Source organism: Mercenaria mercenaria, chromosome 11 (assembly GCF_021730395.1).
Source record: "Mercenaria mercenaria strain notata chromosome 11, MADL_Memer_1, whole genome shotgun sequence".
NCBI classification, from domain to species: domain Eukaryota; kingdom Metazoa; phylum Mollusca; class Bivalvia; order Venerida; family Veneridae; genus Mercenaria; species Mercenaria mercenaria.
The window spans coordinates 34,322,254-34,393,013 of record NC_069371.1 but is presented as its reverse complement, the minus strand read 5'-3'; the positions used below and the strand labels follow the sequence as shown (position 1 = coordinate 34,393,013).

General features: G+C 35.1%; 2 protein-coding genes across 8 annotated transcripts; one reads left to right on the top strand and one right to left on the bottom strand.

The window, feature by feature from the left end:
- Positions 1-10,367: 10,367 nt before the first annotated feature.
- Positions 10,368-26,312, bottom strand: LOC123531855 (uncharacterized protein DDB_G0284459-like). Of its 6 annotated transcripts, none has more exons than XR_006682494.2 (5): positions 25,922-26,312; positions 25,637-25,715; positions 23,907-24,382; positions 10,860-10,958; positions 10,368-10,476 (listed from the first exon to the last, which is right to left on the bottom strand). XR_006682494.2 is itself a non-coding variant. In XM_045313138.2 (3 exons), the coding sequence occupies exon 1, from the start codon at positions 13,305-13,307 to the stop codon at positions 12,060-12,062; it is 1,248 nt and encodes a 415-aa protein (XP_045169073.2). In that variant the 5' UTR covers positions 13,308-13,324; the 3' UTR covers positions 10,368-10,476; positions 10,860-10,958; positions 11,165-12,059. The 6 variants fall into 6 exon arrangements, 2 of the variants coding, with proteins under 2 accessions (XP_045169073.2, XP_045169074.2); XR_008365996.1 differs by lacking the exons at positions 25,637-25,715; positions 25,922-26,312 and adding exons at positions 22,927-22,981; positions 24,785-25,072; XR_008365995.1 differs by lacking the exons at positions 25,637-25,715; positions 25,922-26,312 and adding an exon at positions 24,785-25,052 and having other exon boundaries at positions 10,880-10,958.
- Positions 26,313-32,903: 6,591 nt separating this feature from the next.
- Positions 32,904-67,525, top strand: LOC123532683 (insoluble matrix shell protein 3-like). Of its 2 annotated transcripts, XM_045314215.2 has the most exons (5): positions 32,904-33,039; positions 45,161-45,260; positions 46,538-46,618; positions 65,664-65,784; positions 67,008-67,525. In XM_045314215.2, exons 3-5 carry the CDS (start codon positions 46,591-46,593, stop codon positions 67,273-67,275), a joined length of 417 nt encoding a protein of 138 aa, XP_045170150.2. In that variant the 5' UTR covers positions 32,904-33,039; positions 45,161-45,260; positions 46,538-46,590; the 3' UTR covers positions 67,276-67,525. The 2 variants fall into 2 exon arrangements, 1 of the variants encoding a protein (XP_045170150.2); XR_006682695.2 differs by lacking the exons at positions 32,904-33,039; positions 45,161-45,260; positions 46,538-46,618 and adding an exon at positions 61,722-61,961 and having other exon boundaries at positions 67,008-67,521.
- Positions 67,526-70,760: the final 3,235 nt, after the last annotated feature.

Here is a 70,760-nt window from a genome sequence, read left to right as displayed (position 1 = left end):
AGTATGGATTGGAGCCTCACTCAGGACATTGAATTCTTCATGTGAGGAAGCCATCCAGCTGGCTTAAGGAAGACTGTTGGTTCTACGCAGGTGAACTCCCGTGAGGAAATAATGTGCAGAGGAGCACCTAGGCTCATACTCCACCATTAAATCTGGAAAGTCGCCATGTGACATATAATTGTGTCGGTGCGACGCTGAACCCAACAAAGACAAAAACATGGGTTACTTACGCATTACAGGAAAAAAGTTCAAGCCGAAGTAAAAATTGGTGATATTTTAGGGCACATTCCTTTAGATTTTAATTAAATCATTGCAAATTTATCTAAAATGAAATCAATTAAACGAAACACTAGTATCATTTATTTATTCACATAATACAGCAGGTCAAGAAGCATTATCGAAATAATTGCTGTAACTGTTTAAGCATTGAAATAGTCGAGCGCGCTGTCTCCTGTGACAGCTCTTGTTGTTATACTAATCCCCTATAAATGTTTTTTTTTTCTGACTAAGATTCACATGTTTGGTGTTCATCCCCTTTTAACTCCAATGCCAACGCGTTTGTTCATTAAAAAAACGGAAAAGTGGACAATTACATAAAACTGCCGTTTCAAGCATATTCTTCCATATTTAAGAGAAGAATGTATAATACGTTAGCTTTGATTTAACTATGGTCATTATCTACTTTTAAAAAAATGTTTGGCCACTGACAATGGTACTTTTATAATATTATGGTACATAATTTTTTAGGGTCCGAAATCGGCAAAAATACCCTGTCACAACTCAGGGTAGCTTACTTTGGTCTACAAACTCTGCCAGAAAGATGCTTTTTGTATGCAGTTTTTGCATGTCATTGTATAGGTGACATGTACAAAGACAACATGGCAAAAATATTTGAGCAGTTTAAAAACATAAAAATTGTTCTAGCAATATTGTCTTGTCACAGAAATCCCTGTGAACTACGTTACCATTTTGAGCTGAACATTTAAAAATTAATGCGTGTGTAGATATGAACTATGATCAGTCTCGAAGACGGTGAAAACATAGAAAAGGTACAGTATGAAATTATTCCGTTCATATTTCGTTGATAAAATTTCAGAAAATCCCCTTAAAATCGATACCCAGTTAATTTTACATTATTTTGTGAACTACGTTACCATACATTACTTCTATATGCAATAAAAACAAAGATATGCCTATTTCTCACTACATACATATTAGTAAACAGTATTATATTGAAGCAAAAAAGTTTTACTGTGCATCATGTTTATTAGGTCAGACAGACGTAACCTATTTTAAGCTCAACTACGAAATATGGAGAGCTATCCTACTCGACCCGGCGTCTGTGTCTTTCCGCGTCCCCACCTTCGTTAAAGTTTTTTTACACTTCCTCTTTATCTTTGTTATTACATGATGAATTTGCTTCAAACTTAAAATAGTTATTCCTCATCATCACCCACATCATATGGCACAAGAGTCATAACTCTGGCACCAATATTTCATGAATTATCCCCCCTTTTTACTTAGAATTTCAGGTTAAAGTTTTTGTGCACTTTCACTTTATCTCAGTTATTACTGAATGGATTTGATTTAAACTTAAAATAGTTGTTCCACATCTTCACTCACATCATATGACACAAGGTCCGTAACTCTGGCACCAATTTTTAATTAATTATGCCCCCTTTTTACTTAGAATTTTATGTTAATTTTGATGCATTTTCACTATTATATAATATCTCTGTTATTTCAGAAGGGATTTGATTCAAACTTAAAATAATTGTTCATCATCATCGGCTACATCATTTGACACAAGGACCATAACTGTAACACCTGTATTTTATGAGTTATCCCCCTTTTTACTTAAAATATCAGGTTATAGTTTTTATGAACTTTCACTCTATCTCTGTTATTACCAAACAGATCTGATTCAAACTTAGAATAGTTGTACCACATCATAACCCACATCATATGATACAAGGGCCATAACTCTTGCATCAATATTTCATGAATTATGTCCCCTTTTTACTTAGAATTTCAGGTTAATTGTGGTGCACTTTCACTATATCTTTGGCATTACTTAATGAATTTGATTAAAACTTTAGTTTTTTCCAGATCATCATCCTCGTCATATGACACAAGGTCAGTAACTATTTTATGAGTTATATCCCCTTTTTACTTAGAACTTCAGTTTAATTTTTATGCTTGTTATATATCTGTTGTTACTAAATGGATTTAATCAAACTTAAAATGGTTGTTCCACATCATCACTTACATCATATAACACAAGTTTGATTATGCTGGCACCAGTCTGTTCTGAGTTATGCCCTCTTTTTGCTAATAGAATTTCCGGTTCAAGTTGTGATGCACTAAAATCTGCTGTATCTCCAGTATTACTAAATAGATTTGAGATAGACTTAAAACAGTTGTTCCGAAATAGCCGCATGATATGACACATGGTGCATTAATTTTGCATTAGTTTTCCATGAATTATGTTCCTTTTATACTGATTTAATGTTTTGAGACTTAAGCTATTGTCCACATTCACATTCACATTTGAGTCATTAATCATTCCAGTGACAGCTTCAGCTTCCTCAGATGTGCCTAATTTCACTATCCAGCATCGAAATAGTCAAGCGCGCTGTCTCCAGTGACAGCTCTTGTTTGTGAACTACGTTACTATAAAAACAGCAAAATGTCTAATATTTAATCCTAGGACTAATTTCTTGGGGATCAATACACATAGGCATTGACTACATTTCACGGTGTTCTGTGTAAACAAAGATGGTGCGTCCCATATGTGATTTCATCAAATAAATGTAACACAATCAGATTTTGACCATTCATCATTTAGTAACAGATCAAGTAAGTGAACCAACTGATATATATTAATTTTCTACATTTTCTGGTGGTAATATGATGACTGTGGTGTGTTCCTGCTACATTATATGCAAACATAGGTATAATATATGGAGAGCATGCTGGAGATGGTAACGTAGTTCACAAAATGGTAACGTAGTTCACATAAATTTATTTGTGATCAGAATTGTTTTTATCATTTCAGAAAATGGCGCTGCATTGTTGTTTCATAGACTTAAACATTATGTCACATGTTTAACTTGTATTTCTATCATAAACAAGGATATAGTTCTTACAAATAAGCATTTTTGTGAACTACGTTACCAAATACATGTACTAGTCGGCATTAGCTATATGTCCTTTTTGTTCCTTGTTCTTTTAATTGAGTCACATCTAGTCACATTTCTTTACGTTAACTGTGACTACTTTTATTTGTAAAATTAAGCGTAAAGTAACACTAAGCGTATAGTTGATCAAAACACTCAGCTGAAATCCTTATACATAGATGTTGGTTACACTTCTTACCAGTTATATAATGATTTAGTACTAGTCAGCATTAGCTATGCCCCCATGCATTCCTTCTGTTTTTACTGCGATCCCTAGTCAATATTTGTTAACTGTGGTGACTATATGTCTTTTTGAATAAATATAGCAGGATTCTTTACATCACAGCTAGTCCAATTAAGTGAATTCATAAATTTCATAATCCACTTTTCTTAAAATACTGTAAAATAAGAATTTTCTGAAAATATAAGATGTATAAAATTACTGAATTGCAATATAGAATTGTCAAGAAAGTATTTGGCTTTGGTTATGAAAAATTATGTAACAACGGCAACGTCACACATTTATAGTCTGCAAACTATAGAATGGTGAACTACGTTACCAAACGCCATTTGTTTTTGTCCCAACGTGTATTGCAGATTTTGCTTCTTCTAAATTCCAATCTGGGATTATTTATAAAGTGAAGTCATAATACCTGTAATTAAATGTATTGTCCTGTATTGAAACATTATTTTGCCATCCACAGTTAAACTTCAAAATAAGATATTCAGAAAATGGTGTAAAACAGATTTTTTTTTTAAACAGACACATTTTAAAATGCAAAAATCTGACAAAAATATATGTCTTTGGTAAATATGTTCTGTTAAACAGCTGTTTGATTGTTTCAGTAAAATGTTAGAAAAAAGAATCGTGTATTTAATGTTATTCTAGTTGTCATACAGGTATAATGGATGTATCCATTCACTATATAACGTAGTGCACATAACGAAATTGGTATGTATGTTGTTTCCAAAAAAAATATTTTGCCAGTATTTGCATTTTTTTAAACAAGGATTGATCTGGCGGAATTAAACGCAAAAATAACCGATTTAAGCAAAAAAATATTTCAACAGATTTTCTCAAAAATTGTACACATTTCTGGTTTTTTAGCTCATCTGATTTTTTTGAAAAAAAAATGATGAGTTATTGTCATCACTTGAGCGGTTGTCGGCGCGTCTGCGTCGGCGTTGCCTGGTTAAGTTTTATGTTTAGGTCAGCTTTTCTCCTAAACTATCAAAGCTATTGCTTTGAAACTTGGAATACTTGTTCACCATCATAAGCTGACCCTGTATAGCAAGAAACATAACTCCATCTTGCTTTTTGCAAGATTTATGGCCCCTTTTGTACTTAGAAAATATCAGATTTCTTGATTAAGTTTTATGTTTAGGTCAACTTTTCTCCTAAACTATCAAAGCTATTGCTTTGAAACTTGGAATACTTGTTCACCATCATAAGCAGATACTGTACATCAAGAAACATAACTCCATCTTGCTTTTTGCAAGATTTATTGCCCCTTTTGGACTTAGAAAATCAGTTTTCTTGGTTAAGTTTTATGTTTAGGTCAGCTTTTATCCTTTTTAAAACTTGCAACACTTGTTCACCATCATAAGTTGACCCTGTACAGCAAGAAACATAACAGATACTGTACATCAAGAAACATAACTCCATCCTGCTTTTTGCAAGATTTATGGCTCCTTTTGGACTTAGAAAATATCAGATTTCTTGGTTAAGTTTTATGTTTAGGTCAACTTTTTCTCTTAAACTATCAAAGCTATTGCTATGAAACTTGCAACACCTGTTGACCATCATAAGCTGACCCTGTACAGCAAGCAACATAACTCCATCCTGCTTTTTGCAATGATTATTGCCCCTTTTGGACTTAGAAAATCATTTTCTTGGTTGAGTATTATGTTTAAGTCAACTTTTCTCATAAACTATCAAAGCTATTGCTTTAAAACTTGCAACAGTTTTTCACCATCATAAGTGGACACTGAACATCAAGAAACATAACTCTATCCTGCTTTTTGCAAGAATGATGGCCCTTTTTAGACTTAGAAAATCATGGATAGGACAATATTTCTATTACACAAAAAAAAATCAGATGAGCGTCAGCACCCGCAAGGCGGTGCTCTTGTTGAAATAGAAATATTTACATGTATGTATCAATTTGGTTAGAAATGCTATGTTCTAAATTTTTACACTTGTGATCGGAACGCTTTTTGATATAGTAAAATACTAAACCTTAAAATATCTTTTTTTCTGATTTTATGTGGGGACGTCCGTGTCCAATGGATGCAATTCTAGTTTTTCATAAGTTTACCTCGGTCAGACGGTGTATTGCTTACACTCCAGTGCCTTATCTCAGAGGTCAAGGTCACAGCAATCAAAGGTCATTCTAGAGCTTGCCGAGGCCATATGACATGCATGAAATAATCTCATTTTTTGCACAATGTGACTGAGTGCTGAATGCGAACCTCGGGCTCATATCTTGAAGGTTAGGGTCAAAGGCCATTTTAGAGCTTGCCCAGGTAGTAACTGACATGCATGGAACTATCTTGAAGGTCAGTTAGCTCAAAATAGTTGTCAAAATGGCTGTGTATGTGTCAGTCCGATTTTGTCTTGACACCAATTTGACATGCAAAGAGAAGATTTTTAAGTATAGTTGATGGTTTGTTGTCCATTTAAACACTATATCTTAAGCATCTACTCTGAAACTACAGGTCAGAATTACACCAAACTTGGTCTGTAGCATCGTGGTAAGGTCTTGTATAGGTCATTGTATAGTCCTCTTAGTTTTGTTCAAATGATTCTACTTGACACTTTTTGAGGGCAACCTGAGTTAAAGATAAAAAAATCTTTATACAATTTTTTTCGTGAATCACTTACGTACCTTCATCAAATTTGGTCGGTAACATTCTTATATTGTCCTTTCTCAAATTAGTTCAAATGATTCCACTTGCCCCCTTTTGGGTGCCTTAAAACAAATATACAGTTAAACGATCTCTTCCTATCAGCAATGTGCCGGGATCATCACCAAACTTGGTCTATAGTATCCTTGTATGGACATCACTCATGTGGTTCTCGGTCATTAGAGCTAAAATTAGAACGTTTAGACTACTCAAAGGTTAGTTTGAATAGGCCTCAAGAAACAAAGCCTTTTCCCTGACATGAATTTCTATGATGTCTATAATCTGGCAATTAAATAAACCTTTTGACCGAAAGGTGACCTCAGGCTACTGTATACGTAGATGGTCCAGCGTCTGCCGTCCACAATTTACATGTTCATCTCTGAAACATCTGGTCAGCATTACACCAAACTTGTTTTGAAGCATCCTGGCAAGGTCGTCTCTCAAAAGGGGCCTTAAGAGCTTGGAGTAAAAAAAAAAACATTTAAACAGCTTCTTCTCATGAACCGCTTGATGGACCTTCATCAAACTTGCTGTGCTGCATCATTGCTATGTCCTCTTTCAGGTTTGTTTAAATAGGCCACTCGGTTCCTTTTACAGGCCGCTAGAGTTATAATTAGAAATACATTTAAATGTCTTGTTCTAAAGAACTGCATGATAGATCTTCATCAAACTTGTTCTGCAGCATCATTGTAAGGTCCTCTCAAAATTTTGTTCAAATGGGGTGCGGGGGTGGGGGAGCATTTTGTCTCTTTTAGGGGCCACAATAGCAAGAATTGAGATACCTTTAAACGACTTCTCGTGAACTGCTTGCTGGATTTTCATAAAACTAGGTCTGTAACATCATTATAAGGTCCTCCCTCATTTTATTTTGAAGTGAAGGCACTTGACCCTTTTTAGGGGCCGCTAGAATTTGATAGATCTTTATCACATTTTGTCTGTAGCATTATTGTCCAGATGGGAGACGCTTGATCCCTTAAGGGCTGCTAGAGCAAACATTGTAACATAAACGACTTTTTTTCACGAACTGCTCAGTGGATCTTCATCAAACTGTCTGCAGCAGCATTATAAAGTTCTTTCTCCATTTTATTCACATCCGCGCGCTTGGTCCTATTAGGGGCTGCTGCTCGAGCTAAAAATAGAAAAAAACGACGATGTCTTCTAAATAACCGCTTGATGGATCTTCATCAAATTTGTCTATAGCATCATTGATGGTCCTTCCTCAATTATTTTCAATTCTTGGCGCTTAGCGCCTTTCAGAAGCTACTAGAGCTAAAATAGAAAAAGAATCTTTAGACGACTTCTCAATAATCGCTCGATGGATCTAATCAATTTGTTTATAGCATCATTGTAAAGTCCTCTCCAAAACTATTCCAAAGGAACTTATTTTGCTAAATAGAAAAAAAACCCTTAAGATCCACTTCTTCTCAAGACCGGCTTAATGGATATTCATCAAACTTGGTCTGTAGAGAGAAAAAGAAAAACCTTTAAACAACTTCTTGTCATGAACCACATGATGGATCCACATCAAACTTTGTCTGCAGCATCAATGTAATGTCTTTTTCCAAAGTTGGGCACTTGGCCCCTTCTAGAGGCAGCTAGTGGAAAAATTGAAAAGTTTAAACGACATTTGTCATGAACTGCTTAGCGGATCTTTATCAAACTTTGTCTCAGCATCATTATAAGGACTTGCTCAATTTTGTTCAAATATAGGCGCATGGCCCCTTCTAGGGGCTGCTAGAGCTAATAATAAAAAAACCTTTAGACGACATCTTTGCAATAACCGCTTGACGGATTTTCATCAAAAAAGTCTGAAGCGTCATTATAAGGTCCTGTCTAAATTTTGTTCACATCTTGGTGCTTGGCCCCTTTTAGATGCTGCTAGAGCTAGAAATAGAAAATTTAGATGACTTCTCAATAATCGCTTGATAGATCAGATTTTGTAAAGTCCTCAAACTATTTCAAACGAAGTTACTTTGCTAGATTTAGAAATAGAAAAACTGTTAAACCCACTTCTCCTCATGATCGGCTTTATGAATTTTCATCAAAATTGGTCTGTACCAAAAAAAAAAAAAAAAAAAAAACCCTCAAAAACAACAACAAAAATCCTTTAAACAATTTCTTCCCATGAACCTCATAATGAATTTTCATCAAACTTAGTCTGTAGCATCATTGTAATGTCCTGTCCCAAATTTTTAACTCGACTATACGAAGTATGTGGAGAGCTATCCTACTCACCCTGGCGTTGGCGTCGGCGTCGGCGTCTTTCCGCGTCCCCACCTTGGTTTTTTTACACTTTCTCATTTTTTCTCTCCTTATCTCTGTAATTTCTTGATGGATTTGCTTTAAACTTAAAAAAGTTATTCCTCATCATCACCCACATCATATGGCACAACTTTCACACCAATATTTCATGAATTATCATCCCTTTTTACTTAAAATTTCAGGTTAAAGTTTTGATGCAGTTTCACTCTATCTCAGTTATTCCTAGATGGATTTAATTCATACTAAAAGTAGTTGTTCCACATCATCTCCCACATCATATGACACAAGGCCCATAACGCTGATACCAATATTTAATGAAATGAATTATCCTCCCTTTTACTTAGAATTTCAGGTTAAAGTTTTGATGCACTTTCACTATATCTCAGTTATTTCTAAATGGATTTGATTAAGACTTGTAACAGTGGTTCAACATCATCACTCACATCATATGACACAAGGGCCATAACTCTTGCACCAATATTTTATGAATTATCCCCCTTTTTACTTAGAATTCTAGGTTAAAGTTTTGATACACTAAATGGATTTGATTCAAACTTAAAATAGTTGTTCCACCTTATCACCCACATCATATGACACAAAGTGCATAACTCTGGCACCAATTTATCATGAATTATACCCCCTTTTACTTCGAATTGAAGGTTAATTTTGATGCATTTTCACTATATCTCAGTTATTACGATTACGAAATGCATTTGATTTCGCTTAAAGAAGTTGTTCCATATCATCACCCACATCAGATGACACAAGGTGCATACCTCTTGCATCAATATCTTATGGATGATGTTCCCTTGTTTTCTTAGAATTATTCTTATATAGTGTTTTGATACACTTTATCATTACCTCTCTTATTACTTAATATTTTTGACACAGATCCAAGCTATTGTGTAATATCTTTATCCACCATTGGAGTCATTAAACACTCCAGTGACAAGTCCAGTTTCCTCAGATGTGCCCAGTTTCACTATCCAGCATTAAAATAGTCGAGCGCGCTGTCTTCTGTGACAAAAATCCAGGCGGTTGACCCTGTTAGTTGCTGCTAGAGCTAAAATAGAAAAATGACATCTTTAGACGACTTCTCAAAAACTGCTTGGATCTTTATCAATTTTGCCTCTAATATCATTACAAGGACCTCTCCCAGTTATATTCAAATTGGGGCACTTTGCCTCTTTTAGGGGTCGCTAAAGCTAGTTATAGAAAAAAACCTGTATAAGACATCTTGTTATGAACTGCTAGATGAATCTTCATCAAACTTGATAAATAGCATTATTGTAAGATCCTTTCCAAATTTATTCAAATGGGGACACTTTACCTCTATTAGGGACTGCTAAAGCAGAAAGTAGATTAAAATCCTTCTAAACAGTATGTTTTTATGATCCGCTCTTCAGTTAAACTTGATCTGTAGGATTTATGTAAAGTCTTCTCCCAATTTTGTTCAAAGGGAACTCTTAAACTCCTTGTATGGGTCACTAGAACAAAACCTATTGATTTGTTTCTTCGGAACTGCTTGGCGGATCTTCATTTATCATTGTGTGTAGCATCTTTGTTAGATCCTTGCCGAAGTTTGTACAAATGTGTGCACTTGGCCATTTAAAGCTTTATATAGAAATGCATTTTAACGACTTCTTCTCATGAACCGCTTGATAGATCTTCATTGAACTTTGTCTGTGGCGTGATTATAAGGTTCTCTCCAAATTTTCTCCGAATGAGGGCGCTTGGACCATTTTAGTTGGCTCCTGCAGGTAGAAATAAATAATCCTTTAAACTATTCTCATGAACTTCTGGATGGATCTTCACCTATAACATCATTGTAATGTGCTCTCTTACATTTGTTCTAATGAAGGCGCTTTGACCCTGGCGCTCTGAGTCTTTAAAGGGCTGCTAGTGCTTAAAATAGGAAAACCTTTAAACAAACGCGATAGATCTTTATCAAACTTGCCCTTTAGCATCATAATATAGCCTCTCCCGTATTTAGCAGGGCCACACGACTGAACTCAGTGGTAGTTTACTAGATGTTTATTACTTTTCTGTCCATCATACATAATACAAACAATACATCATTCTCTTGTATATAGAATACACTTGAAAACACTGTAATAGAGTGTTGGGTCTGAAAAATACATGTAAGCATCATAAATAAATGAATGGTATCAAAGGATATCATGCTGATATCATACAGACAAAAGATATCAATAATTATGACATCTAACATACTATTAAAACGAACTTGTAATAGACCCATTAATTAATTACTTAATCATATATAATATCATGTATATTACAAATAAGTACATTACAAGATATCCTTTAAAACATATGAAATACATAGATCTCAATGGTAAAACATTACACAGCCTAGTGATCAATATATCTGGCAGAACCTAAACATATCACATATTAACAAAAACATACTTTATCACATCTTAAATATATTTCATATTTACGTACATGTATAACATGTATATAAGAAACACAAAACATAACATGACATACCTTATGTGTAACACAAGTACCCCTTTGTTTCCTACATTCTACTGACATCTGACTTCACACAAACACACTGTTCTCTGTGCAGCAACTGTATTAACTGTGCTGTAATGTTAAGATACAAATATTCATGCAAGGTGTTAAAAGAATGGAGCAGCAGTTCGTAGATCAGCCATTACAAAAACAAGCGCCAATTCAAGAATGACAGAAGAACGCGCACAGGATGAATAAAACCGCTATTCAAGAAACACCACTTAAACAAATCAATCTAGGCAAAGCAATAATAAACTGCAAACCAAAGAAATAAATACCTGAATCCAAACAATCCAAACAAATCTTAAAACCCAGTTAAATATATAACAGCTCCCAAAAGTACATGTCACTATAGCTGTCATCAATATGTTCTGCACAGAACTACTAGTCATGTGACCACACATTTCAACCAATTCGACAATATGATTGGCTGATTAACCAAGTAAACAAGCCTAAAAATAACTATGCATGAAAAAAGCATGGAAATGCTGAACACATTTCAATTACATTAAAGACCCATGTCTAATTTATCAGCTGTAAATGTTTAAAGACACTATACAGATTAAAACAACATATTAAATATATATCAAAATAATGGCACTGCTACATTCTCCCCATCTCCGGAAAATGATGTCCCATCATTCAATCTGAACATTTTTTAATTTTAAACTAAAAACTAATATATCTTAAATTTACCAATACTCTAAGTACTAATAATACACAAAGCAAAAATATACTCAAAGTATCTTAACTATCATATATATATATATAAACAATACCACTGTGCATTGTTCATCTGCAAGAAATAAATGCTGACATTATTCAATATATAAACAAATTTGTGTATATTATATAGTACACAAAATACAAAAAAAAAAAAAATCCTCTTTCCTCCCCTGCTCGAGAAATTGTGTCCTCACAATTCCTGTAATCATCCACAAGCTTCAGCTTTGTGACCTGAAATAAAACTAATTATTTACTAAATGTTAAGTATCTACATCTATATATTTAGACTAGCTTAACAACTTAATTATCTCAAAGTGTATATCTATTTGTCACAATTAACTTCAACTATAACTTTAAAATTCAATCCGAGACTTTGATTAAAACATTCAATGTCATTGTTTAATCACTAAAATAGTTAATTCATATCCGTTCAATTTCTTTTCACACTTATTTCATCACTGCTTCCCATAATCTGTTTGCTATATCCGTACTGACAGTATTTAAAATCCCTGATTCGAGTAGTTGGTTTAAAGCATCTGTTCTATTATCAAGAGTTCTACAAGTGATCTGATTCATGTGATAGTCTTTCATCCATTCAGGCTTTTTAAGTGTTCTTTGAGGTCTTCTTGGAGGTGGCTTTGGTGGTTTCTTTAAGTCAATTTTCTGTTTCTGTTTTTGTTTCTTTGTTTGTTTAGTGTCAGTATTCCCGTCTTCTGGCTTATGTACTACTATGTCTGTCCCTCCTTCTGCTTTATCTAATCGTTTTCTTTCTGTTTCTTCATCTTCTGTCGAAATTACATCTGTTGCTATGTTGTCTGTCTGACCACTAGCATCCTCTATTTCTAAATCGTCAATAAGAACCTCTGTTTCTCCTACAACAGTGTTTGTTTCATCTGCTGCACTTTCTTCTATTTCTAATGTTTCTACATCTTCATCTTTCTTTTCAGACATGTAGGCGTCCCTACCATGATTTGTGGGTGACACAAACTCAATATCTGAATCTTCAGACTCACTGTCTGTTTCTGTTCTACCAGTACCCTCTTTTTCTGTTATCTCAATCACTTTATCTCTTTCAGCAGCTGCTTCTTTTGATAGTCTTTTCCTAGGCTTAGAAATAGGCTTTACACTACTATCATCTTTCTTATTCTTTTCTTCTTTGTTACTCTTATTGGTATCACTGTCTGTGATTCCAATGAGTAGTAGCTTATTTCTATGTAGCACTTTTGTTGTTCCATTTTTTGATGTAACTTCATAAACGGGAATATCTGAATTTGGTTGACCTGTTACTATGTACGGTTGTTCTTCAAACTTGTCTGCAATTTTGTTACGACCTTCATATGCTAGTATTTTAGCAAGGACTTTGTCTCCTACGTTAATCTTTGAAGCCTCTGCACGCTTGTCATAGTGTTCCTTTTGTCTTTCACGAGATCTGTTTGCAAAGCAATTCACTATTTCTCTTGATGTCTCGAGTCGTTTTTGAAGTTCTTCTACATATTCAGTTGTCGTTTGTTTCGTAATTTCTTCGTTGGCAGTTTCAAAAACAGAATCTATTGGTAATTTTGGTGTTCGTCCAAACATAAGTTGAAAAGGGGAAAATTTGGTACTTTCATGTTTAGTACAGTTGTACGCGTAAACAAGAGATGGTAAGTGCTTTTTCCAGTCTGGCTTCTTACTGGGATCTAACGTTCCTAACATATTCAGAAGTGTTCTGTTGTATCTTTCGGAAATTCCGTTTCCGCTAGGGTGGTAAGGTGTCGTCCTTGATTTTTCTATTCTAAAGAGTTCACATAGTTCTTTGATAATTGTAGACTCGAAATTTCCTCCTTGGTCAGAATGAAATTTTCGTAGAAGGCTTCTGCTGTTGTTTCTGCAGTTTGATTCTTTGTAGGGATTGCAAGAGCTAGTTTCGTAAAATGGTCTGTTATAACTAGAATATTTGCTATGCCTCCTTTAGATGGTTCAACTGTAAGAAAGTCCATACAAACAAGTTCTAAAGGGTAAGTACTGACAACATTTACAAGCGGAGCACGTATGTTGGTATCAGATTTTCTACGAAGGCATCTGTCACAATTTTTTTCACCCATTTTTCACAATCTGCAGCCATACAAGGCCAGAAGAATCTATCTCTCAAAAGAGCCATTGTTCTGTCTCTGCCGGGGTGTCCAATTTCATTATGTAAACCCAATAATGCAGTCTTTCTATATATTTCAGGAAGAACTAACTGTAAAATCTTTTCTTCATTGATGGATATTTCTCTGTAAAGCACACCTCTAATTATTTTGAAACTGTTGAAACTTTTCTTCATAATATTGTCTTCTTTTGTGAAATATTTCATACGTGGAATTCTTTTATCAATTGTAGCTGTGACCCATTTTCCTATGTGTTTGTCTTCTCTCTGACTTTTTCTAATTTCTCTCATTTCAACTTGCGCTAAAGGTTTTCCTGGTGAATCTGTTGCCTCGATGATGTTAATAGATGCTGATGGTAATGTTTCTATGTAAGGATTGTCTTGTATGCAACTACAGATGGCTTTAACTGTCTCATTAGTTAGCTTCACATATTCTCCTTGTTCACCTGTTGCTTTTTCATGAGGGTAACGTGACATGGCATCTGCATCAACATTTTTGTGAACTGGACGGTAGATGATGTCAAAATCGTAAGCAGCTAATGCGGATGACCATCTTTGACCGGTAGCATCTAACTTTGCGCTTCTCAATATATGGGTCAGCGGATTATTGTCAGTATATACAGTGAAATGATATCCTGTTAAGTAGTCACTGAATTTGTCTGTAACTGCCCACTTCACTGCTAAAAATTCAAGTTTGAAAGCTGGGTAATTCTTTTCAGACTTCTGCTTGCATAGGAGATTACTCTATTTGTTTTTTTCATGTTTCTGATAAAAAACAGCTCCAAGTCCTTTTCCACAAGCGTCTGTGAATCTCAAACGGTTTGGTAAAATCCGGGTGAGCCAAGATTGGAGGTAATGTCAAAATTTCTTTCAAGTGTTCAAATGTCTTTTGCTCTGTTTGTGTCCATTTCCATTCTTTCTGTTTGGTTTTATTGTTTTTCTTGGAAGATGTTGGAGGAAGAAGTTCATTCAGAGGTTTAGTGATCTTTGAGAAGTCTTTAACATACCGCCTGTAGTATCCAGCAAAAGCAAGAAACGATCGAAGTGAATCAGCATTTGTCGGTACTGGCCAATTTTTTACTTTTTCTATTTTTTCGGGATCTGTTTCTACTCCAAATTCACTGACAATATGTCCAAGAAATTTGACTTTTTTCTGTAGAAAATAGCACTTGTCTGCAGAGAGTTTCAGGTTACATTCTTGTAGTCTTGTTAAAACTAGATCCAGTCTTTCTAGATGTTGTTCAAAACTGTTGGAAAAGATGATCGGGTCGTCGAGGTAAATTACACAGATCTTCATGTTATAATCACCCAGGCATTCATCCATTAACCTCTGATATGTTGCTGGCGAGTTACAAAGACCAAAAGGCATGGTGTTGTAATGAAAAAAACCAAGGCTTCCAACCGTAAACGCTGTACGTTCTTTGTGTGTTTCTTCAATAGGTACTTGGTGATAACCACTCTTCATGTCAATGACGCTAAAATATTTGGACGAACCTAGACAGTCAAATACTTCCTCAATACGTGGTAATGCATATGCGTCTTTTAATGTCCGTTTATTCAACATTCTATAGTCTGTACACATTCTAAGTTTCCCGTTCTTCTTTCGTACTAATACTATGTTTGATGCCCAAGGAGACTTTGACTTTGATATGACGCCACTAGCTAGTAACTGTTCAAGGTGTGCTCTGACTTCATCTATCATAGCTGGTGGGATACGACGATGACATTGTTTGAAAGGAGTATCATTAACCAGATCAATTCGATGTTTCATCTTATCACATTTGCCTATATCTGTATCGTCTTTTGAAAATATTTCAATATGTTTCTCTAATAGGTTGTGTATCTGTTTTGTTTCATCTTCAGAAAGTTCAGACTCAATATGTATTTCTTCGAAGACTTTGGATTTGTGTTCATTTTCTAGTTTTTCGAATACAGATTCATCTATGGTCACTGGCTGGATTTCACAAAGTATTTCTTTAGGAGAGATGGTAACAGAATTTGTAGTAATGTTGGATATGTTGACGAGCAGTTCATTATTTTTCTTGTAACTGTAGTGAATAACTGACGGTGTAATGTCAACAAAGTTCGGTAAGCTAGTATCTTCAGTTTCTTGAAGTATTGCACAGGTGTCATGAAAGTAAAGTTCTTTATCTGTGTATCCTTTGATGTTGACAGACTGGTTTGGACCGATAACTATCATACTTGGTTCGGCTGATCTGACTATAGCAATTCTGTCCCTGTTGCGTTTAAGTTCTCTTTGCTGTAATGTCAAACATCTGAATGCAAGATACCATGGTGTATGTAAACTTGCTCTTTGTAGAAATGTTTCTCCAAATGTACTTTTACACTGTAGAAGTAGTTCATTCAAAATGTTTGTGCCTAAAAGTACTGGTGTTTTTGAACTGTATTTGGTTTCTGGAGTTATCAGGAATAAACATTGTTGTTCTGAAGATTTTGGAATTCCAGATGTTGAAAGTGTCGCTTCAATGTAGCCTAAATACGGTAATTCACTTCCATCGGCACATTCTACTCTTAAGATTTCTGTAAGTGGTCTAATTGGTAAATTGTTCAAGTGTTTATCATAAAAAGTTTTGCTGATACTGCTAATGCAACTTCCACTATCTATCAAAGCTGTGGTTTCAATGTTGTTGATCTTAATATTAGCTTCTGTTGATGTTCCAACTAATTTAGGATTTTCTGTATTGTTTTCTTTAGTGCCTCTATTCGATCCCGCAATTGAGGCACTTAGAAGTTTGGGCAGTTCCTTGCTATGTGTCCCTTTTTGTTGCAATTGTAGCATGTAGGTAGCATATTCTGTGCACCAGTTGGACGAGTTGGTTGGTATTGTCCACGACCTCTACCTCTATCGTTAAAAGTTCCTCTACCTCTATCACCATAACTTTGTCTGTATCCGCGACTAAATCCTCTATGCTGATATGCTGAACCATAATGTTGTTGTTGTTGTTCTGTGTGTTGTTCTTTCTCTTTTTCTAGCTTCTCTATCCTGGCATTCATTTTCTGTAGTAACTCTTTGACTTCCCCTAGTTCCACATTACACTTAGCTTTACTGTCTTTCTCTTTCTCTTCATTCATGCTACACTCTATTTTTCTAAGTTCTATCTTGAACTTGTCATAGTCTTTCACTGTCTCAAATTTGTAGTTAGATGCTTGTTTAAGGCTACTTCTCAATCCTTGATACAGAACATTTTTCAAAATTTCTTCTTGTGTTGCTATCAAAGCTTTTAACTCGACTGCCTGTGAGAAAATATCTTCAACTCTAGCTGCATACATTGTAACTGTTTCATTTTGTCCTTGAGTGCAGGCATAAAATTTTCGAAGTATTGATTCTCCAGTTTCTAACATGGAGTATGTAGCACTGAATTTCTGTCAATGATGCATGGATTCCTAGTCGTCGTAAGATGTTGGCAGCTTCTCCTTTGCCTGATCGTCGTATTCCGTTCAATATTTGTTGTTCTGTGTACATGCCTTCAACCATTAAACAATTCACTTCATACTCACGGTGGCGATACCCTGGGTATGCAGGGGTGCAAAATGGCGGCGAAATCTCTCGATTCAGGTAACATTTTTCATTATTACTGTCTTAATACTTAACCAATTTTAACGAAATAAAGACGAGTGCCCGCTCATAAGAATACTACACCCTCGGCTATAAAGATTGGACTCCTGAGTTTCGTAGTTTTTGTGAAAAGTGCAACGGCGCATGCTGACGGAAAAAATGCAACTGCTATGTAGGGGGGCATTTTAATGAAAATGACTAAACCAGCTATCCCCATGTGTTTCGAAAAATGGCTTGTAGGGCAGAACCGGGTTTGACATGTTCCAAAGCTGTTGTAGAACTTTAGCAAGTGAACTCGCCAGTTTTCGGCAATTCCGGACGATTAAAAGGAAATGCTATGTGGGGGAGGTGTTTTCATAATGTTATGTGGGGGTGCTTTTGACATGTGGGGGTGACATAACTGGCTGCTAGAGACACGCAATAATACGGACAAAAAAGCCAGCGAAAAATACTTTTAACTGTTAAAGGCATATTATTTGTCAAAATATATTGTGATGATGTCCGTTCGTTCGTCCTTGCATGTTTCCTCTCATACATCGTTGGCACTAGAGACTTAAAACTTGATCACGATTTGACATCTACTGTTTAAACGCTATTTAAAACAGTTTGCTGTTATGTTTTTTATTACTTCACACAATTGACTCGTATTCACAAATACCAATTCTTGTGACAAGATGTTCACTTTTATGTATTTAAGTATGACAATGTCCTTCATTTAACTTTGATCTTTGCGTTTAAAAATCGGAAATAATTAAATTCCCCATAACCTTTGTCAGATTTTATAACCAACTTGGCTGTACAGCAATGTAAACTGAACAATCAATGCGACAAAAAAAGTGGCGAACAGATACGCGATGGTATCATTTGACAAATTCTAGTGATTTATTGTAGTCTTTCTTTAACACTGTGGCGATACCTTGGGTATGCAGGGGTGCAAAATTTAACCTTTTTTCATGTTAACTTTATTTATACTTAACCAGTTTAAATGAAATAAAGACGAGTGTCCGCCCATATGAAAACTACAGCCTCGATTGTAGGGCTTGGTCATCTGGGTTTCATATTTTGTGTGAAAAGTGCAACGGCGCATTCTGATGAAACAAATCCAACTGGTGTTTAACAATCAAAAAAAGAAAAAAAAATCAAAATAAAAAAAAAAAAAAAAAAAAAAAAAAATACGAAAAAAAGGTTAAATTTTGCACCTGTAAACATCTGTCAGGATTCCGAGGAAACAACTGAAGATTTCTTTCAAGTTTAAAAATACTTTTACTATAAGTTATACTAATATTCTCATATAGTGACAACAGTGTTCCTTCATACAATGGAATTACAAATACTTACAAACAGGAGTTAGTTGAATTTTATCTAAGTGAAATTGAAAGTTGGCGGTTGTTGCACTTTTGATGTGACGCTTTTGAAGGTCAAGACCGAAGTCCTAGCCAGGATTTCTTACCGGCTTTTATAAACATTTGGATCTGAAATCCACCAATCAAAACAGTAAAATCAAGAAATCCACCAATATCCACCAATCAATTGATAGAAGGATTTCCGAGGCTGAAATCCAGCATTTCAGCAGCCGCCATATTGAAATGCAGCACGAAAAATAAATAAGAAAATGATCAATAAATTGCATATAGCAACGGTAGCTGATGGATTTCTGGTGTTTAACAATCATAAATTACAAATAAATACAGATCATGAATTGTTCCTAGGTAGAAACTTTGACTATAAATGGAAATCTTATAAGAAAATATTGAAGTGGGCGGATTTCAAATATTTCCGCCAGTGAAACTTTTGGTAACAATGAAATCTGAGAAGACTGACAAACTTTCATCAAAAAGGTAAGTATTTCACAATGTTATTGTGGTTTTCATATATAAAATGTTCCTTTCTAATCAGTTCACACCAGTATGGCAAGTTTATTAGGTAAGAGTATCTATACTTTGTAAAGATCAGTTCATGGCACATGATTTCACAATGTCACCAGGATTTCCATGTAGAGTTCCATTGTCAGTCTTTCCTCAATTATTCATCAAAAGTTCATGTATTAGGTCAGAGACCACCAATTCGAAAAAGTACAGGGAACTTACTGGGAATGAGGTAAGTGTATACCTGGGAATAAGGTAACGTCTGTGCGTTCTGATTGGTCAGTCATGTAAACAAACCCAGGAAGTGATTATTTTTTCAAAATTGATATTTTTTCACTGCATTTACAGTATTTTATTATATATTTTGACAAAATTTGCTACATTTTCTGTGTATTGAAAAAAAGTTTTATCAAACGAATTTCTCCCGCCATGTCAATGATGTAAACAGGGGGTCATCTCATTCACACGAAAATTACTTAAATAAAGTATCACTATTCATATGTTTTTCGTCCGATATTTTGGTAGAACTAAGATAGTTCTTGAAAAACTTGTAATTAGATATACATGTTTCGATGTATGGAAGGCCGTACACGCCATAATGTTACAATGTAAGTCTATAGGAAACAATTGGTGGTCTCTAACCATTAATGGTGTAACAGTAACTTAGAAAAATATAACAGACCCTTACAGCACCCCTGCATACCTAAGGTATCGCCACCGTGTTAAAGGAAGACTACAATAAATCACTAGAATTTGTCAAAAGATACCATCGCGTATCTATACGCCGCTTTCTTTTCGCATAGATTGTTCAGTTTACATTACAGCCAAGTTGGTTATAAAATCTGGTAAAGGTTATGGGGAATTTAATTATTTCCGATTTTTAAATGCAAAGATCAAAGTTAAATGAAGGACATTGTCATACGTAGATACATCAAAGTGAACATCTTGTCACAAGAATTGGTATTTGTGAATACGAGTCAAATGTGTGAAGTAATAAAAACATTACAGCAAACTAACAGTTTTTAGCGTTTAAATAGTAGATGTTAAATATCAGATGGACATCAAAATGACTATGTTCCGACTTTTAAAAGTAAAGGTGAAAAGTCAAATAAAGGTAAAGGTCAAATATTAAAGAATGTAATTGAACGTCTTGCCAACAAGGTTGTTATTTGATTACAAGTACTAATTTAGAACAAGTTACAGCAAAATTTTATATAATAGATCCACGCCCCTTATGATACCTATAGCTTTAAATCTAGGTGTCGTATGAAAATGCACTCTCCAAAGGCCATAGCAGTATCGTGATCAAGTTTCAGGTCTCTAGTGCCAACGATGTATGAGAAGAAACATGCAAGGATGAAAGGACGGACATCATCACAATATATTTTGACATATCTAATATGCCTTTAACAGTTAAAAGTATTTTTCGCTGGCTTTTTTGTTCGTATTATTGCGTGTCTCTAGCAGCCAGTTAAGTCAACCCCACATATCAAAAGCACCCCCACATAACATTATGAAAACACCTCCCCCACATAGCATTTCCTTTCAATCGCCCGAAATTGTCGAAAACTGGCGATTTCACTTAATAAAGTTCTAAAACAGCTTTGGAACATGTCAAGTCCGGTTCCGCCCTACAAGCCGTTTTTCGAAACACACGGGGATAGCTGGTTTAGTCATTTTCATAAAAATGCCCCCCTACATAGCAGTTGCATTTTTTCCGTCAGAATGCGCCGTTGCTCTTTTCACAAAAACTACGAAACTCAGGAGTCCAAGCTTTATAGTCGAGGGTGTAGTATTCTTATGAGCGGGCACTCGTCTTTATTTCGATAAAATTGGTTAAGTATTAAGACAGTAATAATGTAAAATGTTACCCGAATCGAGAAATTCCGCCGCCATTTTGCACCCCTGCATACCCAGGGTATCGCCACCGTGATACTGCCAAGTGAGAAAATTCACTTCTCCTTTATCAGGTTCTCCATAAAAGACAGAAATTCTAGGCATAGATGTACTCTTAGTCTTATCTTTGTCTGGCTTGTGATCTACTTCGGAGATGTAGAATTTCATGAAGTGTTCAAGATCCTCGCCTTTTTCAATCTTAGTAGGTGCTTCCATTTTTAGATCTTGAAATGCTCCAAGCAATTTCAGGTCTTCCTCCGTAACATCTTCTTTCTTCACTTCCTTCGACATCTTGTATTCTATTCACTATCTTTGTTCAGTTATGTATAAGTATTCACTTTCAAAGTTTCTATTGTTGTTTTTGCCGGTAATAAATTTGACTTTTCCAAATTAAAAAGTTCAAACACTTTTTCAAAGTGTAACAACTGATTTGACTTTTCACAGAAATAAAAAGTTCAAATATAATTCTCTTTCTTCTTTCAAAACTTTAAAGTTCAACTTTCAATTAAGTTACTTCAAGTTCAATTTCAAATTTCTATCTTGTTATTTCTCTATTTCATCCAATCCCGCTGATGAAGTAATTCAAAACTGAAATATTGTACAAAATATTTCAATTAATTCAACCGTGTACCAAATTCAACGAGTATCTACACACAAATTAAACTAAGTCTATCTGTGCACTATTTCAAGCGAAGTCTATCTGTGTACTATTTCAAACAAAGTCTATCTATTTCAAACAAAGTCTCCTTGTGCACTAATTCACTGTAAAGTCTCTATGTGCACTAATTCAAAAATGTCTATGTACACTAATGTCTATGTGCACTAATTAAAATAAGTCTTTATGTGCACTAATTTCAGAAGTCTCTGAAATATTTCAAGCTTCTTTCTCTTTAAAGTTCAATCCTCTCCGCTTCAAAGTCTGTGAGATATTTCACTGATACTGTGTAATTTCAATTCAAGTTTCAATCTACTCCGTATCCATCTAAGTTATTTCAATGTTGAACAACTTTATTTCACTTCATTCAATTCAAATTCATTCTATCCAAGTCTATGTTGAAGTTTCTTCAAAATTCACGAAGTTCATATTTCAACAAATTATATCCCTTTATCATCAATATCTGCCCTATTCCTCACCTCAAATCTATCGGTCCTTTCTCATTCATATAATTGCAAGTATTTCAATTATTCAGTAGTGTTGACGCATCTTTTTTAAATTCAAATTCAAGTTTCAAATGTTCACCTAAAATGTCTAGCTTATAAGCATTAGGCTTTCTCACTAATTTACTCTTCAGTGTCTAAGTATAATTCAAAACAATGAATTATATTTCAAACTATTTCTTTCAAAATATTTCAAAGTTCAATGACGACTTTCAATTCACACTTTTCTAAGTTGTACAATGTTGATAAACCTGTAGGCTTTCACATATAATTGTAATATTCAATTCAATTCAATCCATGTAATACTGTATATGCTAAGTCGACAGAAACGCGACGGCCGTTTAATTATTTCACTTTCACTATGATATGTTTATTTCACATTGTCTGTTCAATTCAATTCAATTCTGTGATTCAATTCAATTCAATTCTCCGTTTCCATTCAATTCAGTTCTCTGTTTCAATTCAATTCAGTTCCGTGATTCACTTCACTATAAATTCTAAGTACTAAACTAAACCTTAAAATCTAAATGTACGAGAAATTATAAAGTTCCGAAATCAATTTAAATTTCAGCAATAGAAATTAATTTCAGACTTTCAGTTCCATTTCTGACAAATGAATTTTTCAAAAGTCAGCTATGGTACATAAACGGACAAAATCCACTATGTGTGTTTTATTTCTAACTATTTTACCTCTGTCTGTTCTGTACTTTAATCTTTATCTGTACCTTTAATCTTTATCTGTTTCCTAAAAACATTTTATGAATATACAAATATCTGTTATCTGTAATTCTGTAAATCTGTAAATTTGCTATCTTTTCTCTCTATCTCTGAAATAACAAATACATGTATGCACTGTGTAATACAGCTGCAATGTTAGTCAATATATAGGTCACAAATGTCAAACTTATTTTCTGAAAATGAATATCTGACAACCCTGTCACATGACTTCAGAACCAATCAAAACACAAACTGAGATGAGGTCAGAACCTCAGAACCAATCAAAATCTACAGCCTTTTTCTATAGTAAACTTTATGAATAAAAGGTCAGAAAGGTCAACTGAACCACATTCCAATGCACAAAATGTAAACAAAACACTGAGCCACTGAATAAATTCACTGAGAGCTTAAAACACTGAAAATTTGAGCTGTAATTGCTGTCTTCATTGAACTGCTAATTAATGAAGAGTAAGAATAGATAAAAATGAAGGAAATGTTATGAAAGATATTAATTAAAAAAAGGAGACTTTACATGCAGAGTACCTCCACCATGTTATTAATAAAATTGTGATTTCTCTCACATACCTTACAATTTTCACACTGAAAAAATTACAGCCCTGGGTCACTGCCTTACTTGAATGACTTAGAAATTACTTTTAAATAACTGCACAACTGTTTAACACTTTAAACTTACTGTAACTGATCAATCTATCTGTTACAAAAATATGCTAGCAGGTTCAATTCCGGTATCAAGCTATTTAACAAAAGTGAACTTGTGACAAGCTCTACAAACAGTATTTCTTACTGAATGTGACAACGGAACTTAATAACGGACAACCTCACTGTTAAATACTGTAATTATTCTATTAATTATTACTGTAAAACTGTTTATACTATGTAAAAATAACACAAAAATTATGTGACCCAGGTGAAAAATTTATATTTAGACTCACCAACAGTTGATACAGCACTATAACACATTTACTGGTACATGCACCACTAGGCAATTGTCCTAATCACACAATCAAACTGTCACAGAGTTCCACAAAACGTCACCAATGATGTTCTTCTCCCGACGGCGAAATATGTCTCCAGATAAACGATCCTAGCGACTGTTGTACACCACACTTCCACAATACATGCGTCACCATGATTCCATAGTACCACGATTAACGATTCGACAGTACCACGATCCACGACTACCATGCTTCCACAACACAAAGATCTACCACGCTTCCACAATACCACATGTCCTTGTTCCACAGTACCATTCCACATCCACGGCGGTTTTTTTTTGTTGGGCGCCAATCTAGCAGGGCCACACGACTGAACTCAGTGGTAGTTTACTAGATGTTTATTACTTTTCTGTCCATCATACATAATACAAACAATACATCATTCTCTTGTATATGGAATACACTTGAAAACACTGTAATAGAGTGTTGGGTATGAAAAATACATGTAAGCATCATAAATAAATGAATGATATCAAAGAATATCATGCTGATATCATACAGACAAAAGATATCAATAATTATGACATCTAACATACTATTAAAACAAACTTGTAATAGACCCATTAGTTAATTACTTAATCATATATAATATCATATATATTACAAATAAGTACATTACAAGATATCCTTTAAAACATATGAAATACATAGATCTCAATGGTAAAACATTACACAGCCTAGTGGTCAATATATCTGGCAGAACCTAAACATATCACATATTAACAAAAACATACTTTATCACATCTTAAATATATTTCATATTTACGTACATGTATAACATGTATATAAGAAACACAAAACATAACATGACATACCTTATGTGTAACACAAGTACCCACAGACACTTGGGGCTCGGACCTCCACACACCCCATTCTCCTCCGCCCCTGGTTAAGTTTAGCCAATATATTTTAGCATTTCACCATGTATAAAGCATATGTGACGATCATAAAACGCATTTTGTAACATTTCAGCGTGTTTTTAAAAAATGTATTTTTACCATCAATGCTCTCAATACTACAAGATATGCAACATTGCACGAACAATGGGAACACTTGCCTGCGCTGGACCCTCGCTTTGTGTAGCGCATGTCATAAACCGGGAACCAAAATTGTTACTCTTACGTCTATGTTAAACCAGATCATCACTACTTTGTAAACAAACCTCGTGTAACACGTGGTGAAGCGATAATCCGGTATAATGCAGTCGAAACGGTATCAATTTTGGTACCCGGCAACGATATGCGCAGTTCAAAGCAGGGATCTATTCGCAAGGAAGTGTTCCATAGAATTTAGATAGATTGATTTATATTATTTATTGATTTCTCGTCGGAATACAAACGACAGTTGTCGGGACCGGTGTCATTTGACAGAATGGTAACAGATCTGACGATTGATACCAGTGATTCATTGGTAGGGGTTCATTTAAACGTTTAACTGGCTATTGTTTCCCTAGTGTTCGTGAGATGTTTCATATCTAGTAATATTGAGAGCATTGATGGTAAAATTACATTTTTTAAAAACACGCTGAAATGTTACAAAATGCGTTTTATGATCGTCACCTATGCTCAATACATGGTAAAATGCTAAAATATATTGGCTAAACTTAACCAGGGGCGAAGGAGAATGGGGTGTGTGGAGGTCCGAACCCCAAGTGTCTTTGCAAGTACCCCTTTGTTTCCTACATTCTACTGACATCTGACTTCACACAAACACACTGTTCTCTATGCAGCAACTGTATTAACTGTGCTGTAATGTTAAGATCCAAATATTCATGCAAGGTGTTAAAAGAATGGAGCAGCAGTTCGTAGATCAGCCATTACAAAAACAAGCACCAATTCAAGAATGACAGAAGAACGCGCACAGGATGAATAAAACCGCTATTCAAGAAACAGCACTTAAACAAATCAATCTAGGCAAAGCAATAATAAACTGCAAACCAAAGAAATAAATACCTGAATCCAAACAATCCAAACAAATCTTAAAACCCAGTTAAATATATAACAGCTCCCAAAAGTACATGTCACTATAGCTGTCATCAATATGTTCTGCACAGAACTACTGGTCATGTGACCACACATTTCAACCAATTCGACAATATGATTGGCTGATTAACCAAGTAAACAAGCCTAAAAATAACTATGCATGAAAAAAGCATGGAAATGCTGAACACATTTCAAATACATTAAAGACCCATGTCTAATTTGTCAGCTGTGAATGTTTAAAGACACTATACAGATTAAAAACAACATATTAAATATATATCAAAATAATGGCACTGCTACATAGCCTCTCCCGTATTTAGCCAATTAATTCACTCGATCTCTTTAGGGACCGCAAGAGCTAATTAATAGAAACAACTTCTGCTCATGATCCGCTTGTTGGATCTCTTGACACTTGGCCTGTTTTCAAATACTAAACACAGCTGTCTCCATTCTTGATTCAGTGTGTCATACATATATTCGAGATCAAATAGGTATTTTCAGGTGAGCGAATTAGAGTCACTACGGACCTCTTTGTTAGTGTAATAGGTCATAGAGGCATATACTAAAGCCAGGAGTGGATTGGAGTTGGATTCATATTTAAGGATTTGAATGACTGGTCCTGCTCTATATCTTCATTTAACACTGTGATTGAGGACTTTCAGGTATATTCTCTATCCTGTCATTCAGAATGTGATTTTATGCTGCATTGTATTCACGCTACATGTATTTGCTACCAGCGATAGTAAGAAAAGAATAATTAAGGGACGTTGACTGTCAAAAGGTATGCATGAATAGCCGAAAAGTTTGTGTCACACACATCTCAAAATGAATTTGAGCTACAGTCATGTGATTGTTTTATCGTATGTGAAGTTGTGTACACTTGGTTTTGTTTCAGATTCCACTCGAGTTATGGTCATTGCCTTAGTTAAATATATGCAACCAGGGCCTAAAGTACGTCGCATATATCTTTAACCAGGAGTCCTGAAACTGAAGGAATATTGTTCAAGTTGAACACCAGTGTCTTTGTTTGGATTATCTACACCCCCCAACACACCCCCACCCCCCCCCCACACACAAAAGTCCCCCACTCCCTTCTTGAGAGCTGTATATTTTAGTTTGACCAATTGTCCGTCTGGTCTGTAATCTTTTCATGGATGGATAAAAAATGGTGCAGATGATCAGCGCATGACATGACAAGTGTTGCATACAAGAACTATAAATCTATCATTCTTACTTTTTGAATTCTCTCCCTTTATTGGGTATGCATCCTGATTTCATGTCTGGTCTGTCACTTTGTCATTTATGGACGGGTTTTAAAAATACTTAATGATCAACATGGCAGGATGAATTGGTTCGTGCAAACATTATAACTCTACCCACCTTACTTTGCTACATTTTTATGTCCCCCTGACACATTATGCTAAATTGAAGTACTGTTTTAATATGTAGCCTTATCCATAGTTGAACTGACTGGACGCAGTATAGTTTATCCTTCAGTACCCTATTATACTTTGAGATACAAAAATGTAGGCCATTTCTCTACCTGAATCATTTTTATAGTTCTTCCCCCGCCGTTAAACTTGGCGTATATGTGGGTGGCAATGAGACGATGTGCAGAGCGCAAGGCCCAGGTCGGTAAACCAAAGGTCAAGATCATAAACTGATCTCATGTCAATGAAATGTAAAGTCTCCCATATTTGTGTTCGGAGTTCCAACTTAAAAAGTTATTTAAAGGGCTCTTGTTTTAGTTTGGCATAAATGCCTAAGTGTCGCACGCAAACCAGAGATCCCTATCTCAAGATCAAGTCTCACAAGGGTCAGAGGTCTTTTTAAAGCTTGTACGAGCTCTAACTTTGACATGCATGGAACAATCCGTTTTTATTGTCATATATATTTGCCATCAAGTACAAATCCCAGGACCATGTCTCTAAGGCCAATGTCACATTGGGGTGCAATGTCTCGATAGGCCATAATTTTGACAGGCATTGACAAATCTTAGTAATTATTTTTCAGAAATAATGCCCTCAGTAATAGAAGACTATTGCTACAGGGAACTTGTCGCTATCTCATAGGTCATGCCATATCTTTCAGATGTTTTTGAGTGACTCTCGAATTTCTTCAAAGCATTCTGTTTTGTTAAAAAACAATGTTTTTGGCCACCAGTGGGTGGGACTAGTTTTGCCCTTATAGTTATATGAGAAGGTTTGAAAATACACTCCTCTGAAGCCGCTCGGTCGATTTCAAAATGATTTTAAATCATAGTTTCTTGTTTGATCCTCTAGCATATTCCTTCAAATCATTCTTTAAAACAGATCCCAAAAACATGGCCAACAGGGGTGCAGTATGTTTCCCGTATATGGTCACATAATGGTGCCACGGAAAAGTTTGAAACTCAAACCGCTTCCCACTTTTAAAATAATCTCAAAGTAGTATTTCCTACCAAATAACTTCAGATCGCTCTGTTGGCCACATAGAGGCTGGGCCTGTATTCTCTATTTGGCTATATAGACAACTTAGAATCTAGGACTACCGTGGCCCTATTGATTCCGATTCCTGACTTATGCCCCCCTTTTGGACTTGAAATATTACACTTTCATTTGAACCTTTTCAGTCAACTCCTATAGTTTCCTTCCAGTTCAAATGAATTTCGGTGTATATCTTGAAGTGGACATGCGCTCATTGTAAGGGCTTTGCTGTCTGATTCTTTTCAACTTACACATATATACAATACATGGATAGCTGTGGGTTTTTTTTGTTTAGAATCTCCGGTTAAAGTTTTGACTCTTACATTCCATTTTTGTAAATCTATTTGACTCAGAGTGTAAACAGTTGCTCCGCATCATAACCCGCATCAGTTGATATAAGATTCGTAGCTCTAGCACAGCATTTCATGAATTATGCACTTTTCACTTAGGATATCAGGTTTATGTTTTGATGCTCTTTTAGTTTGCCTGTCTTTGTTATAATGAAACGAATTTCATTCGGACTAATATTAGTTGTTCCATCTCATTTCTCGCATCATGACACAAGTGCCACATTCGCGCCGATACGTTATACATTATATACCCTGCTAACTACGGATTTCAGGTACTTTCACTCTGTCTATAGCTATGTTATATGTAAATGGATGTGCTTGAAATCATTACCAGTATCATATGGCATAAGATCAATTACTCCGGCTCAGATAAGTCATGAACTATATCCCTTTTTACTTTGAATTTCGTGTTAGTTTTTATGCACTTTCACTATATTTCTGTTGCTACTAAATTATTTCATGAAATTTATTCCTGGTTAATATTTTGATGCACTTTTTACCATATTTCTATTATACTAAATGGATTTAACTCAAATCAATATTATCATCCACATCAGGTGGAACGGTTTTAATCGCTCCAACAATATAGCTGTTGTTTCCTCATATATGCTCCGTTTCATTATCAAACATCGTAATAGCCGAGCACCCGATCTCGTAAAACAGTTCATTGATATCGAGTTGTGCCAGTTTGAGGACTTATAAATATTAAAACTACATTTGTACCTTGGGTACTCAACTCCTTCAGTTTCCATCCAAATAAAATGAATTTCGGGGTATATCGTCAACACCAAGCGAACATGCGCATACGGCAGGGACGTTCATATCCAATGTTTGGACGTTAACTAGTACCTTGTATACTTCCATCAAATTCAAATGGAGCTCGATATATATCATCAATATGACGTCGACAACTTCATTTGTACTTTGGGTAGCAATATTTATTAAGTTCAGATGAAACATGGTGCTCATCGTCAAAATCAAACGGACATGTATAGTTATATATCCGAATATTTTTTGGTGCGGACCATTTCATACTATAATATAATTATGTCCAGGATTTTCGAGGGACATGTGTCATTAAATAGTGCAGTCATATTTGCTTTATGCCAATCAAAATGTCTATAGATGTTGGTTTTTTTGCTCTTAAAAGCAAGTTATGGTACGACCTGTCAATATTTGTGCACTTTTGCTTTTGCAGTTTACCAACTTGACTATCAGTATTTTGCAAGTAAAATTTATTTCTTTGCAGCGAAATTGCAGGCCTCTCCTGTGTCATCTTCAACCGGGATGTGTTTACTTTCCATGTACTTCATTTCCAGACAAATTCCAACCACATTTAAGGTTGCTTGCATACGTTCAAAGGGACGTTTTATATAAGAGAACAGGTCGTCCACGTGCATACCCGTCTGTAAGCACTTTTGTTTAAGAATGCTTTGATCTATGGTGCTCAGACTTCCTATGCACATTCTTCATTTTCAGTAGATGACCCCTATTTATTTCTTGGACTGAACTGTGTTTATAGTTTATTCTTAAATGACAACTGTCCGTTTTACATACGTGATACAATGATGTAACTTTACCTTAGTCTATAAGAGACTTCATTATCAATATAATAAACGGTGTTGACAGTTTTCATGTACCATACCAAGACTGTTTTATATCAAATACCCTCTTTTATCCGGTTCTCCGAGACTAGAACTGCATTTCACAAAAAATAAATGTACTGAAAAATAAACGTGTTTTCAAATAAGAAAAGAAACTTCAATAAACAGAAAGTGTAAAGCAGATTTTATCTTAAATACAATAGCACTTCTGCAAAGCTCAAGATTTTGTTCCGTGGTACACCGTCTGAGGAAACATAACTCTACTTTTACTATAATATTAACTAGACAGAGTTGTTTTGCTTTGATTAACATTCCACACACACACATATAACTACATATCTATTTAAAATAGTATTGAAACTGATATAAAATATGAGTTCGTGGTAAATTTTAAACATTTGGTATCTGTTCATGTTGTTATGTGAAGTTTGGTGTAATTATCATATACATATACAATAACAACATATACATGGTATTACTTTATTCATTAAAGAACTCACCTATTTTCAAAAAAAAACAGTCACAAAATACACATGCACGTTTCGTTCTTATCAATTCAATAGGAGGTGTAATTATTGTTCCAATGATATATGGTCAAATATCAAACCAAATTCTATGACATGATAGGATACAGAATTTGTTTTTTCCTTCTTTTTCGCTTATTTATAAATTCCAGACATACAAGTACATTTTTGTAACTTGCGTTGGTAAAATTACAAAATGGTCAGTTAGAACTTTGACAGAAATCGATTCTAAGTTCCAAATTAAGCTGATTTGAAATAGATTCACACTGTATTAGCGGAACTATGAAAAATAGGACAACTTCGTCTATATGAATCTGTTGTACATGGAATGGAGAAATTATTAGGTATTTTGGGCAAGTAAAATATCACAGTGTTGTCTTTGACACTTGAGGCCATATTTTACCTGAGGGTCATGAACCTTTGTAAGACTGTTTATCTGTACAATGTCTCGGTGAAGTTAGTAACTGGCTTAGATATAAAAGAAGGCCACTACGTTAAATCATACAAAAGATCAGATTTAAGTTTAAATCAACAGTTCAAATTATATATCCGAAAATGTATTCCTTTCCAAGCCTAATTTTATCTTACAGTTTGATAAATTTATTTCTCATACCATATTGATAAACGAAGAAACTGCAAGCAGAACATGTAAGGTTGATGATTTACTTTGTTACCGTTAAAAATAAAGTATGTATAGGGAGAGAGTTTCTTCAAAAGCTGTTAGCTTCCTACTCAATCCTATATGTTTATATATGTAACATTGTAACAAATGCAATTATGTTGAATAAATATTGTTTAAACCAAATCATACAAAAGCCTCGTTAACACTACAGAAACTTCTTTTTTCTATAACATCTTCAGACAATAAAAGGTTTGTCTTTATGAAAAGAAGCTCAATTTGAAAACTGGGTAATTTTCGGTAAAAAGCTGTGTCACCATATCACATTACAAAAAGAAAGTCTTGTAAGCAGTCTAAAGGTCATTCTTTCTTTGGTCTAAGGTCCGACGTATAGGTTAGGACTGTTCAGTAGTTGAACAATAACATTATTGTTTCTATATTACTTAAATCGATAGCTCCTTGTAATCAAGACTGACCCTTTTCTTTTCCAGTGTTTTGAGGACCATTGTTATATATCTCTTGTTGTTTATTTTTCACGAGAATGTATTGACTTCTCGTACATTGTGAATTCGTATATTTACTGATTTTATGCCTAAATTAAAAAAATACAAGGCTTTAAAAGGCAAAAGATCCACATTTTTTTTTCAGACCTAAATTCCATGAACATTATAAATCCATGCATTGGATAACATACAATCGAACACTATTAAACAAAAGTAATCATCACGTTTTCATTCTTCAATTTTCTTGCTTTTGTCACTTTTTTGACACAACCGATATACATTTATAATGTTAATCGAGTTCTTTGTTGTACCGGGCTTTATTGACAAAACACTGTTTTAATTACAAGTTGCAGCAAGAAACACTCCAACGTTGTCGAAATAAACATCATTTTATCAGTCTTTTTTCCATATAACATGAGAATCAATCTACATGGATAACAGCCATTACAAAGCATTGAAATACCATATTCTCTACATGCTGCCAAGCTGACAAATAATTGATTGTAATGATTGATCACTACATGCAAAGTGCCTGTTTTTGCATCTCATTAAGCCTATGTATCATATAGAAACAGGAATATTTTTTCCTGCAAAATGACGACGGTATTTTTAGGGTACGTGATTCGAGAAGTGTTCAACTTATCCATCTTTCAATTTGGATAGTACCATTAACTGTTAAAAGTGGTGCATACTGACTGAATGGCGAACAGTGTAGATCACTAACTGGTCGTGTCAAGCATGATAATGGTTAAGTGATTGTATGGTTTTTATAGTGGTCTGGTGCAGTCTCATCAGGACTTCCCATTAATCATTGTCTATTGTGGCTGCGTATACAGACAGTTGGTAGTTATCAAAATGACTTTTATAGTTTTAAGATATTCAGTTGTCAATTTAGATGTATGAGTTAATGTTGTGCATTGATGAAGTGTCAAATATTCTGTATATCGTCTGTTTACGGAGGATGCTATAATATTGGTCCACAAATTGTCTAAAAAGATATAGAGGATATTGTTTTAATTCAGTGTAAGTTTGAAATATCTTTCATGAGTGAACATCAGATACAATATATTCCCGAGTGGCATGTCCACGAGGGAAATTGAAAGATATGGCGTTTGTGAGCGAAATATTTTTAATTTTATCTTACATATGAAACAAAAATAAATGTCCCTTTATTTCACGTTTTGACTAAATTTACACATTTTATAGTTTCTTACCAGTCGAAAATATATTTGACATTTCTCTCTATGAATATATCATGTACATTTCACTCTAATATTTAAATAATTCACTGAAAATCATGTTATAAAAATATTTAATCTTTTTCTGTTCACTTTTGTTTATTCGTTTCCAGTTCCAGCCTCAGTTTTTCTTTGAAACGATACCTCAGCCCAGGCAATAACTTCTACAGCAAAATAATCAAACTTAACAATCTTCACTTATAGCACAACAATTTCTACGTAAATGTACCATCTGGATAAAACCATAGCCTCAACAGATATATCAAGTTTTCTCATATCTGGTTCCACATTTTCTTATACAGCCTCAGAAATCTTTTGTTTCTTGGTTTGTATTTTTGTTTCTTGCATACCAGACGGGGATTTCCAGTATTTCAATCGGTGCTGGAAAAATCCAACGTGCTGTAAACGACAATATTACGAACTACGTATATGTAAAAGATTTATGCATATAGTAATTTACAATTCATTTTATAAAACGGAATAAAAATATATTGACAGTTCCTCTTTGTTCCTGATAGTATATTTTTCGATTCAAAAAACGTTATTTTATCAAAAATTCATTAAGTTACACTGCAACTGATCACACAAAATCTGAACTAAACATTGTCGATAGATTTTATTATTATTATCATTATTATTATTTCTTCAATATGGTATGCAAGGAAAATATTCTATCTCTGGTTGTAGGTGCAGATGGGAATATCCGGCTCTCGGACAGAGCCTCGTTACCGCCTAAACAGTTACCTAGAGGCCGGAAATTTCCATCTGCGCCTACAACCAGTGTAAGAATCTTATATTACCGTTGCGCAGTTGAACCATATATTTTCCGAAGCGTTGTTCCCTTATTTTAGAACAAAACATGGTTAAACGTTCCGAAAGAAGCTGACATTACTTCGCTTGCATAAGTCTGCCGTATTGGAGCGCAGAACTCACGATGGAGTAACAGTAAGTGGTGTCGTGGTAGGTCGTTTTTTTTTAACCGTTTTATGAATAAAACTGGTACTATTTCTATTGCACTATACCACAATATTTTGACGGATATGGTAATCAGCTTATAGATACCTATCAGATCGTATTTATCACTTTTTGATACTTCCATATAAAAGGGTAGTCTTCAAAAGCACAAACACTATGCTCTGTATTTTGTCACCTAAAACTAACTTAAAGGCATTTTCTAATGAGAATACATGTATCCATAAGATATTATACTGCTGAAAACAGCACAATGCACACATTTCGAAGTTCTCGTGCATGCATTACAGAAAGTTTAGATTCCGACGTGTTCAGTTATAAGTTGAACAACTCCGTTAGAAGGTTTTTGTCATGAATCGAACATGTGACATTTGAAAAATAAAACAGAGAGTAGGCATTTTTGAAACAATATTATTCTCTGCAAAATTATTTTATGACTTTACTTCACTTATTTATTTTTCAAGCTAAAGCTTATCAAAATTCGTCTTGCACATACACACTCATGCCGTTACTTCAAGTCGAAAATATCCATCCTGAGAATATATATGTAGATGTTCGGAAGATATATTTGACGTTTTGTATTCATTATCAATTTTAGTGTATGCATAAAATTGCAAAAGGAAGAAAAACAAAACCACAAATTTACAAAATTTAGACCTGTAGTCAGCCGTAACACGCCCATGTGATGGACTCGCCATATGAGAGGGGCCATTGTCATGCAAAAGACGGACATTTTTTCTGGGCTAGCCTGGGACACAAGTGTTTCATTTTCTTTCTTTTAGTTTTTTTCTCAAAATTTCTTCTGAATAGTATCCAGCAGTCTCAGTTTGACCTTTTGCAATGAAATGAGCCAGTATTATTCCACGTGAATCCCAAAAAGTAACCAGCATAACCTTGCCAGCAGAGGGAGATAACTTTAACACATTGAGAAGTGGGGAACCAGCTCGTTTCCACTGCTTTGACTGCACCTTTGTTTCAGGTTCAGCATAATGAACTCATATTTTATTCCTAGTGACAATACAGTTCAAAAACTTATTTTCATCATGGTTAAAATGCTCCAAATGTTCTTCGGCTATGGTGGCCCGGGGAGCGGTTTTTTGTCTTCAGTCAGCTGTTTCGGCATCCACCTAGCACTTGTCTTGCTCATACCTAATTTTACATGTAAAATCTGATGTGCCGAGGCTTTACCGATCCTAAACTTATTAGCTACCTCATGCAATATCGCTCTGCGATCTTTCTTGACACAAACCTCAACATGCTTCACCATTGTAAGCGGACCTCCCTGGCCTAGTCTTGTCCCTCATGCCTAAACTGTGAAACCCAGCTATAAAAGATTGAGCGGGATATCCTTAGGACGGCCAGCACATAGTTATGCGATCCTGCCAGGCATATATATGTTTTTGACAACATATAAAATGACGTCACTCGACTTTCAGCTATTTCTGGAAGTAAAGAAAATGAAAGTAGAAACGCTAAACTTGAAAACGAAAGCCGTATTTTGATTCGTAGATAGTGAGGGGTCACGCACAGGGGTCACCCCGTCTAAATGTATGCACGTGGACTGCTTATTTTTTTGCTATTGTGGAGTCAATTTTCGCACTTTCTAACGAATTGAAATTACCTGGGCATTAGTACTGCATGTCAGCTTTTCATCTACAAAAAGACATTTGAGCTCGGAATAAACACAAATCCCACAGGGGTTCGTAACGGACCAAGGGTACATTGATAATTTTGGAACTTCATCAAATCGCCCGAAAGGTCGTTTTTGATGTTGTCTGAGTGTCAGTATATGCCTCGGCTGTACGATATAACCGTATTTGAGAGCTGCAGACCTAGACATTTCATAAATGTTTTCAAAATAAAGTTCGTGTGATAAATGTTGATTCTACGGAAGCGTGAAAGGGCCATCAGACGCTAATACGTTTTAATACGTTAAGGCTGCAGAAAGGATATGCAGGCTCTAGAAAAAACATTTCTGCAACCTTTGAAAAATGTGGCAAAGTTTTTCACCCTCTAAAAGCAAGACTTTTATTACAGATCTCTGTTCCTCCAGCTTAAAGTCGGGTAGCCCTAACACCCACCTTGTTTAAATGTTTATGACTTCGTGTATACACACTTCTCATTGAAAATAAACAAACCGATATGGCGATAAAATGTAGTTTTGGTCATGTATAATACGCGTAGGTAGCTGCACGTGGAAAGACAGGAGCATAAAGTATAAACTTTCCGACCGCCCCTCGTAAGTGACCCTGACGTGAAATCGCATGACCGTCAAGCCTGCTAGATTTGAAGCTTCGTCTTATGGAATTCTTAAAATAAGGAAATTTAAACCATAAAGTATGATAATGGAGGATAGGTAGTACGGGCGCCTGTATTGAACGATCGACCATGCCTATGGAATAGATACATTATTTTACATTCCATGCAGCTGCCTTAGCCACACGGCTACGAAGGACCCCAAGCTATGTAAAATAATTTCAGAAAACTGTTTACAATGTGGACGATAAACAATAATTAAACTAACAGACGTTCTGTTATGATTGTACGAGCGGAACATAAATTACAATTTGCGGAAAAACCTGAAAAGCAATATTTATCACTGCCGACCTTAAATTTGATTAAAGATAAAATATAGGCCAATGCTTTCACCTTTATCGCATTAGCCCTAACAAAATACCTCTCCTATTATATATTGACGATGTAGAAATAAGTGTTTAAGGGTAATTTAACTTAATATCACACTGTCGGCATGAAATATTTATGGCCTTGGCATTCTGTTATTAAGTTAATGGCCCAAAGCAGGAATATTCATATAGAAAAAATGTGATATACATTGATTAGCATGACATAGTTTCTTTGGTACATCTACGTGGCAAATCACAAATTATAATACTATTCCGTAACATGTCTTGTCTATGTTAGTTTTTTTTTATGATTTCGTTATACAATTATACAGTAGTTCACAATGACATTGTGATAATAGGTTCTATGGATTTGCGGTTTTCTACGGATCTTTGATCAAACTAATGTCTTAAATATTTAGTTATTTGTTGGTTTTAAAGTAAAAACATGTTTTATATTATGTTCTTCAATTTTTTGTTTCTAAATTTTACCCATACATGTACATTGTTCCAACGACAGGATTATTGTTGAATAAATTACATTTTTAAGGAGCATAACGGTTAGTCAAGTTTTCTGTCTTGCTAGACCGGTATCTACTGAGAAGACCATTGCTATTGAATGAAATACTTACAACAACTTCGTACAAATGATATCTTTAGTAGCTCACATTGTTTTCTTTTTCGAGACCGACATTGAAAATAAGTGTCACAAACAGGGAGTTGCTGCCTACGTTATTATAACAGCGAGTACGCTAAACAGCCTGGAGATTAAACGAACAGAGCTGCATGTGTCAGAGAAACTGACCAATAATTAATATAAGAAGAGGAAGAAGAATAGTTTATTTCACAAATTAAGGACTTGAGCCATTATTCTTGAATACCAGACGGGGATTTCTGGTATTTTTACCGGTGCTGGAAGAATCCATCTTACACCCCGGGGTGTAAGATGACTCTCGTGCTTTAAATGACGCATTACGAACTACATATATGTAGAGGATTTATGTAGTAATTTATATTTTATTTAAAAAACAGAATAAAAATTCAATACCTTGACAGTTCCTATTGGTTCCTGATAGTTTAATTCTCGATTCAAATCACGTTATTTGCAGGTGATAAAACAAAACCGGAACTAAACATTGTTATTTGTTTTGAAACGTTATTACGTCTTTCCTGTTTACGGACGTTGGTTTCCCGCGCTTTGTTTAAATACACTGCTATAAGAAATAGTTCTAAACAGAAAGCCGTTTGATTGATTTTATTTTTATTTCTTGAAATCGGTATGCAAGAAAAAGATTCTGTCACTGGTTATAGGTGCAGATGGGAATATCCGGCTCTCGGGTAACTGTTTAGGCGGTAACTCGACAGGAAGCCTCGTTACCGCCTAAACAGTTACCCTCGAGGCCGGATATTCCCATCTGCACCTACAACCAGTGAAAGAAGCCGAGTTACCGCCTAAACAGTTACCCGAGAGCCGGATATTCCCATCTGCACCTACAACCAGTGAAAGAATCTTATATGGTTCCTCGTCCACAAATCTGTTACAATGTAATGCAAGGTAAAAAAACCCAACATATATACATAATATCATATAACGTTCTGAAGGTATAGTATTATTAAGTATAGTACTGCGGATGAACAAAAATAATATCAAAATAATATTGTTGGCTACATCATTTGGCATGCATTTGGACGAAAGTGTAATTTATGACATTATTTAAAATAATTAGGTCTTTCTCTCAGATTTGTGAAGTGGACTGGTTGCTGATTACCGTCCGAGACTAAATACATGTAATACCGTGTCCAAAGTAAGACCGACGAAAACAAATGTTGTTGGGCGATTATGTCTAATGTATGTTTGTAAAAGCCACACGTGTAAGGGAGCGTTCCGGGAAAAAACTATTTGAATACTATTAAAAGACATTGTTTACGATATTTGAAACAAAATCTTTTCTGTATTTGAGTTAATATAAGACTTTAAACTTAGTTCGCCATCTTTACCATCAAGTAAAAACACTTTTGAGCATTCAACTAGCTATATGTCAATACATAGCCGGACCCCATGCATTTTCTACCTTCTAACACTTTAATATTGTTTGTATTACATAATTATGTCTCCTTCATGCGACAACCTACATTAAACTCTTTATTTACAAATCTTTTGTTGCGTTTCTTTGAAGTGTTTGTGCAACAGTTTGTGACATTTTTCTTTTTAAGTATAATCTATGACAGATTTATTTAAGGAACAACAAGACACATTTTATAGAGTTCGATCTCTTTTAGAAATGTGTTTTATTATTTTTTTTTATGAAACTTTGTCATTATTCCCCTTTAATGCAAAAGTATCAAAAAAGTGGGCTTTTGCTTTTATTCTAAAATAAATTCTAATTTTATACTTGCATTTGATAGATATTTAGATATTTCAACAATCTGAACCAATAGGTAAGTTTTAAAAACATCTTCGGAATTCATAGATTTCCAATCTATCATGGTTGCGCAACAAAGATTGGTGCAAGGAGGTAATAATATTTTTACAAACTTGCCTTTCTAAAGAATTTCATCTAGATATATAATTTCATTGCAGATATTTGACAAATATAATACAATAGTTCTTATATTCATATGATTTCTTCTTAAGCAAACTATGTTTATTAGATTTATATAAAGTGTGTGTAGTAAATTCGTTCCTTTTCGTTTTTGTTACCTTAATAAACTGAAATTGTCCAATGGATTTTATTGCACGTCTTGCATTATTACTGCAAAGCCTGTTTGGTAAACAAGAATGTCATCAAATTCAATTTGGCATGTAGACCGTAAGCTAGATTCCACATTTAAAAAGTGTGCCAAGTTTGGATAATGCCATTTCGGATAAAATCAAGCTGTTAAATATTTTACAGGCTACTTTTTACATTTCGTAACTAATATTGATTGAACGTTTCCATTTTCTGATGAACATACCCATAAGCTACTTTAGCCTTAATCATGAATTTAGTTAAGTGACCAGTACAAGTAAACTGTATAATTAAGTTGATGGGGGTAGTGAAAATATTTGCCATTTCGAAATAGAGTGATTTCAGAATATATATGTTTTATAGACAAAATATCCAGTTTGTCCGGAAATTTTATAGATAATATAATTTTCTAAAACTGATATGCGTTCTTGTTTGAATGTTTAAATTACAGCGGCACTTGCCTACTAATTTAAAAATGAAGCCTATGGAGAAAATAGGAACGAACTTTTTACACACCCTTTATATGCTAAAATAACTCTATCTTAGTTAGGCAACCAAGACAGGAAACTCAAATCTTGATAATACTTCCAGTGAAATTTTAACATGTATTAAGCAGTCAGTGAACACAAATATGTGTAAATAATCATTTGTTAAAATTTCGACCAAATGCATTACTTGATCACACTTAACCACTTTTAAAGGTCCATAATGCTTTAATTTTGATCTTAAAACAGATGAAACAGCTTTTCAATATAGATATTATGCGTACTTACATGGTTAGAAAAGCACTACTTCTAATATTGCACATGAACTGTTATCATTAGAAACCTAAAGGGAGGTAATAAAATCAATAGATTCAATAAAACATTCTAGTATATTATGCAATATTCAAACCTTTGACAAATGTTAAAGAAAGTAATTATCAGAAATAGGATTTAACGAGAAATTAATGTATTTTATGTTTTTAACAGGAAATGTGGCAGCCACATTTTAAACGAAGGCATTATGAGCCTTTAAGGAAACAAAATGGAAAACGAAATTCAATATTAAAAACAGGGCGAATATAAATATCTTCATAAATGTTTTATGACAGAAGGAATAAATCAAAAAGAAATCGTTAATGTATTGTCAATATTTATGCACATCTTTTCAACAATGACAAATTAGACATCTTTTCAACAATGGCACTGATTATTATCCTAAAATTTACATCTACGGTAAAGTTTTAATTAGAACTGTAATGATGTTGCACATTAACAATGGCTGCACACATGTGTTTACGCACGTAGCACCATTGTCTACAGAGCATATTTACTTACTTCGCAGTTTATTCAATATACTGAAGTAATTTTTTCCTCATGTATTGCTGTAAAATAAAATGTTTCTAGACATTCTTGACAATAATTGATACACTAAGGTTTTTATGAATAATGATATACCGGTAGTATCTCGAAAGCCATTTATATCTTTGATTACGTCCATTCATACTTTCGTTTATTTCTAACTCTAGTTACCTGAAGGTAATATCTACATATCAGTAAATGTTGTGGCTTCTTATTGAACAAAACCGATTACGAAATGTCGGTCGTGCAATGTCTTAAAGACGTTAGTTGTGTCAGTTGAAAACATGCGAAGTGCCCATCTTTACAGCAAGGCAGACTCATCCTCCAAGTACTAGTTTATAACAGAAGCTATGGTTGAAATTTTAAAATTTGAACACAATATCACTTCCTCCTTTTATGATTTAGAGAATTTTTACAAAATGAATTGTTAACCGCAGTAGTGTATATCGTTGATAAGAATGGAAAGCTTCGCACAAAAATGCATTTAACTCCGAGACAGGAGGATATCGTATATATAAAAACGATAATTGTAGAATTTCAAAAGACCTTTTCTAATGCCTTTGAATGAACCCATTTCAGCCAAGGTGTGAGGTAACAAACACATCTCATACCTTGATAAACAATAAAAAGCATGCATAAGAATTTATGTCGGCACATAGAAGGAGGCAGTAGGTCTACATGTAGGTATAGAACAAATAAAAGTGAAGAAAATCGGATACAATTAGTTAATGCCAGGTCACAGTATAAATCATGCATTAGAAAGTGTAAATTTGAATATGATAAAGCAGAAACATTAAAGTTATCAAAAGCAAGATATAAAAATGCAAAAATGTATTGGGATATGTTAAAAAAGAATGCTGGTATTAAACAGTCAAATGTACAATTAAATGCTTTTGAACAGTATTCTAAATCTGTCAATAACCCAAATAGTCAGTTTTATACACCCGATGATGGTGTTCTGTACTTTATTGAAAGATATGAAAAAAAAAATGATTTCTGCTTTATGTTCGATGAATTGAGTATAAATTTTGTCGAAGACGATATTTTTAAAGCGATAAGACAACTTAAGTCTGGAAAAAGTAGTGGCCCTGATTTTCTTTTAAATGATTTTTTTATACATGGTAAGCACGTGCTGGTGTCGCCTTTAACCAATTTGTTCAATAAAATGTTTCAACAAGGATATTTTCCTGAGCGTTGGTCCGAAGGCTTTGTTATCCCTCTGCATAAAAAGGTAGTATTAACGATGTTAATAATTACAGAGGTGTCACATTACTCAGCACGTTAGGTAAATTATTTACTCGTATATTAAATAATAGGCTATCGAACTGGGCTCAAAAATATGGTGTTTATGTGGAAGCGCAAGCTAGATTTAGGCCGGGCATGGGAACTGTTGACAATATTTTTGTATTACATGGTTTAATTACACATATGCTTAACCACGGGAGACAACTGTTTTGCGCATTTATTGATTTTACTAAAGCTTTTGATTATATTGTTAGGGATAACTTATGGCTAAAAATGATTAAACTTGGTATACGTGGTAATATTTTAATACGTTCTATTTATACATCTGTCAAATCTAGAATTAGATACTGTAATATGTTAAGCAATGAATACGAATGTACACTAGGCGTGCGACAAAGGGAGTGTTTGTCTCCCTTTCTTTTTTCAAAGTTTTTAAATGATTTGGAGGATAGTTTCATTCAGAATGAATTAGAGGGAATACATGTTAATATGTTCAAAATATTTTTGACTTTCTATGCGGATGATATTGTTATTTTCGCCAACAGTAGTGAGGAATCCAAAAAGGTTTAGATAGTCTTGCTAGTTATTGTGATAGATGGAAATTAACAGTTAGTACTGCCAAAATAAAAAAAATTTGATTTTTAAAAAAGGTGGCAGACTACCAAGTAATTTAGTGTTTAAGTACAATGATAGTAAGATTGACATTGTAAATAAATTTACCTATTTAGGCATAGTGTACACTACGGGTGGTTCTTTTACAGAAGCCCAAAATACCATTGTAGGGCAAGCAATGAAGGCTATTTTTAAAATGAATAAATATCTCTATAGATTTGTTAACATATCGCTTTCCCATAGATTAGAGTTATTTGATAAACTTATCATGCCTATTATGAATTATGCTTGTGAGGTTTGGGGTTTTATACACGGTAATGCTGTAGAAAGAGTACATATGCAGTTTTGTAAACGCATTTTAGGCGTGAAAAAAAGACTACACAAAATGATTTTATACATGGTGAGCTAGGTAGGCTCTCATTCCAGTCAATGCGTTTTTATAACATACTAAAATACTGGATTAAAATACTACATACAAATGAAAACAAATATGTTAAGAAAGTATACACTTTATTGAAAAATGACTGTGAAGATAACCCTAATAAAACAAATTGGTGCTCATTAGTTAAAAATCTTCTATGTACATTAGGATTCTATGATGCATGGTTAATGCAAAGTGTTGGTAACACTGACCTTTTTCTATATCATGTGAAGCAAAGGTTAAAAGATCAGTTTGTACAAAATTGGTCGAGTAGGCTAGAAAACTCAAGTAGGGCCCTGTTTTATAGACAAATATTAGACTTTAAGTTTCAACCATATCTCAACTCTATTAAGGTAAATCGATTTTGTAATAGTGTTACTAAACTGAGAGTATCATCTCATAGATTGCATATTGAGACTGGTAGATGGACTAAACCAAGTAGTACACCTTTGAATGATAGAAAATGTTTCGTTTGCGATGTCTTAGAAGACGAATTTCATTTTGTATTGGAATGTATACTATACACTGATTTATTTAACGTTTTATACCAAGCTACTATTGAAGAGATCAAATATGCCAAAATTCATTGAATTACTGAATACGGATAACATATGCTTAGCACGGAAGTTTAGAAAATTCGTAAACAGTGCCTTTGAACTTAGAAAAGAAAAGTTATATGCCGATAATAATACTTATAGGAATTGATGATTGAAGAAGAGTTTGATATGTATGTTTTACTCATGTATAATTTTATCATTTGGAATATGCATAGTAAGTCGTGCCTTTATTTTGATGAGAAAATACATATAAGTTCGGTCTTATTTATAATGCTGACTGTATATTGTGCTCATTATACTTATATGTATCAGTTACTATTTATGTTTTGACCTGTGTTATAATAATTTGTTCCTTTGTACTAACTCTATTGCAGTTATGTGACATTCAGATTGTTTTGGCCATAATAATGTTGATCTCCTAGCATGTAAACTTTTTTGAGACTGTGTATACTTTACACTATAACAAATGTAAAGTAAAATGTGATTTATAAATCACAAGTTCTTTAGTTTTGAGTAATACGTTGATCTTGTATTTCGTTTCGACAAGGTCATCACTAACACGGGCAAATAGCAAATATTATTTTCTAGACTTATTTCGTTTCATATACATTAAACTTATAATAAAATAAACAAACGGCATATTCTTTAATTAACAGAAAACAAAAATAACCAAACAATGAAAAAATGAAAATCAACAGTTGATAGAAAGAAACACATTTGATCATATGAAATTAGAGTGATGAGACTTAACGTTTTCAGCGGTAGTCCTTGAAAATGAAAGTGACATCCTCGCAGGTTAAAGTTCGAAGTGAATGCTAAGGCTTGTTATTGCTTAGTGCCAAAATAGTTCTGATTTCAATAACGTCAATGACGTTCGGGATCATCGTCTTCATTCTTTTTATGCGTGTGGACATCTCGATAAGTAAGCAATACTGTTTTATGATATTTTCTAAACGTAATGCAAACAGATTAATCTACTTATTATACACGTTTTAATAATATTTTCTAATCACCTTGCAAACAGTGCAAGGTACTTGATTAGTAATTTTTGTTGTCCGATAAGACGACAAATTTTACCTAATTGTTGATCATGCTTTTCATTATGCCAATTACATTATTTTTTGATCAATCCTTGTATAAAGGTACAATCATATCAAATAGTGAAATTACATGATAAAATACATCAGACTGGTTAATTTGTGTCAAATACTGAAATTACATGTCGTAATGCGTAAATACATGGCAAATACATCAAATGTCGGCAAACAGAAAGGTAACGTCATCTCAAATAGTGATGATACATGTACATCACTGCCTGCTGAATGTTCCAAACTGGCTAAATTTCTGTAAATACCTTAATAAATATCAACCTGAGAAACTACAACTGGTTCTCCTATTTTTTCCAGTGACTAGTGTGAATTCCAGTGACCATTCGTGCGACTGAACCAGCAACTTGTGTGAGACTGAAAGGCATGCAGTCGAACAACATCTGAAAAATGATTAAAGGTAGTCATAATATCATAGCTTAAATATCTAAACAGTTTAAATGATTGCATGTATGTGCAAAATATGTCTCAAAACAATCTGACTTCAAAAGAAGTGTGATATGTAAAAAGGGGCACATCACAGCAACTTTTCTATGAACATTTATATCACAATCTCCTTTCCCCACACGGAAACTGTCAAAATGTAATATAAAACATCAGAACCAAGTCTTACATATGTAAACTGTGCCTTAACATGCACTTTAAATAATAAAACTATCAATCACAAACCGTCTGTTCATATTCCTTGCATTACTAGCTTCTAGATCTGAAGAAATGTTTACTGTTATCAGGTAAAATTAGCTATAATCTGAACTGAATATTCTCACAGGGAATACAAATTAGTGTACCAACTATTATGAACAAAATCCCGGCCAATTTGATGGTAATTGATTATAAATGTAATCTCACTTCCGCACTTGCTTCTGAAAGAAGTCATAATGACAAAACTGGCTGAAATAATGTTGTTCTACTATAATTCTATTTTCTAGCTTGTTTCGCTTGCCCTTGCAATTTAACGAAGTCTATTAAATTTTACAATATCACAGAAAAGTAGCTAATTTTGATTTAAAACATCTACAAAGCAATTTTTTACCCATTCACAACAACGAACAATTGTCTTCGGTCAAATCTGAGAAGTTGTAGATTTATATATACAAAGACGGCCAACTCCCATCTATGCGTCAAACTTCTCATTGTCCGAACGCTCTCATTTCAGGTTTTTGGATACTAAAAATGTAAAAAAAAAAAAAAAATCCAACAGAATAAATAATTATACAAATCAGGACCCCAGATAAGATGATTTATACTCAATTATTACCGCCACGATATCCTAGTGTTCGAGCGTCCGCTTCGAATGCGGGAGTTCGTGGGTTCGATCCCCGGCCGTGTCATACCAAAGACGTGAAAAATGGTACCAGTAGCTCTCTTGCTTGGAGCTCAGCAAGGGAAACTGACCTCTTCTCTCATACACTCCATCAGGAATGAGGTGTCGAGAGTGATTAATATAAGTTGCAGAACTTCTTTCACAATCGACCTTAAATAAATTATGTATAAACTATACACAATTACGGGTAAAGGCAGCCAATATGCTAGTCTAGTAGTATGTGACCATCTGACTGTTTTCCATCAAAATCAATTAAAATATGCTAATTTCAGGCCCAGTCTGTTCAGTTTTCACGTCCTACAACTGTTTTTTGTTTTTCCACAGATTATGATAATATATATTTCTCTTTTCAGACTGTGTGTACTGTGTAAATTCAAGTAACCAAGAGAGCAATTTCATGTAAACAATGAGAAAAAATATATATCCGACTCTAGGTTAGTCCTAAATATAAGACCTGACATATACCACTTTATCCATTCATTTTAATTGATATTTTACATTTTTTATTTTCCAGGTTATGTCAGGTCTTAACAGTTAACTGCATTTACGTTAAGCATAAAATCGCCTACATATGTCAATTTTGATCTGTAGCTTTATGGACGAGACAGAAACTTTCACGTCGAGAGTGAAGAAAAATCATAAATGTGCTTTATGGCAACAAAGTAATCAAAAGTAATGTCTTTGTAACTGAGGACCTGACTAAGAAGGGAAAGGCCATAGTCCAGCAATTCAGCATATTGAACAAGTCTGGAAATATTCATTCTTTCTGGTCAAATGATGGTATGCTCTTTTACAAAACCAGAGAAAGGGGTTACAAAATCATGGTCAGATCCATTCAAGACATTGAACATATGCTCCCAGACCAAACAGATGAAATGCTCCTAAATCCATGGAACAAAAAGTAAATCAACATGCAATGTATATAGTATGTAAACAGCTATCAATATCAGAAAGTGTATGTTATCTTCGATAGAATTCTATTATTTCAAGTCTGTAAAATGAATAACTGAACATTTCCCGATATTTATTTGATGAATATGTTATGAAACTTTGTGCATAGTTGACAATCATACACATAATATATGCATTAAGTTGTACAGAGTTACCTATCAAGTGACATTTAAAATGAATATGTTATGAAACTTTGGGCATATTTGATAATCATACACATAATATATGCATTAAGGTGTACTGAGTTACCTGTCATACCCACACGGACACAACATGATGTAAAATATTGTAATTACAACCTTAAAATAATAACTAAGAATAATTAAATAAATTATAATTGTTTAATGTGTTATAAGCGACTTTGTTGTCGACTGAGACTAAAGAACGGGCATGTATAACAATCTAGCAGTACGTGTTTCCGTTTACGTGTTCCAAATAAACAAGTAATATGTAAGTTACATGAATCAATAAACCCGAAAACTGGGAACTATATAAACATTATTCCACTTTGTTCTGAATAGACACAATTAGCCTTTCATGTTTATATAACATTACATAAATCTATAGGCCCAAACACTAGTAAACAAATAAACGTTCTTCCACACTGTCATTGACATAGCCATCTTTGGCCTTTTCACTTGTCCAACGACCGTGTCTCTTAAACATCCTGTCTCTGACACCTTTATTGGCGGCAGCAGTAGCACCGCCAGACCTTAGAGAATGTAAACAGTATTTACTAATACCTGCTACATGTTGCGAAAAATCTTTAATTTAAAAGGTCCCTTAAAGTAGAATAAGAAATTAGTTTATTTATTTCTCTGCATTTATATCACGATTTAATAGCACTTAAACTGCAAATATGTAGGTAGCAGAATCATTGGAAATATTAGTCCAGCTGAAATATTTCTCAGTATTTACAACTGGACACAAAACAGTCCCAGTTCTAGAAAAAATAACCCAAGCACCGTCTCTATACTGATCAGTCTTACTAGATTCGATAAACATTTCCATGTGTGTATTATGAAAAACTAAATCACTTCATTTCATTTTTAAATAATTCTGAACTTCTCAAAAACCTAGCGAATGATAATAAAAATGCCCAAATAGTTCTCTGAGACATTACATTACGATCTGAAAATAAGTTGTTATAAACAGAATGTAAAATATCAACAGTAACAGGTTCTTTCTTTATTACTGGTTTTGCTAAAATACGGTTTTCAGACTGTAAAACGTTATATACTAAAGAAGATTCAGTAGGCGAAGAGAATCCATTAATTTCGTGAAACCATTTAATACTATAAAAGGATTTCTCGATGGATTTTGAAGAAAGAAGCACTTTGTATCAAAAATGATAGATAAATCGCGACCGGCAATGCCCTGGCGGGCACAATGTCCCCACTACCCAAGCCATTCAAAGAAGCCCAGTTTTTCCACCTACAAAAGGCACTATGATAGTTTTTACGTGTACTTTCAGCTCTGGACTGTTGAAGGATCTGTGGAAGTAGGGTCACCCTCCTTACCAGAACATCCGGAAGCTCATCTATTTCGTCTTTATGGCACTGCAAAAATAAACGTGTTAAAGAAAAATTACTTTAAACGAACAACTAAAATACTGATGAAATTTTATAATCAATATAGTTGGATGGAAAACCAAAATTTAATAAAATACAAACGTACTTAGTCAATTAATTATGACTTATTGATAGAATAATCTAAAATATAGACATTGCACATAATTTTCTATTATCATGAATTTTAAATAGCTACCATCATGAATATAAAAAATTGAAGACAGACATATCATGGCTGCAAAATGACATTACTTTTATATCTGTTATCAGGGCTACAAAGCCAGAAAATGAAAAATAAGGGCTATCATTGCTGTGAAACAAGAAATATTTATAAAAAGCTGTAATCGTTGCTACGAAGTCAGAATCAGTTCTTTTAAAGATATTATAATTGATTGATCCAGAAATAATAATACAATGCTATTATAATGACTGCTTAGACAGAACAATCTTAAAAAACTATTTTTATGGCTGCGAAGCCAGAACAACTTTCTAAAGCTATTATCATGACTGACGAAGCTATGTACAATTCATTGAGCCATTATCATTAAATGAGTATTAACTACTGTTTCTTGATATCTTTATTGAACATCTAGAATGATGGAGATCTGAAACATAGTAATAACAAATATAAATCATTTAAGAAAGTATAAGTCATAGTACATGAATATGGATATTCCTCTATCTCCTCCTGAGTCATTTGTATATATTTCAAAAGTTTTATAATTGCTGATGAAAAGTACTCAAATCAATTGTTAAAATAAAAAAATGCTACACTGTCAACGGTCTGGTTACTTGTCAATGAATATAAAACGATAGTTACAAAACTGTTCACTAAACAAAACCACTAGATTTCAGGGTGGATTGGCCTTCATATGGTTAGACTGCCTTCCAGCCAGGGGATTATTCTGCCCCAATCAATGCACATAATCACGAAGCCAAGATGGTTCAACTCGAGGCCGGGAAGATCGTCTCGGTGATACAGGCGCCGGGTTTTGTTGAATCGGTGTCGGCAAATCTGGATATGTTATGCGTTATCCTGAAGGCCCTGCACGGGCTGGGGTCACCGGCACCGGTGGAGCGTTTAGCACTAGTTTGAGTTTCCGGGCTATCCTGTGGAGCGATGGAGGTTGGATGTATTGTTGGAGGAACCGGTTGTGACACACGTATGAGAGGGCTCCGTAGGTCGGTTTCAATGGTTTGTTGAGCTGGGGGGTAGATACACTGGCGAATATTGTCTGTTGAGTGAGGAATTTCCTATTCCGGACAGAGACTCTTCCAGATCCGTCCACACGCACAGCGTACTGATCATATTGGCGTACCTCTATTACACGCCCTGTTCTGTCCCATTTAAGGGGATAACGCTCAGTTTGATTTTGTATCCGCACAAGGTCTCCAACACGAAGAGGTGGCAGACGCTGTGTTTGTTCTGCAAGACGCTCCGCTATTTTCACGTGACGATTACGTAACGCTGCTTCTCGTTGTGTCAAGGTATCCTTCCATGTGTCGTGAGGCTGGTAGTGGCCAGGTAGAATTGGAATGAAATCCTTGACAGATCGACCAAGAACACACATGGCGGGAGAAAGTATGGTATCCCTGTCTGGGGTATTTCTGTATTGAAGTATAGCGCGTTGGAGGCATCAGTGTCCAGCTCACCATTCGGTCCAGTGTTATCAGTAATCAGACGTTTGACAGTCTTGACGCCCACTTCTGCCCTACAGTTGCTTTGAGGAAACGCAACAAATGATAATCTATGATGAACTCCCCACGTTTTCAGGAACTCTCTGGTGCTTGTTGCTGTGAATTCTGGTCCACCGTCGGAGGCAAATTCGTCAGGAATTCCGAAAGTCACAAAGGTCTTGCGTAAACTGTCAATCGGACCTTGCGAACCATTGGCTTCTCTCTCGACTATTGGCCAGTTTGAATATCTATCAACGATCACAGATAGTTATCACCTTTATAGTGAAAGAAATCCGCACAAATACACTGGAATGGGTATAGAGGGTACACTAGGGGCGTTAAGGGAGCACTCGGTTGCGATGGGGCCATGCGGTTGCAGTGGTTACAGATATTTCTGACATTGATGATATCAGATGTGATGCCCGGTAAAAATACAGAGGTCTTCGCTCTAGATGTCATTGGTGTGACACCGTGATGTGCTGAATGCAATACAGCGAGAATATCCTTTCGTAGAGAGGGTGGCACTATGATGCGGTCCTTGTATATAGCAACACCGTCAACAGTGGATAGCTGCTCACGAAAGGAAAAGTAGTCACGAAGTGAGGGCGGGAGGGAAGTGCGGTTGTCTGGCATGCCAGATTCTATACCAACCAAACGATGCATGTCTTCATCTCCTGAAGTAGCAGTACGGACCTTATCCCATGTAACACATTGCAAATTGGTGTCAGGAACATAATCACTTTTGTCAGTATCATTGCGAGAGTATGTGAATGTTGGTAGGCACAGAATGTCACTTTCCGAGGTATACCGTGAAATTGATGCAACATCGTCAATAAGCACTGTGGTTTCTGCATCACCAGTTGGATGTCGTGAGATGGCATCAGCAGCACGGTGTTTGGCTCCTGGGACGTACAACATCTTGAATTTGTAGCGCAGTGTCTTTTCCTTCAGATTACGTAGTCTTGCATTGGGGATGTTCTCTAGGGAACGATTACCAAAAAGTTTGAGAAGGGGTTTGTGGTCGACAGCAATGACAAGGTTGTTGCATCCAAGGACAAAATATCGAACTTTCTCGAGAGTGTCGACCACAGCTAAGGCTTCTCCCTCAACAGGCGCGTATCGAGATTCTGTTGCGCTTGTGAATCTGCTGCCCACTTACGTGATTTTCCAACCATCGGAACAGCAAAATGGGGTCGTTCTCGCACACTCACAATGTTTCTGGAATAGCCAGAATCCGATTCTGTTTTTTGACCTGTCCGTAGCTAAGCATGTTGGTTTACTTGAGTCAAATATACGCACGCCCTGCTCTATCTCCCGGACAATAAGTGCCTTTGATTCTTGAAATGCATCGTCCAGATAATGATCCGATCGGAAAGGTGTCCCTGGCTTGAGCAGTTTCCGGAACGGTAGCATTCTGTCTGTCATGCTGAAAGCGTACGAAACCTGATAGATAAAGCCGAACCATGAACGAACATCACTAATGTTGTTAGGTGTTGGGAACTCCACAATGGCCTTCAGGTATTTCTGGCACGGTCGGACACTGTCCGGGGTGATTTCAAAGCCAGCAAATTCAACACAGTCCTGAGCAAACACAAACTTATCAGGGTTTAACGTAATTCCGTTGTTTCCACAGTTTTCTAGACAGTGGCAAGCCTGGAAGAAGCTCTCTTCAATATTGTCTCCCCAGAGCAGAGCGTCGTCCTCACACTGTTTTCGTGAGAATGTCACTAACGATTTCGTCAACCGCCGCGTGTACCCGTCTCCGGAGGCAATGTAACCCTGAGGCGCAGTTCGATACCGGTATCTGCCCCATGGCGTGATGAATGTTGTCAGGTGTCTGTCCTCTTCTCGAATAGGTACACTATGATAGCCATTCCAGGCATCAAACACGGTCTTCTTAGTCCCATGTGGCACAGAACGAGCTTGGTGAAATGGAGATTGTGTGTGATGAGTCTCTCTGATAGCGTGTGCATTCAATGCTTGGAAATCGACTGTGCGACGAGGTGTACCGTTCTTATTAGCACACACGACCATCCGGTGACACCTAGTGACTGGTTCTCCAATAGGGACCGGTTCTATTACACCCAGCCGAACATCCTGGTCAAGGCCGGACTTTACCTCCTCTTGCCAGTGAAGTGGGACCGGGACAGGGTTGTGGTTGGTTTCTGGTTTGGCGTTTGTATCAACCATTAGCTGCAAGGGAGGGCCTGTCACGAGAGGCAGAGTCTGGTGTTCGCAAGTGTAGAACGTGCTTGATTTGTAGCGATCGTGTATGTACTGTTGAATATCTGCTCGGTGCTCTTCTGTGGCATTGGCGGCGGCAGCTCACGTTTAAGGGGATGTCCCGTGTCTCAATCGAATCAGCAGTGGCGTGATCAACCATGTTCTTAGATGTCCTTTCATCACTTAAAGTTTCACCGATTGTGGGAAAATTATCAGTGATAATGCCAAAAGCAGTGCAAACCTCTCTGCTCAGAAACAGCTTATCAGAACTGTCAGTGATGTACACTACTTAGCGGGTTTCTAGTACGTCACCAGCACTGTTTTTTTCCAGAGAAGCGCAGAACGGTATCACCAAGGATCTTGATGTTTCTGTTATTGGCGGCAAGCATTTTCATAGTCACAGGGATGAGGTTACGTTCATTTAACCCAGCGAGGCAGCTTTGACAGCCAGTATCCGCCATAGCCGAGATTTATATTGTTCGTGGTTTCGTTAGGAAGCTAGATTCGTAACCTAAACTTTTGTAATCATGGACATCGGTGTTGGCAGTGACGTTGACATATGGTTGTGGCTGTCAAGTTATTATACACATGATGGTCAAGATTGAACACTTTGTTGTCGAAACTGGAGTTGTAGTCCATGGCCACACAAAGTGAATCAAAAACAGCGCCTTCATGTTCTGTATTATTTTTCTTGTCAGTGGTCTTAGAACTTCTACACATTACAGGTAAGTGGTTCCTTAAATTACACATTGAGCATGTTTGTCCATACGCTATACACTCTTTCTGGCGGACATGAGGTAGAGCCCTTACACCATGACCAGTCTTACCACAATACGAACAAACTTCGCTTTTTTCAACTATAGGTTTAGTACTGTTCAAGCGGTGGGTAGTCTTGTTGCAACGATATGAGCTGCTTGCTGAATCAGCACCCTGACAGTCCATAAGTTTGGTGGCTAGCCGTTTTCCAGCTTCCTTTGCTTCAACGAACTGAAAAGCTTGTTCTAGAGTAATATTCTGGTACTGGTCTTCGAGCAGATTTAACTGTATTTCAGGGTCACAAAGTTCACGAGTTAGAACATCACGTAAGATTGCGTCTGTGTAGTTCACGTCTGCATCACAGTTCTTACATTTCAACACAAACTTGCAAACCCAGCTTGTCCACGCAATCTGGCTCCGAACGACCGAATTGTCTCCTCACGGTCTTGCGTCATATTATTCAGGGTGACTCCAGGAACCATGGTATTTTCCTCTCGGACCGCAAGTTGTCGTATCGCTTTCAAAACATTTTCCTCTGTTTGAGTTGTGAGCGAACCATCTTCTGCTCTCGTGAGGTCTCTGTGCAAAGTGTCGTCGCAACATTCAAGAAGTTGGATTATTAGTTCCTTGTCTTTAATCTTGGTGGCATCAACATAATCCTTCCACCTGGATAGGAAATATGTCCACTCTTCGATTGTGCCCGCAGATGACATAGTGGGTCCACTTTAGCTGGGGTCGGTGTGGCATCGTGTACCTTAGCGTGGATTGTGATTAATGCAGCCACAATGGCGGCATCTAGATCAGCTGTTTCGAAGTCACAAGGCGGTATATGACACTTGACTTTAGGCATCTTGGTAAGTGTTTATGTAACAGCTCTCACGTATCCAAATCGGATGTGTAACGGTTGATATTCAATGACGCATCTCCATCATAAATGAGTATTAACTACTGTTTCTTGATATCTTTATTGAACATCTAGAATGATGGAGATCTGAAACATAGTAATAACACATATAAATCATTTAAGAAAGTCATAGTACATGAATATGGATATTCCTCTAATCATGGCTGCGAAACCAAAACAATTTTCTTAAGCTATATTCATGACTGCGAAGCTAGGTACAATTTCGAAAGCTATTATCATGGCTGCGAAGCCAAAAACAATTTTCTAAAGCTATATTCATGACTGACAAAACTAGGTACAAATTCAAGAGCTATTATTATTATTATATACCACATTTATATAACACTCTTTTCATATAAAAATACGTTCAAATGTGCTTTACACAAAAATATCTATATAATGTTCAATAAAAATGGTATTGAATGAATTTGAAATTACATTACGGTAATACGATACATAGCGTTTTAAATAAAAGGTAAGCAGATCAAAACATGAAACAAAATACAATAGCGTAAAAAAATAACTGACCTATCAAAGACACAGGTTTGAGCAGAATAGAACAGAATATATCTTACATTTTAAACAGTCAGAATTAACCAGTATGATACATGTGAACTGCATCACTGCATGCAAACCGTCCCGGATGATTGGGTCAATCCCCACCTAAACGGTCCGGAGAACATCCATGATACACCCCACAGAAAAACACTGTTCTGTCACACTAGAGTCCTTGATTAGAGTTATTGATTGACAAGCAAATACTTACATAATTCTACCAGGTTATTAGTGAGATTAGTTCCCAAAGAATTGTATGAAATAGTGCGTCTTTAGCGCTTTTATGAAACTGTCTGAAAGCTCCTGTCACCGAATCGCACTGTCCAACATTTTGGCACCACTAGTTTTAATGCATTATTCTACGATCCCAGATTCTGGATGCGATGCCAGAAAGTTTTTTTCTAAAGTTATAATCTTGGCTGCAAAGCCAGTAACATTTTTCTAAAGCTATTGGCATGGCTGTGAAGCCAGAAACATTTTTCTAAAGCTTATTATCATGGCTGCGAAGCCAGAAACATTTTTCTAAAGCTATAATCGTGGCTGCAAAGCCAGAAACATTTTTCTAAAGCTATTATCGTGGCTGCAAAGCCAGCAACATTCTCTAAAGCTAATACCATGGCTGCAAAGCCAGAAACAGTAATCTAAAGCTAATACCATGGCTGCAAAGCCAGAAATAGTAAAGCTTTTATAATGGCTGCAAAGTCGGGCAATAATCATGGCGGTAAAGCCAGAAATAAGTAATATAAAACTATTATAATGGTTACGAAGTAAGAATATAAATATCGTACGTTCTGTAGAACCTTAACGGGATGAATAAATATAAGGGAAATAAATAAAACAATTAATCCGTCAATAAGAAAAACTTTATAATCCCCCTTGTCAAAATGCTAGCCGAATAGCAAGCATATTGAAATGCAAATCCTGATTTCCGAAAATACCTCTACCATTCTTGCAACCTGTATAAAATTCCTTTCTTGTAGGCAAATAAATCCAGTCATGTACATTGGCCAGAAATTAGCAGAGGTCCAATTTGGAATGATAAGAATTCCTTGAGCTTTGTCTGCGGCCATTTTCTTAAGAACCCTAGAAACCAGTGATACTCTGGTGGAACAAAAAGTCCGAACTTCCCGGACCAGTTCTCTGCAAACGCATCTATACCACTTGAATTTAAATTCCAAAACCTTAAATAAAAAATTGCCAATTTTGCGTTATGATCTGAAACGAACCAGTCCACAGCCAGCGGACCCCATTTATTCTATACTAGATGTAAAATTGACAATGACATGCCCCAGTCATCACAATCTCAAATTTTCGAAAGATAGTCTGCTTTTTCGTTTGAAAGCCTGGGAATCAACTCTGTTTCAATAATAATTGAATTTTCTACAAAATATTTGAAAATTTCCATAGCAATATACTGTAAATTATGAACCACGGATCCTTTACATACAATTTTGCTTACAGCGTGCTTACAGTAAACCATTTGATTCTTTAAAAACGTAGGATATGACCTAGAGATTTCAGAATTCTAAAGACTGCCATTAATTTTCTCCATGTAGAAGATTGTAAAGCTTTATCTGGCGACCAAACGCCATGTGTTAAACTGTTAGCTTAGCTAACTTCATACCCGGCAGAAGCATGTGAACTAGCTTCAGAACACACAATTTTAGCGCACGAGATACAGTCAAACAGTCCTTTAGAATTTAAATGAAGTTAACTACTTTTCCAGAATTCTAACTGGTGTTTACTTTCTGAAGACAGTTTAACATAAAAATCCTAATTCGGGGCTGTTAAAATGTCAATACTTAAAGACCTGGTCATGATTTGCGAAATATTACCGATCACAATTGACATGGAACTCAGTTGACCTCAAAATTCGCTAACATGTGGACAAGAACCCTACTGTGTTTGGCCGTACTGTGAATCAACATTTCTAAAGTATTGAAACACTTTGTTATTCTGACATTAGGTATGGAAATAATACCAGACTCGGAATCAATATTACATCCTAAAATTTGTAAACGTTGCACCGGTACCCAGATGCATTTTTCTATTTAGGTACAAAGCCTGAAAGAATGAGATCCTGTTCAAACGAGGAACTGGATGCTGAAGCATTGTCATAGCTAGAATCGCACCCGAAACAGTAATCTAAAAACATCAAAATTCTTATCCCCTCTGCCCTCCATTTAGAAATCAAAGACCTGGTAATCTTACTGAAAGTATATGGACTTGACGAAAGACCGAAAGGTAAAACTAAAATTTTGTAATATTTTGTAACTCCATTATTATCTATCCAAGAAAATCCCAAAAATTTAGTATGACATGGGAACACTTCTATGAAATGATAAGCAGAATGTATATCAAATTTAAACATCCAAAATTGTCTCTCTAAAAATGACAATGATACCTTAATATCATCATACCTAATTGATTGTTTCCATAAATGTCTGTTTACGACTCTGAGGTCAAGGATTAATCTCTTCTTTCCGTTATTTCTTACCGACACTGTAAGCGGATTAAATATATAAGGAATACAATCGCACAATTCCATCAAATATCTGTCCAGTAAATCGGTGATAGCTTCACTTATTCAAGGCTGACTTATTATCCGGTAATAAACATGAAAGTGGCTCTGAATAAAAAGGAATTTTATAGCCTTGTGAAATAGTGTCTAGCACAAACTTATTAGCACCTATGGATTGCCAAATTTCTATATTTTCTTTTAAACGGCCCCTGATTAAAATATCCTTTTGACCAGATTCATACTCATAATAGTTAGAGGTGAAATTTAAAATAGAATCGTCTGCATCAAAGTTCTTAGAATTTAGAGAAAAATACTCATCTTCCAAAAAATCTGGTTCTGTAGGACCACTATTTCTTGACAGCAAGTTGACCTGGTCTGACATCACCGGATCCTGTTGAGTAAGGGCAGGAACGCCGGAAATGATCGAACGATCCACATGATAAGCATTAAACATATGCGACTGGTCTGGAGGAGAAGTTGTTGTAGCCTCGAAAAGACCTGCAGCCCCTGTTGGCGGGAAATGCGAGCACGTTGTCTGGATGACCACGAAAAGAAGAAGGGTTGCTGAATAAAGCACAAGAAGTAGTCGTTGAAGAAGGCATCTTGCGCGCCGATTGAAAACGTTTGACGGACTTTGATTTACGTTTCTTGAATTTCGGCCTTACGAAGTGTAATTTCATCTTCTGAATCGCTGGCGAGCGGATTGGCTGTATAACAGTTCACACTCTCCCAACCATCTTCGGACGTGTCGGCGATGCGAATTAACTTTTGACGTTGTTTGGCCTTCTCCAGGGCCTGGGTAATTACTTCACGGCAGTATTGAATTTTATCTTTGTCAATAGCCCAGATAGCCTGGTTCAAACAATCCAATAATTCACAGTTGAATACGTACTGTGCTTTGTTGCCCTGACGTTTCCACTGAATGTTTATGTCTGACTTCAGTTTCTTCACTTCTTTGCCAACTGAAGCACTGCTACCTCGAACCTCTTCTCTCAAAGATACAACGTCCTGTCTCTGTTGATCTAGCTGGCGAGAAATTTCAAATAATTGTTTCTGAATCCGGAATCTTGCAGTGGTGGAGAACGATTATCGTCTGACATGTTGACGATCGACTGTCCAAGCGCTGAGTGAACTGACCACGCTATGTGAGAAAGCCTCACCGTGGTCCGCTAGGAACGATAAGAGGGGAAATAATTTTCTTCATATTCACTGCGTTTAACAGCAGAAAATTATATATTTATATAGTATATAACTACTGCAGATGTTCAGATGTACATATTGTTTTTTTTTTCTGCAGCGAAATGATAATTTGTTTGTTTTCATTATAATGTAGATATTTAGATGTATATAATTTTGGATTTTTATGTTTCCTGCATATGTGTATAGAAATTTATATATTTTTACTGCAGATATTAAGATGTATACATGTATAATGTTAGATTTTTTCCTGTATATGCATATAGAAATTTGTATGTTGCTACTGTTCTGCTGCCGAAAAATGCAACTTCTGATATCCAAAACCTAAGTCTAATACGTTGGTAACATAAAGTACTATTTCATTCTCTTCTATTCAACTCTTAAGTCATTGCACTTCAACATCTGTCGAACTGGGAAAATTCGCCTTTTCGCTGATGTTACGTTTTAATTATTTATATATCATTTTTTTTCTGTTTTCATGCTGCTGCCCAGCTGCTGTCCCGTTTAGCACCCGAAACCTTTGTTTATATTGATCAAGCTCAGTTGCCAAGCCTCATGACAAATCAGTCTTGTATAATGTTATACCCAAATGGGTAATGCTCTAATGTCATAGAGGCGGCAATTGGACTTTATTATAATGTCAAGCAATGCTTACCGAAGTCATTTTCTTTTATTAGTTATCCGCTTATTAAAGCACTTAAAATTCTAATGTCTCTCAAAAACAATATTTTTTGTATATTACGAACAATATTTTTATTCATCATGTCTAGTCTTATGACCTACAATTTGCATTATTTATCATGATAATGACGTTAAATTCTTTCAGTGTTAGCCACTACCCAACGACTGGTATAGTGAGTGTTAACATGTCTCTTATTTATAACGCTCAGTTTCATTTTATCTTATTAAAATTCATCCTACTAGCTGGAGACGTAGAAAAAATCCTGGTCCAACCGAAATTTGTCCATATTTCATCAAAATATTCGTAGTGTTCGTAACAAGCTGGAGTATATCCAAAATAAATTTACTGATTTCAACGTTATTTGCTTTACTGAAACTCACCTTACTGACGCAGTTGATAATAGTTACTTAGCGTTACAAGACTTCAGTAATTGTTTTCGTAACGATAATACAGCTCATTCCGGGGGATTTCGTATGTATGTTTCATCACCTTTATATTCTAAACATGTAGCAGTACTTGAAGACTACCTCCCAGAGTCATTGTGGATCGAAGTAAGAGATAAATCAAAAACCTAACTTATACTTACGGTATACAGTCCTCCGCATTATACAAATTAATTCTGGGACAAATTTAATATATGCCTCCACGAGTAGGTTCGTTAATGACATTATTCATATTATTAAGATACAACAGTTCTTTGAATTTTTGGGCAGATGGGTTTAGCTGGTCTTCGTTTACATCACCAACAACGATGAGTTGTGATGCAATTTCGGTTTCTTAATAATATGAATAATGTCATTAACGAACCTACTCGTGTAACCGAAAATTCTCAAACACTCTTTGACTCAATTGCAGTATCTGAAGGAATTACAGTTTTAGATTCTGGGATTTTCAAAACCCCGGCTAATATAAGTGACCACTTTGGCACGTTTATTTACATAGACTTCAATATAAATTCTGCAATGCCTTTTGAAAGTTTGGAACTATAAATACGCAAATTTCGAACAGCTTAATAATCTTATTCGAACATACGACTGGTCCATACTTTATAATGATACGGTTTGTAATGCCAGCGAAACATTTACCACCATTTTTCTTGATCTTGTCCAAAGGTGTATTCCAACAAGTTTAGTGATCATTCGTCCAAATGATAGGCCGTGGTATAACTGAGAAATCAGACACAAGTCCCGTCCACGAAATAGAGAAAAATGCATCGCTATAAATTAAAAAAATCGTCTTACTGGAACCTCTACAAACAATTAGGAAACAAAGTAAATAACAAGAAAAAGTATGCAAAATAAATTTTTTATATTTTATTTTTTATAATAACTTAGAATTTAACTTAAGTGACATGAATGCATCAAATCCTCGAAAATACTGGCATATAGTAAAAACTTTAATTAAGGAGAACACTGTAGTGTCAGAAAAAATACCTCCATTTAAGAATCAAGATAATACTTAGTAACACGCTATATCGGATTCTGATAAAGCTAACAATTTGAATGATTTCTTTGTTTCAGTTTCTACAGTAGATGACTCGAATACAAATTTACCTAATTTTACAATGAAGACAATTGAAACTGTAGATACTTTTGTTATAAACGAACAAGGAATAACAGATATTCTTCTTAATCTAGACATTAAAAACAAACCCACAAAAAAACCAACGGTCCTGATGGAATAAGTCATCATATGCTTAAAAACAGTTAAAACCATTTGTATGCCACTATCAATCATCTTTTGAATTAACAGATCACTACATGAGAATATTTATCCAAACTCTTGGAAAAACCGCTAATGTTATGCCTCTATTTAAAAAAGGGGAACCGCGATTTTCTGTCAAATTACAGACCTATTTCATTAATTATTTGTGTTGGAAAGGTCATGGAAAGAATAGTCTTGAAACACATCTACAGTCATTTATATTTTAATGACTTAATAAATAAAAATCAAGCCGGTTTTTTACCTGGGCATAATACAGTTTATCAGTTAATAGATATCTACAATCAGATATGTAAAGCATTCGACGAAAAGCAGTCTACATGTATTGTTTTTTGTGACATTTCGAAGGCGTTTGATAAAGTTTGGCACAAAGGTATTCTTTTTAAACTTAAACAAAATGGCATTACTGGTTCTTTGTTGGCTTGGTTTTCAGATTACCTTAACGACATAAATCAAAAAGTATTTGTTAATACATCGTATTCTAGAATTAGATAAAACTGCGATAAAACTACGGAAGCCCATGAGTGACAGGACTTTTTGCATGACCCTCGTACACAATACATTTATTAATTTCCATCATTTGATTGACATTTTCGATTTAATAATAAATGAAAGACATATTTTGTTTTGCATGTCTGCGTAAATTAGCTATTTTCAGCCTAATCAATCTTGACATTTCTTTCCTGGTACAGTATGTTTCGTTAAAGCCCTGCTCTCCGGCTATTCAAATTCTTTTGTGTGTATGCAACCCATGATTACAATAGGTAACAGTTAACGGCCACGTGCCACACTTTAGCATGCATTTCATATAGAATTTTATGTAAGATAGACTCTAATTTGACAGGCGTCACTGTTCATAGTCAGGATTTTCATGCTTTTTCAGTGACAATTCAAGGTCAAAAGGTAAAACGGGAGCAGGGTTTTAACGTATTTAAGCCCTTACCACTTAACGTGTTGGTATTGTGCGAGACGAATTTCTTAATCTTGCCGATTAACGTGTTGGTATTGTGCGAGACAGGTATATATGTTTATTCTTAATTCATGTTGTTAAGTATTTAAAACTTGTTAACGTTATACAAAAAAGTTTTGATATGATTTAATTTTAGAATTTGACGAACAATTTTCATAGGTACTGATTATTCTATTAATACATATAATCTGTGGAAAATCCTTTTCCCATGATTTGCTGATTTAAAGAGAATTCCTATAGTTTTTTTCCTTTCATAGAATTTTTTTAAATTCACATATATGATAGGAAATTTTGTGCTGAATACAATGAGCAAATAAAAACAATAGGTCACCAGGCTTGTTTTTGTGAAAAATTGTTTTGAACACACCCACTGTTGCTGAAACTGCCAGCGATTTTCCAACATTTTCATAATTTTCTGCTTTTTTATAAATACCAACCAAAACATACATCAAGACAGCACAACAAGGTTTTTTTCTTTTTACAGATTTTATTATATACTTATTTGATATCATAGTCATATTTGTAATACTCTATCCTTACAATAATGGGTACAAATGAAGAAAAAAATATTGTTTATGTTTACTTTTGTGAACTTTTTTCAATGAAAAATACCCATATTGAAGAATATTATTTTAAATTTTGAAAAATCTCTTTCATAGAATTTTTTCCTGTTTTTCTTGTGTATAGATAATTGTACTGTGAGCATAAAAATGGCTAAAAGTGTATGGGTCACCAGGCTAAATTTTATGTTAAGACCGCTAGAATACAACACCTGTTCAAACGGAAAGTGGCGCAATCCTGGCCAAATTAATTACAAGTATGTGTGTTAGAAGTTAAAAAAAGTTTTAAAAATTCTTAATTCTTTCTATAATTGAATACTAAATAATCGAACGGTGATATTGTCTTATCAGTACTAAGTAAATTATCTTACATTATATGAAAAACACTGTCTTTGTACTAAAATGCAATGTGAAAACTCAACCACAAAAATAGCAAGATATCTGTCAGGCATGATACTTGCTTATACAACATAAACCAGTACCAGCATTTGATTACTGATAAAACTTTTCAAAAATGTTATTTTATTCAAGATTCCTCATATTTAAGATTGTCTGTAACATGTTTCAACAAATGTTGACCTCAGTTCAGTTTTCCATAGAAAGTGTCGGCTGCGCAGAAAGATGCGCATAAAAAACTATAGGAATTCCCTTTAAGTATGGATAGTTCCTAGAAAAATAAACTTATTTAGTACAGATCAGCTCAAGTGTAAACCGTAACGTCGGGTCTAATTCGTACAGGTAAACGTTTGTTATTGACGAAACTGGAAGAAATAGTAATTATTTTATGTATATGTTTTACTTTTAATTGTTTTATTTGGTCCGTATATACCACTTAAATATTTGGTGGAGATTCACACCTTAAATACTAAGAAGATCGTAAAACTAATGTTTATTATACGTTTTAGAATGTTTCCTCAAAACGCTTTAATTTGGCATAGTATTCAGTTGTTGGAGGAGGATTTCATAATACCGGTACTAATACAACGATATTTATTACTGATAAAGTGAACCAACAGATTTTACAACGTTAAGATTGCATTTACACTGCTGGCTTTAGTGAACAATGCAAGACTGTTTCGGGCATAACAAGTCATTTTGTTCATTTTCAGAGATACTTAAAACAAAGATTTATTTTAACACAAGGGCCATCAGCAACTCAAACTTATTTGTAATTGAGCCGTGCCATGAAAAAACCAACATAGTGGCTTTGCGACCAGCATGGATCCAGACCAGCCTGCGCATCCACGCAGTCTGGTCAGGATCCATGCTGTTCGCTAACAGTTTCTCTAATTACTACAGGCTTTGAAAGCGAACAGCATGGATCCTGACCAGACTGCGCGGATGCGCAGGCTGGTCTGGATCCATGCTGGTCGCAAAGCCACTATGTGGGTTTTCTCATGGCACAGCTCAGTTATTAAATACGCTACTAAATGATTGCGCCTAGAATAGGGATTTTAGGATCAAAACAGTGCGATATGTATGCGAACCCCACACTGGAAATGAAACTCATTTTCTTATTGAATATCATTTGCATACTTGATCAGTAAACCGAACGAGGAAATAAACAGCTTAATTGGTTCCAGATACTCCTAGAAAAATGTGCCAAGTCTGTTATGGTAGCATATTATATCAGAAGAAACATATTATATAACGTGTAGAAACATCATTGACTTCCATTTTAAGAGCAAACGACCAAATCTTCTAGAAGCCGAGCTCCGTACAACCCCCAAGTATGTGGGACTCTCCAAATGCGACCGCCCCTCACAACCTACATAATGTAACCTGTGGCAATCACTCTTGTGTCTGTATGTCTGGGATGTTTTAGCATCTAGTCGAACTTCTCTCTGTCCACAATTTGTATCCAGAATGTTAACATTCAGGTTTCTTTGCTAGACTATTTCTTGCAATAGTCATGTTTGTGACAGTAATAGCACTCGATTCACATGCCTTTTCAGATCGTTTTGTATTTTCAAGCCAGATTAACATTGCTGGGATATTATATTAGTTTTGCTATGGTCTAAACCCAAACTTAAGAAGCCACAAAAATACATACAAAAATACATACAAACGAATGAATTTCGTTATAAGGCGAAATTTTTTTGACAAAAACAAAATATTTTCTTTATCCTGTCATGTCTTAGGAATAAATCAAAATTGTATGTGGCAATATATCAGTAGAAAGTTAATATCCTTATAAGGGTTATAAGTATCTAGGGGACGGTGTATTCCCATTAATCCAGAAAATACATGGTAGCCGCTATACGGATAGTTTAAATGTTGCCACCGGGAATCTATGATATCCTGTATATTAAGTGTAACACAGTCAGCGCTTCCGTCTTTCTTTTGGTTAATTCTGACAATAGATAGGTTTTGTGTCTCTGTCTTCTGCTAAGGCATTGAATACATGCGTTTTTGGTTCTTAAGGATTGATTTTTATATTGATTTGCAAGAGCATTTTTTATGTTTTATGGTGTAACATGCCTTCTGTTGCTTTTGCGTATGCTAGAGATTCACCTGGCGGTGATTACTTTTATTTGCACTGTCCTGTGAATTTGGAACATAGTGGGGTTAAGAGTTCGGTGCACAATAAACCGGTTTAAGCTCCCCAGTAGTGTTTTTACCAATGACCGTTTCAAGGTGGTTCTCCGCAGTGTTCCTTTATTTGTTCGTTTTGTCCTCGTGTGTTTGCTTTGTGTGTGAGTGTGTGCGTTGATCGTGACGCGGTATTGGGGGAGCGGGGAGGGGGCGGAGGGAAGGGGAAGAGGCTGCGTTTTTGGATCGTGGTTATCCCTGTTGGATATTTATCCTTACTTTTATGTAAAATAATTCAAATGAATAACATTAAATTCGCAGCAATGTGAACATTTTAAAATCGGTCTTCAAAATTCATGAACATGAACATTTCCTTCAGATACAGCGAAGCTTTGATAGAAAGTTTAATAAATTTCTGCATTTTAGAACAATATGTGTTTCATACGTACAGATTTACCTTAAACAACCTTATTTTTCAAATAAGAATATCTTGGATGAAATATGCTGCATGTGTCGTTCTTTTGTATTTTTCCCAGAACAGAATGAATAAGTTTAATGATATATTGTAAATAATATTTGCTGCTTTAAACATACTGTTAAATGACAACTTTTTTACAGCATGAATTGTAATCTTTTATATGTGTAATCTTTTTTCCAGAACACACTTGCAAAATGTTGATGTTGTTATGCCTGATAGCTACTGCCCTACCTTTAACTCTTGTGGAAGGCGCGGAAAAGTATTGCGTGGCGGCCTTGAAAAGACCTGGGATAGATTGTTTGTAAGTGGAGCGTATAAAGACTTGGGTTAATTACCAGTATCATAAGTCAATCTTACGGTTATCGTTAAGTGTTCATAGACCATTCGTTTGTTATTTTATCGATAACTTGAAACGTTTGTTATTCTCAAATCGTTAACGAAACTTTCGTTATGAAACAATGACTTCATAGTATTCGTTAGACCTTCGTTACGCAACATTTTTGCTCTTTTTTTTTTTTCAAATTGTTGCACATTTTGATTCTGAGGTGTCCTTATACGGGGCATGTTATATTAATTGCTACGTAAATTCGTTTGTCTGAAATTATGTCCGTCTGTTTTTCCGATTTTTTTTTCGCAATTAATGCAAATATGGAACTAATGTGTAGTGTGCATATATTTGATGAGGATATACGTACTGATTGGTTTAGCTTCTGGTGAGAAAATGTAAGTGTATTTTGGCCCGTTTATTTTTGTGTGTTTTTTCTTGCACTTTCCTCGACCAGCTGTTTTTTTTGTCGCATTGTTTTGTTAGCAGATCTTTAGTATTTGTTTTATATAAATTATTATAACTTAAACGTACACATCCGGTTGATCTTGAAAGAAAAACAAAAATAATATCTAAACTTCCTCAGTTGTTATTGTTATTGAACTTATAAATACATCTGCGGATGTCTCTAAATTATATTCTGGTACTTATAACATGTGTAAATGTTGAGTTCTGCTTAACCCGGGGTCAGAGTGCGTTGACAGTAGCTTTCCGCTACCGTCCATAGCAGGCTCAATCATCCCGAGCCTGCAACATTTTCGTTTATGTCGTGTTGGGCGACCTGTGGTTTTCAACTTTTTCTATTTTGTTTTTCATTTGATTAGTAAGGCGAGGCGAAGCATTTGTCAGTGTACATCTTTAAGAAATAAAATTCAACTGAAATAGATGGAAAAGTTATCGGCATTTCGATAGGTTTTCATGTTTTCTATATGCTTTAGCATATATTTTAAGTGTGTCCTATATGCATTATTTTCTTTGTGACTGTTTTTATGAATACTTAAAAATAATTTAAGAAACGGCCTTTGAAAAATTCGATATCAGTGTTCAGGCTATGATATTTTGTTTGTTTGTTTTGGGTTTAACGCCTTTAACAACTTTAAAGTCACTGATGTTAAACGTTTTGCACGTATTTGTTTCAGTTTTTTAACTACACATTGTTTAATTATCATAAAATTATACATATACCCGTTTCGTTCCAGCTACGGTTCAACGGTACTCGGATTCGTGCGAATGCTTATCAACTATAATCTCACTCCATCTTCTACCGAAATTTGTTGTCAAGCCCGAGCCTGCTCGTACGGAGGATGTTTGTTTGTGGACATCGGGTGTCATAACCATGGCGTGTCGAAACAATTGATTTGGGAGTTACCAAATAAAGAGCCTAGCATGAGCTGTTACACGTCCACTGGTACGGGCTGGGGCCGTTCCTATAAATATACAGCGGCAGTAACAAGGAGAACATATTAATCTTATCCCAGGAAAATTCCAAAATAATTTATTACCTTTTCTTGTTTATTATCAAAATATCTTTAAGTTTAAAAATGCTGCGAAATTATTATTCTAAGAACCAATTTGTAATTCATTTCTTGATGCAAATGTTAATAAAAATGTATTAAGAGCAAATATAAAATTAATTAAAATCTGGCTTTTTAATATTGTGTTGAATGTGAAACATTCCTCACATTTGTCCTAAAATTTACATAAAGAAAAGTCTAAAGTAATATCGAAGAGTATTGTCATTTCAAGAGCCTGTGTTAATGTACCTAAAGAAATAAAACTAGAAGAATTCGAATCACAGTCACCACAATCTGGCACCATAAATTGCACATGTAAATCTTTTAATATGCGCCAGATTTGTCGTACATATCTGTATCCTAATGCTTGTATTTTCTCATATGTTTTTCTTATTGTCGGTTTGAGTTACCATCAGTCCCAATTAAAATGGCGCCTCTTGTTGACATACCGTTGTCACTTACTGTCAAAGCTTGAAATAAACATATAGCTCCTGTATCTTTAGAACGGTTGAAATTATTTGATTTTATTGTATCAGAGTTTATTCATAAAATGGGAATGTTTCATGAACTAAACTAATTTATTATTCCCATTTCTTACTAAAATGTTATTTTTCCGCCATGGGATCAGAAGGGCGGATCGGTTATAATTGTCACAGTTAGCGGTAGAAGAAATTGTCAAAACGTCAATTCTCAACAGAAAATCAAAGCACACTGGCGAGTACAAAACACTGAAATCGAAACTGCGTGGCAAAGATAATTTTGCACCATCTGAAACATTACGGATTTCCACATCAGAGAAGGGCAATCATATGGAGAGAAGCATGTTAGAACAATTGAGAGACGTAGTATCACTACTTTTATTAAGATACTGTACTTTTAAAAATGTCCTTTTATACATAGTATCAGAAAAATACCACAAAGATAGCAAACACAACTCACAACTTTTAAAATATTTGACAATACTGTTTTAATGCGAAATATCCCCGAAATTATAGGACCTTCATCAGGCGGAAAAATAATTGAGCCGCGCCATGAGAAAACCAACTTAGTGGCTTTGCGACCAGCATGGATCGAGACCAGCCTGCGCATCCGCGCAGTCTTGTCAGGATCCATGCTGTTCGCTAACAGTTTCTCTAATTGCAATAGACTTTGAAAGCGAGCAGCATAGATGCGCAGGCTGGTCTGGATCCATGCCGGTCACAAACCCACTATGTTGATTTTCTCATGGCATGGCTCAATTGTAATATTTTGACAGCTTCTAATAATTGTCGTGATTACAATGTGCATTGAATGCAAAAGTAATAAATTGATAGAACAATATGTATAAATAATTGTTAATGCAGGAAGGTTCAATAGTTTCCAAAAATAAAACGTACGTCTGCTACACCTTTTATTACAAGTGACAAATAGTCTATATAGAACAGGAAATTACTTAAATAATCTATGAACATCTAAAACCAGATTATATGAATAACATTTTGAGACATCTCTGGAAACATTCAAGTACTTTTTAAAGTAATTTCAGTGAAAAGTCTACAATAACGAATGTAGAAAAAAAAAAACAAAATATCATTTAAATAAAATTCGAAATGTCCATATTTGTTAACATTCGTTCATATTAGCTCGAAACATTTTACAAACTTAAGTGCTGCAGTATCAATATATGTAAATGCTTTCGATATGCAGTTTCTTTCATCATGATCGCTGAACAAAACAAACGTATTTTTGTTATCATCACACTGGATTGACTTTGAATATTCTTTGAGATAAGATTATTTTCTTAGGCTACGTGACCTTGTACATTCCCTTTTATTTGATCAGATTCTATAAATAATAGTAAGAACGCTTTTACCATTTGATCGATATTTTTTCAACTGATTATACAAAGAAACTGTGGTCAACTGCTCTTCGTCATATATATCCCTCATCAAAAGTTTTGTAAACGCTTTAAATAATAAAGTGAAACATTATAACATGATACAACGTCACCAGTGCAATCTGAATGTAGCATATTAGGTCACAAGATTACCTTTATGGTAAACGTCGCGGTTGAGTGGTTAAGGTCGCCGATTTTCGAACCACTTGCTTCGCACCACTGTCGCAAGTTTGATAGTTCTACCAAGGTGTCCATCCGTTATAAGTTTTTGAAAAAAATGTATTCGAATGCATAGTAACTATTAGGAGGAGTTCTGAATCGCATGTCAACGGCGTAGCAACGATGTTGGCAGCGCTGTAATACTCAGTTTTTCTGGAAAAATAAAGTAAACTATTTTTAGTTCATCATAATTTGTATCATTTTCACACCCTTACACACATTGCTATAGGAATGCGGTTTGCAAATATGCGTCCTGTAAATGTGGCTATTTCTGTTTGACCGCTGTTTTTGCTTTCAGATATAATGGAACATTTCAGTGCATAATAGTGAAATAAGAAAACAAGCATTAAATTGAAAGAGCTATACGAGTTTAAATTGAATACGAACGATAATAAAGAAAACAACTCGCGCACAAACTTAAAAAATGCATTTATGCGTAACTGTATTTTGGCGACTAGTTAGATTTTAAACAATGGAACGTGCTTATGAAATCCTTTGACGCCTCTGACAGGCAGATGACTTTCATGCATAAAAGACGTAAGTCCTTTATACCTACCATACTAAACAAAACCTTAGTTTTCAGTTTAATCAGAACAAGACGTTTTGCATGCGGGTGAAGCTATGCTGTCATTACGGCTATCATTAACGGACTATCATTTGCCCACCACCAACCTCACAATATCTCTATAAATTTTAGCGAGTTGACTGTAGCCATCCTGACTATCCACAAACATGTCATTTTGTTTCTAATATATTTAAATGCGACCTACCAAGTCAATGTAGCTTCTCTGATATTACACACGGATAAATCAGACCTTCAAATTATCGCATAAAAGTTCTTGCAAATGTCCAAAGAAAACAGAAAAAGTGGAAACTCCACAGGTCACCCAACACGAAAAAAAAAAAAAAAAAAAAAAACATACGAAAATGTTGCAGGCTCGGTTTGACTGAGCCTGTTCATGGACGGTAGTGGTAATACAGGCTACCGTCTACGCCCTCTAGCTCCGGGTTGAGCAGAACTCAACATTTACACATGCTACAAGTACTAAAAACAATTTAGAGACATCAGCAGATGTGTTCATACGGCGGTGCACATGGAGCCCTTTTTTACGTGAGAAGGTGTACGATCAGACAAGTAGCAATAACAAAAAATTCTTAAATTTCATGTCATATCTTGATGTAATCATAATACCAGAACCATTCACACTTAGGACAAACTAGGGTATTAAGGGTTCAATCTGGCCAAGTTTCATTAAAATCTGCCTGGAAGTTTCTGACTAATAGCAATAACAAGAATAGCTAACGGACGGACGGACCATGGACGAAAAGCGATTGGTCTAGCC

Excerpts from the sequence above, each read along its gene's own strand:
- LOC123531855 (XM_045313138.2), bottom strand. The coding sequence starts at position 13,307 with ATGTTAGGAACGTTAGATCCCAGTAAGAAGCCAGACTGGAAAAAGCAC.
- LOC123532683 (XM_045314215.2), top strand. The coding sequence starts at position 46,591 with ATGAGAAAAAATATATATCCGACTCTAG. Across the intron at positions 46,619-65,663 it reads AAATATATATCCGACTCTAG|AACACACTTGCAAAATGTTG; the intron begins GTTAGTCCTAAA and ends TCTTTTTTCCAG. Across the intron at positions 65,785-67,007 it reads AGACCTGGGATAGATTGTTT|CTACGGTTCAACGGTACTCG; the intron begins GTAAGTGGAGCG and ends GTTTCGTTCCAG.